Source organism: Conger conger, chromosome 9 (genome assembly GCF_963514075.1).
Source record: "Conger conger chromosome 9, fConCon1.1, whole genome shotgun sequence".
In the NCBI taxonomy this organism is placed as follows: domain Eukaryota; kingdom Metazoa; phylum Chordata; class Actinopteri; order Anguilliformes; family Congridae; genus Conger; species Conger conger.
In genome coordinates, this window is record NC_083768.1 from 57,336,049 (window position 1) to 57,408,137 (window position 72,089).

General features: G+C 41.9%; 1 protein-coding gene across 1 annotated transcript; it reads right to left on the reverse strand.

Annotated features, from left to right (window-relative positions):
- Positions 1-12,493: 12,493 nt before the first annotated feature.
- On the reverse strand, positions 12,494-51,974 carry LOC133137724 (uncharacterized). Its single transcript, XM_061256054.1, has 4 exons — positions 51,912-51,974; positions 43,663-43,862; positions 13,330-13,444; positions 12,494-13,228 (listed from the first exon to the last, which is right to left on the reverse strand). Exons 1-4 carry the CDS (start codon positions 51,972-51,974, stop codon positions 12,494-12,496), a joined length of 1,113 nt encoding a protein of 370 aa, XP_061112038.1.
- Between the last annotated feature and the right edge of the window lie 20,115 nt (positions 51,975-72,089).

Consider the following 72,089-nt stretch of genomic DNA (forward strand, 5'->3'; position numbering starts at 1 on the left):
ACCACAGCAGCAAGCTCTTCAGGAAAATCAGACTTTATTAGCACAAGTGCACAAGGCCAGATCAATTCTGCAGAACTGAACCTCGATTGTTAGTTTCATACACATTTTATACACTTCTTTCAATGTAACTCCTCCCAAAACATTCCTAAAAACACCAGGTGGTCTCTGTGGTGCCTTAATGCGCAGGCCCAAATTTTTGCTTTGTAAACAGTTTTTAAAAATAAATGTTCTTATCACATCTTGTTCAAAAAACTATCCTTGAAAATAACAGTTTTCAAAGCAAGACGCCCTGCCCCCTCTCCCACAAAATGCTTTTTAACAGAGAGGAATCATAAAAGATGAATTCATGCAAAACATGGTGCTACTCTCTACTTTCCAATTTTCCTTTTAAGCAAACACATTATTGTATTCAACTCAGGTTACATATGAGTCACTGTGTACTTCTAGCACAATTGAGCAGTTTATCAGTTTGAAAATATACAGGCATACTTAATCATACTTTAATATTTGATTAATGTTTTCTTCTTAGTGAGTAAGTGTGGTTTTTCAGCCAGACGCATTCTTTTGCTTTTTCTTCTACAGTTGACACTGTGGTTTCTTGCATTTCCATAAGCTCATCCGTAATTAATGATATAGGTTCATTGGATTACATATTGATTACATGAGTAATAGGCAGCATACATATTGAGTACATGAGTAATAGGCAGCATACATATTGATGACATGAGTAATAGGCAGCATACATATTGATTACATGAGTAATAGGCAGCATACATATTGATTACATGAGTAATAGGCAGCATACATATTGAGTACATGAATAATAGGCAGTTTGACCGTTTAATCTGATACAAAAATACAAACTTCTATTCAAGGACTAGATAGTAACTTAATGACAAAACATACCAGTTAGGAAAAAAAGATGCACCAAAAGACTTATGAAACATAAAACAATAAAACAGGTTGACTATTTTACCAGCAATGCATACTGTCATTGCTTCCAGATTACATTACATTACAATATTGGCATTTGGCAGACGCTCAAGGGCCCAATGGCTGTGTGGATCTTATTTTTACTACACCAGGATTAGAACCACTGACCTTGCAGGTCCCAGTCATTTACCTTAACCACTACGCTACAGGCCACCCCAGATGTCATACAGTTGCTCTCTGGTTTCCATTGGGATGTCTTCTCTGAACACCTCAGCTGCTCTGTTGAGCCTGAGAGTGACTCCTCAGTCGTTGATATGGAGACGACAGGTTCCACCACTAGAGGCAGACATAAGAAAAATTATAATCCTGACTGAATACACATTTGGGGATTTATTTTTGTAGGTGTTCTCTGCTGGTCTGTTTCACAGTAGGGGCAACAGGGGGATTCATTGTTAAATAAACTCTATTGTTCAGGTTTGTTCAAACACAAAAACAGTTTGAACAACATGGACATGAAAAGTGGATGAGTGACTAAATGCGCATCTTCCCCACATCTGTTCATCTCTTCACACAGACTTCTCCAGCATCTCCTGCAGCTCTGCCACCTTCTCTGTTTCTTCGTTCTTCTTCAGCATTTCGATCAGCTTGAGAATGTTCCGGTGAGTAGAATCTGAATCTAACTTCAGAGCGAACTCTCTAAGCTTGAGAATGCACTGGAAAGACTGCTCCATGAGTTTGGTCTTCTCAGCCTCTGTGTCCTTCAAGTCTTGCTCAAGTTTGGAAATCCTTCCCTCTACTGCAGATATTTCATGATCAGCCTTTGTTTTCTTGGCCTCGTTGGTTGCAATTCTTTCTTCATTTTGTGGCTGATATATTTTGTTTTCTCTTTTGTGGTCCACATAGCTGCAATTTTTCGGACAGGCCGTACATTTGCCACCCTTCATTACAGAACACCAGCTTAGGTTATTTACCCACCAGCACCCCGGATAGTGGCAGTTCATCTGACATACAGTGCAGCAAGTTGCGTAGCCATTAATCTCGACTCTCTTCATGACAAGTACATTGTATTTATATTTAAAGTTGTCTGGTTTTTTCATGTCCTCTTCTAGCTTTTCCAGAGTTTTCTGTTCCTGGCCAAGTGCCTTGGACGTCTCCTCCACATGCTCTGCGATGCTCTCCAATCTCTGGATAGAATCTTCCAGGCTCTGACGTTGCTTCAGGACTTTTCTCATTGCCCTCAAGCTTTGAGTTTCCATCAGGTCCAAAGCTTTGAAAAACTCCTCAAAGCTCTTTGTTCCTTTATCCCAGCATGTTTTATATGTTTGTTCATATTTCTTAGCAGGCTTCTCAACAGGAAGGTTGTTGAATTCAAAGTAAACATGTTCATCCTTATCGTCTTTGGATATGGGTACACCAGACTTAATAACTGCCTTAAGAGCTGAAGGTGGCATCCAGTGTGAGAAGGTGAAGAGACTCACAATGTTTTTCTCCATGTTCTTCCCAAGGAGGGACAGGACAGAATCAAAGATGTATTTCTGGCCGGACGCTAAGACAGTTTCAGATGCCTTCACCACAATGCAAGCTGCATCTATTTGTTCCATATTGTTTAAACATTTAAAAAAATTGTACAGATTCTGAGAGGTGATTTTATCTTTCTCGTGACCCGTTGAGTCGTGAAATCCTGGTGTATCAATGACTGTGAGAGAAAAAGGAACTTCATCCAGTCCAAAAATCTCATAAGCAGTAATTTCAATGGTTTTTGATTCAGTTTCGTCTGTGTTGTCTTCATCTGGAATGATTTCAAACCTGATGTTGTCTTCCCACTTTACACCCAGCATGTAGTTGAGCATCCTATTGATCAGTGTAGACTTCCCTGTTCCTGTTTCTCCCACCATCAGGATTGTTCTGTTCCTTTTTTTAGGGTCCTTTCTCCCAAAGGTCCATCTCCTGACTCGTCCATCTTTATCCAGAACTTGCTTGACTGTGTTCACTAGGTATGTTTCTATGGGTTCTGTTGCTTTCTGTTCACTGGCATTAATTATATCTAACCAGTTAGATGAATATTCTTTTTTTGTTGTAGAGTACCTAAGGGTTAAAATAAATTTAAATACATTTATTTTGTTATTCATAGCACACACACACACACACACATACATACACACATACTCACACACAGCAGCTTCAATTAATATTCTTTGTGAATCCAAAATTGACAGGTATTCCGTGTACAGAGTGTAATAAATAAATAAATAATTCAGGGCACATAGTTAAAACAGTCGCCATAGATTTGTGACAACACACAACCTCAGACAAAAATGCCTTCTGTGGAACCTATCTGCCATGTGTAATACTCCAAAATACCAATATTACAGTCACCAACTGCTATGCTAATGCTGTGCACAAATGCAAAAGTTTGATCGAAAACCAAAAGGAACCAGGCGGATGAGAAATATTTACTGATTGCCTACGTTGACGTGCTTGCGACATGCGTTTGAGGCTTGCAACTGCGATGTCTACGTGAAACGCTCAAACAGTGCAGGATACATTTGTCGCATCTCGCAGATCTCAGCTTGCACGCGACAACAAGCCCCATGAACGCACATAGCAAGCACGTTCATGAAGGCAATTAATAAATCGGCTATCATTCTCATCCGCCTGCCTCATTTTGGTTTTGTATCATGCACGGCAACACTCCTAAACACTCCTACGTGGACTGCCCATGCGTGTCCGAAGGGTGGAGAAATGTATCTTACAGTCAGATAAATTAGAATTATAGGCCTACGTAAAATAAAAATGTTATTTAAATCATTTTATTTGAACTTTTACGTCTCCCTGGCACATCGGTGCCTTGATGATGGTCATCTGTAAACTTGCAACAACGACTTTTGGGAGACCAAGTAGTACAAGTGAAACTCGAAAAATTAGAATATCGTGCAAAAGTTCATTTATTTCAATAACTCAACTTTAAAGGTGAAACTAATATATTACACAGACAAATTACATGCAAAGCAAGATATTTCAAGCCTTTATTTGTTATAATTTTGATGATTATGGCTTACAGCTTATGAAAACCTCAAATTCAAAATTAGAATATTACATGAAATCAATCAAAAAAGGATTTTAAATACAGAAATTTCGGCCCTCTGAAAAGTATAATCATGCATATGTACTCAGTACTTGATTTGGGCCCCTTTTGCACGAATTACTGCCTCAATGCGGCGTGGCATGGATGCGATCAGCCTGTGGCACTGCTGAGGTGTTATGGAAGACCAGGATGCTTCAATAGCAGCCTTCAGCTCTTCTGCATTGTTCGGTCTCATGTCTCTCATCTTTCTCTTGGCAATGCCCCATAGATTCTCTATGGGGTTCAGGTCAGGTGAGTTTGCTGGCCAATTAAGCGCAGTAATCCCATGGTCATTGAACCAGGTTTTGGTACTTTTGGCAGTGTGGGCAGGTGCTGAGTCCTGCTGGAAAATTAAGTCAGCGTCTCCATAAAGCTTGTCTGCTCTAAAATTTCCTGGTAGACGGTTGCGTTGACCCTGGACTTAATAAAGCACAGTGGACCAACACCAGCAGATGACATGGCTCCCCAAATCAACACTGACTGTGGAAACTTCACACTGGACTTTAAGCATCTTGGATTGTGTGCCTCTCCATTCTTCCTCCTGATTCTGGGACCTTGGTTTCCAAATGAGATGCAAAATTTGCTCTCATCAGAGAAGAGGACTTTGGACCACTGAGCAACAGACCAGTTCTTTTTTTCTTTAGCCCAGGTAAGATGCTTCTGGCGTTGTTTGTTATTCAGGAGCGGCTTCACAAGAGGAATACAACATCTGAAGCCCATGTCCAGGATCCGTCTGTGTGTGGTGGCTCTTGATGCATCAACTCCAGCCCCAGTCCACTCCTTGTGAAGCTCTCCCACACTTTTGAATGGCCTTTTCCTGACAATCCTCTCCAGGATGCGGTCATCCCTGCTGCTTGTGTACCTTTTTCTTCCACACTTTTTCCTTCCACTTAACTTTCTATTAATGTGCTTTGATATAGCACTTTGAGAACATCCAACTTCTCTTGCAATTACCTTTTGAGGCTTTCTCTCCTTGTGGAGGGTGTCGATGATGGTTTTCTGCACAACAGTCAGGTCAGCAGTCTTCCCCATGATTGTGAATTCTACTGAACCATACTGAGAGACAATTTAAAGGCTCAGGAACCCTTTGCAGGTGCTTTGGATTAATTAGCTGATTAGAGTGTGACACTTTGAGCCTACAATATTGAACCTTTCCACAATATTTTAATTTTCTGAGATTTTGAATTTGGGGTTTTCATAAGCTTTAAGCCATAATCATCCAAAATATAAGAAATAAAGGCTTTGAATATCTCATTTTGAATGTAATGACTCTATATGATATATTAGTTTCACCTTTTTAGTTGAATTACTGAAATAAATGAACTTTTGCATGATATTCTAGTTTTTCGAGTTTCACCTGTATGTAGAAGTTTTACTTCAGTCCAGTGTTGGTGCTTGGGAAACCGAATGAGACACTCAATGTCATGGTGGGAGGTAATACCCGTGGTGATCGCCAGAGGGCCTAGGATCATTGGTAACACCTGTTCCTCGTTTGCACCAGGGGAATTGCCTCCCAGCAGAGTATTGAAGTGCTTCTGTGTTACCGTTCGCCCTAGCACAAAGCCGGTAAATGCACAAGGTAGACAAAGGTAAGGAAGGCGCTCGGTTTAGTTGTTGGGTTCACCGACGCCTTCCCTAAGGGTTTTCATTTTTGTTTTGGGCTCGTGTGAGCCAGTGGTAGAGGGACGTTGTCCCCGGTATATGTATTTTAGTTTGTGTTTTGCCTGAGCTGCGCCTCGTGGGTTTTTTGTTTCATGCCTAGCGGTTTTTTGCTAGGTTGTACTTTTATTTCTGAACTCCCCGTTTATCTGTATCTGTGCTCACCTTTAAGCACAAATAGTGATTTGATTATTCGCCCTGTTTTGTGAGGGTTGTTTTATTTTTCTTCAGCTGTTTTGGGCTTGTTTTCTGTTTCCTTATTAAGAATCGCCTTCGGTTAGTTTTTGTTCCTCCTTTTCTTCTGGGAGTAGATATTGTGTTCCGTTCCTGAATATCCCTGTAAACCAACCCCAGCATTCAGGGGCGAACCCTAGCGCGTTCGCTCAGGAGGGTTCTTCTTCTGGTCGCTCCTGGCTCTCCGCTCTACCCCCACCTTACACTCAATGGTCGCTTTATCTGGACGGAAGGTTTGCTAATTCCATTGCTTTGCCTGACAAGAAAGCTGACAGTGCTTTTTCTGAACGAACTTTCTTTTTTTACTTATTAATTATTATTTTTAATTATTTAATTATTTTAAAATAATGAAAGTATACCTGTTTCGTATGCAGACGTTAGAATGAATAGCATCGGCTACATGTATTAGTATATTACATACTTGATGTAGGCATAAGCAGCATATATTCAAACACATTTATGTACCCTACTTTTTGTAAGGCGACACTTGAAACGAGATAATGTCATGTTCCTGTTAGTGAAATGTAAGGTTTGTGAATGTGAAATTCTAAATTAATACAGTGTGCTCTATGCATATATTTTGCTCCTAGTATTGGAATAGGAAGTAACTGGCATATGCTTTTATAGCATCCCTCCAAAATATTTCTCAGAGTAAAAATTCAATAGCGTAGTTTTATTGCAAATGCACCTAATGATGTAGCGAAAATTAATGTAAACAAAGATTGTTAAAACAGGGATCTAACTGTAGTCTATATGCTATTTTAAAGTTGCCTTTCAATGAATGGGCTACAGCAATTAGGAATGTGTTATACGGACTGTAATAACTATATTTTAATGTGTGCGGGCCCGGTCGCGTGTTGATGGTTGTTTTTTGTGCACATGATAACGGGTCGGGTCGGTGTGGATTGGCTCTTATAATGGGTCGGGCGGGTGCAGGTATAAAGAAAATCTGACCCTCACATCACTAGCAGGTAGATATATTTACCTTGCGTGAGATTCTGTAGAGTCGACCATTTTTGAGTTCCCAGGTACCAGTCCTCTTGTAAACACAGAAATAAAACAATCACAGAATGTTTCCCAACCAAGAAACACACATGCATGTGAATGAGAAGACCGTCTGCATCTGAATAAAAGAAAGATCAAGAAATATTCACTCATGTCGCAAAGAAAATTAATGTCTTTGAAATGCCTTTGAAATTGAAATGTCTCTTGAATACATGTGTGCTAAACATAGGCTCAGTCCTGAGCAGGCACGTGCAGAGGGGGTAGCTCTGGGGCACCTGCCCCTTTTGCCCCAAGTGTCCAATGTGCCCCTTTGTTCTCATAAAAATATATATATTTGCAGTGTTTCCTATAAAAGTTAAATTCACTGACACTGCAAAGTTACCAAATAGATCTGGTAAAGTATAATTGCATATGAGGACTCACCAGCATAATAATACAGATTGTTTCCAGAAAAAAGAGATATATTACAAAGCCACATTCTCACCTGTTTGTCAGAGGATCTGCAGTCCAAAATGGTGCTTCAATGGTGCTTCCTCTTTACTTTTATAGTCAGAGACGGACGTCTTTCTGCCCTGGTGCTGTGAATGTTCTAATTGGTCAAAAGCACACATGCTGTCATGAGTTACTGAGAGGAAGAACATATTAAATCAAAAACACTTTCACTTTTATTTTGAGTCAAAAGAAAAACACAAGCAAAAAATCTAAACTATGAAAATATAAGTCAGAGGCGGATGTGGAGAGTGCCCAGCAGTGCAAAGGCAGCATAGAGATAGAGTATGAGGATCAGATAAGGGTGCCACACGTCTCATCATGGTGCAAAACCCACAGTACCAGCTTCAAAAGAACACACAAGTTTTGTTTGTTTTTGTCAACCAGGTCGCTAGGAGCCTGGCCTTGGTTTTGAACCTCTAAAACCACATGATATACTTACTCTGACAAATGTATTACATTGTGGCTGGGAAGCTAGTTGAGAAATATACCGTTAAAATTAATAGCTCTCAAAAGTCCACTCGCTTACCATGGTTAAATAATGAAATTCAGTCACTCATGAAAAAACGGGATATCTCCCTTAAAACAGCTTTATCAAATAAAATACCCAATGACTTCCATATTCATAAATGTTTGAGAAATCATGTAACAATGGAAATGCGTGAAGCAAATACCTCTTATTACAACCAGCTCATAGACGAGCCTACAGTCTTCATCTTCTTCAAATGATTACAATTAATTAGTATTGTTTGATTATACAGTGGGCTCCAGAATTATTGGCACCCCTGACTCGAAATGCACAAAAAATACTTACAAAATTGATTACCGAGATAAACTAGAAATGCTGAACTAGAAATGTACTTTATTTAATAATATTCCTATTCATAATAGACATCTCAGAGCATCATCAGAACGTGGAAGAAACAGAAGGTGGAAGAGCTGTGGGAGATGCTGGAGAAGAACAAAGAAACAGAGAAGTTGGCAAAGCTGGTGTACCTTCCCTCAAAGACAATACCTTCCTGTTCAACAACTGGCCTCTTCAGGAGTTTGATAAGGAATATGAAGAAATGTATAAAACAAGCTGGGACAATGGAGCAGAGAGCTTTGTAGAGTTTTCTCAGGCTTTGGATAACATGGAGCCGCAAAGCCTGAAGATGACTGTAGACATCTTAGTGCATCATCAGAACGTGGATGCCTGTATCCAGAGATTGGAGAGTCAGATCATGGATGTGGAGCAGAAGCACAAGGCACTTGAGATGCAACAGAAAACTGTAAAAGAGCTCAAAGGGCACATGGAGAAAGTTGTTGACCTTGTACAAACCCAGAAAATTTTGCAGCTTCAAAAGCACGGTCTGAAATTAGATTCTACTCACGTTGACAGCCTGATGAAAATACTGGAGAAGAACAAAGAAACAGAGAAGGTGGCAGAGCTGCAGGAGATGTTGCAGAAGTCTGTGTGAAGAGATGAATAAATGTGGGGAAGACGCACATTTAGTCACTCATCTGCTTTTCATGTACATGTTGGTCAAAACATGATGTTTGAATGAGTTTATGGAATCCCCCTGTTGCTCCTACTGTGAAACAGACCAACAGAGAACACCTGCCAAATTAAATCCCCAAATGGGGAATTCAGACAGGATTGTAATCCAGAAAGCAACTGTATGCCAAGAGGAGAACAGTGACAGTATGCTTGACTGGTAAAGTGCTCTCAGTTTTATGGTTTTATATTTGATTCGACCAGAACATAAATCCCCACCTGTTACAACTTACAACCACAACCATTTCTCACTGCAATAATTAATATAATATTTGCATTTATTCAGCAAACTGCAATTAAGTAAATAAAGTAGCCACACTTTACACATTATTAAACATAATTGATTAATTTACTTATAAATGTTTTCATGTGTACGTGTTTCAGTTAAATTTATTGTACATGAAGGAGAAAAAAGAAAATCATTACAAAAGCTGTATCCTTGTAGTATTCTGCTTTTTTGAAAGTATGAGAATGACCAACTGAAGCAAACAGTTAAGCAGTTAAGGGGTCAGCCTCAGCTTACCTCCAAAAGATCATCAGATGTTTTGTTTTTTTGCATACATTGTTTGCTTGGTTGATTATTTGGTTTTCAACTTTTACCTTCTGCCTTCTTCGACTTTGTTTTTGCCTGGCCCTTTTTGTACTTCAGCCTGTGAGCTGCTGACTCAAACATATGCATCATCCAACATTTTGGTTAGGCTCATGAATCACAGTTTATGGTTTTGTGTCCTGATCTGAATCATTGTGTGGTGTACAAACAGCTGATGCTACACAAGTGGTGTGTGCAACATGTGCACCCCGTGCTCCTGCGGGTTCTTGTTTCAAAACAAGAATGTGACCTTGGATTGCTTCATTCTTATATTTTAAGTGCTAACTGGAAGATTATGAAGGTGAAGATCTGCTTATTTTATAATTTATAAAACCTAAAATGTATGTTCTGGACATACATACACATCTGACATTGGTTTGTAGCCAAAGGAATGCAGGATCTCAATTAAAAACATTCCTGTTTTTGTTTGTCTTAAGTATGGATATTGGTGTGTTAGCGGTCCATCAAATTATTAAACTATTCATTTAAGTCACTTCAATTCGGTCATACAAACATAGCGTACATACAAATCAAAGTCTTTGCACATTTTACACATTGTTAATGTTGCTACATTTGTTTAAGGACAATTATTGCCATTATAAATAATATATAATAGGATGTATAAATATGAATTGATATTTATATATAATATATATTTCATGTTCCAGTTTGATTCATCCTGTAGGAAGTTTGTTTTTCCTTTTTATTCTATTGTAGCAGTGCCCTCAGGAAACCAGCAGCGCCATCTGTCCTTTCCTAGCGTTTCGTGTTTCCTTAAATTCTCATTGGACTGGTATAATGGTTTTTGGTTTCTGCTTGTATGTCTCATTTGCATCGTTCTGTTCACCTATTTGTCTAACGTATTTAAGCCTCTTGCACTTGTGTCTAGGAGCTTTGTGTTTTACCTTGCCTTCTTGTGGTGGTTGTCTGTGTACATGCAGATTGCTGTGCCAAGCCTGTAGTTCCCTCAAGTGTTTTGGTTGTTTATCACTGTTAATATCTTATTCCTGGCCTGTGTTTTACTCTGCACTTGGGTCTGGCCTGGTATTACCCAGTGACACTTGCGCTATGTAGAATTAAACATTTCCAGACCAGACCATAGAAGAATAAGGTTCTAACTGACATTTGACTAATTTGTTTGTTTATGTTCATTTATGTTTGTTGGGCAAATCGAAAGGATTTTGGTATTGTACATTCAGTGTTATGTACAGTGCAGAGAACCCAGATGCAGACCACAAGATAATCCAAAAATCGTAGTTTAATGTTCAGTGGTCAAAAGCCAAGAGATCCAGTACAAAGCCAAGAGTACTTCAGTACTTCAGAGTACTTGTCGGGTGTCTGTCGTTTGGATTTCTGAAGAATTGCCCTGCATTTGTTTAACAGTACTGGAACAGTACTGTCCTCTCAGTTCAACTTTTCACTTGTTCTTGTGTTTGATTTGCACTTTGTTGTACGTCGCTCTGGATAAGAGCGTCTGCTAAATGCCACGTAATGTAATGTAATGTAATGTAATGTAATGTAACCAAAACAAATGAACAACCCTGGGCGCCCGCTGGTGGGCCCTTGAGAGCAGCACGACAATAAGATCAATAATGCGCCTGTCACAAAAGGAAAAGACTGTTCCTCCAGGAGAAATCACACTGAAACATGGAATTCATTTCTGATTTATTCATTTCAATTTTATGTGTATTGCGCTTTTTACAAAATACCATGACAAAGACACTTTACACTGCATAAGAGAAGAGTAAAAACCAGGCCTGAGCCCCCCAATAAACAAGCAATATTTATGTTGCCAATATTATTGTCCTTATTGGCAAATGCATAATCAATCATGAGTGTAAAATGTGCAAATAGATTGATTACAATGAAATTACTCTGTTATTCCAAACAAATGTACAGCTTTTGCAAGATTTTTACTTGACATTATTTGTTGTTTTTAACAAAGTGGCGTACAGGGGTTCATATAATTCACAAATCCTAAATTAACACAACACACAAAATACAAAGTTCTATTCATGGACTAGATAGTCGCTTAAATTACAAAACATACCAGTTAGGAAATAAAGATGCACCTAAAGACTTATCAAACATAAAACAATAAAACAGGTTGAGTATTTTACCAGCGTTGCATACTGTCATTGTTTCCAGATTACATTACATTACAATAATGGCATTTGGCAGAAGGCTCTCATCCAGAGCGATGTACAGTTGATTAGACTAAGCAGGAGAGAATCCTCCCCTGGAGCAATGCAGGGTTAAGGGTCCTTGCTCAAGGGCCCAATGGCTGTGTGGATCTTATTTTTGCTACACCGGGATTAGAACCAACAACCTTGCATGTCCCAGTCATTTACCTTAACCACTACACTACAGGCCACCCCAGATGTCATACTGTTGCTTTCTGGTTTCCATTGGGATGTCTTCTCTGAAAACCTCAGCTGCTCTGTTGAGCCTGAGAGTGACTCCTCAGTCGTTCATATGGAGACGACAGGTTCCACCACTAGAGGCAGACATAAGAAAAACTATAATCCTGACTGAATACACATTTGGGGATTTATTTTTGTAGGTGTTCTCTGTTGGTCTGTTTCACAGTAGGGACAACAGGGGGATGCGCGTCTTCTCCATCATCTCCTGCAGCTCTGCCACCTTCTCTGTTTCTTTGTTCTTCTTCAGCATTTCGATCAGCTTGAGAATGTTCCGGTGAGTAGAATCTGAGTCTAACTTCAGAGCGAACTCTCTAAGCTTGAGAATGCACTGGTAAGACTGCTTCATGAATTTGGTCTTCTCAGCCTCTGTGTCCTTCAAGTCTTGCTCAAGTTTGGATATCCTTCCCCCTGCTGCAGATATTTTATCATCAGCCTTTGTTTTCTCTGCCTCATTGGTTCCAGTTCTTTCTTCTTATGTGGCTGATATATTTTGTGTTCTTTTATGTGGACCTTTTGCCATCCTTCATTACAGAACACCAGCTTAGGTCATTTACCCACCAGCACCCCGGATAGTGGCAGTTCACCTCACATACAGTGCAGCAAGTTGCTTTGCCATTAATCTCGACTCTCTCTTTTTTCATGTCCTCTCTTAGCTTTTCCAGAGTTTTCCGTTCCTGGCCAAGTTCCTTGGACGTCTCCTCCACATCCGTGATTCTCTCCAATCTCTGGATAGGATCTTCCAGGCTCTGACGTTGCTTCAGGACTTTTCTTATTACCCTCAAGCTTTCAGTTTCCATCAGGTCCAAAGCTTTGAAAAATTCCTTGAAGCTATTTGTTCCTTTATCCCAGCATGTTTTATATGTTTGTTCATATTTCTTAGCAGGCTTCTCAACAGGAAGGTTGTTGAATTGAAAGTAAACATGTTCATCATTATCGTCTTTGGGTACAGGTACACCAGACTTAATAACTGCCTTAAGAGCTGAAGGTGGCATCCAGTGTGAGAAGGTGAAGAGAGTCACAATGTTTTTCTCCATGTTCTTCCCAAGGAGGGACAGGACAGTATCAAAGATGTATTTCTGGCCGGACGTTAAGACAGTTTCAGATGCCTTCACCACAATGCAAGCTGCATCTATTTGTTCCATATTGTTTAAAGATTTAAAAAACTTGTAGATTCTGAGTGGTGATTTTATCTTTCTTGTGATCCATTGTGTCGTGAAATCCTGGTGTATCAATGACTGTGAGGGAAAAGGGAATAGACACTTCCTCCAGTCCAAAAACACTCATTACAATGGTTTCAGTTTCATCTATTGATCATCCTATTGATCAGTGTTCCTGTTTCTCCCACCATCAGGATTGTTCTGGTCCTTTTTTTAGGGTCCTTTCTCCCAAAGGTGTATCTCCTGACTCGTCTCACTGGGTAAGTTTCTATGGGTTCTGTTGCTTTATGTTCACTGGCATTAATTATATCTGACCAGTTAGATGAATATTCTGTTATTCATAGTATACACACACACACACACACACACACACACACACACACACACACAGCAGCTTCAATTAATATTCTTTGTGAATCCAAAATTGTACAGAGTATAAAAAATAAATAATTCAGGGCACAAAAATGACATCTGTGGAACCTATCGAGAGAGAGAGAGAGAGAGAGAGAGAGAGAGAGAGAGAGAGAGAGAGCACTGCACTGGCCGTTCTACTCTAGTGGGGTACCGATCCTCGATTGAGCCACCACAGAATGAATGGGTGAATGGAGAAGCATCAATTGTACAGCGCCTTGGATAAAGGCACTATATAAATGCCTGCCATTTACCATTCACCATTTATGTGTAATACTCCAAAATACCAAAATTACAGTAACCAACTGCTATGCTATGAGTCCCATAGAGTTTAGACTCTGCTCTCTCACCGGAGCCTTGTAGTGGTCAATTATCCAACAACCAGTTTCAGGGGGTCCATTCCCCACAACTACTCCTTTAGATATTGTACAGTACTTATCCGATTAATACACTTACTGTCTGTCTAACTAACAAACTAATAGTTACTTTTATTGGTCTGTGCTTGGGTCTCTGACTGAACGTAACCAGGAGGACCTCCCTTGCAAATATGCGATTTCCTCTGATAGTGCAGATAGGCTCCAGAAGGAATACAATTTATTCTAAGATCCACATCCTTGTGATAGGCTATACTTTCATTTCTGGTAGGTACCTGGTAAATACAAAGAAATAGCATGTTAAATAGCCTCTACTCTCTGGGATTCTGTTCAGAAAAAGTACTCAAGGTATTTTTTCAAATCCTCTTTTTTTGTAAGGGTTGACAGCTCCGAGCAACCGTTTTCTTGTGGTTTTCAGGCGATGGAGTAAGAACCTTCCATCCAGATCCTTCTGTGAACCGCCAACACAGGCTTATCACAGCATACATTGGCAGGAATACACCCTGGACAGGTCACACACACCATTCACTCAAACACTCCTACCTATGGGCAATTTAGACTCTCCAATCAGCTTAACCTGCACATCTTTGGACTGTGGGAGGAAACCGGAGTACCCATCAGGGGCTCGAACCCAGGACCTCCTTGCTGTGAGGCGGCAGTGCTACCCACTGCACCACCCGTGCCGCCAAACCACCAACATGTAAAAACTTAATTCAGTCCTTAAATTCAGTTTCAAAATATACAGTTGACAGGCCAGCACATTGCATAGCTGTACGATAGTTCAAGCTCATTGGTTGAAAATTGGTTCTAATTGCCACAGCCAATAGCGTTTCAACGTCAGCACGTTCACAGAGAAGGGGGATGGATAATCAGTGTTGTAGTTTGAACGTCTCTGTTGCTGCAATTCCTCTCTTGACCTTTAGAAGTACGAAATTAACTACTGTACCTTCAAATACACAGGGCGCACACACAATGGCCACGTTCAGCCCTGACAAAACGTAGCAAAACGTTCAGATTGAACATGCCAAACAGTTACATTTGAAGCATCTGTGATTTGCGTCACTAATGGATGGCGTCTAGTGTTATGTTTGGATATAAAAAATTACAAAACACCTAACGCTACTATAAAGTGTAGGATATGATGTTAGGTGTACCAGGTAAACATAATGTTTCAAATAAAATAAACCATTAAAATGACATTTTTATTTTACAACGTAGCTAGAGCAACGCTCCTAAACACTCCTACGTGGACTGCCCATGTGTGTCCAAAGAGTTGAAAAATGTATCTTGCAGTCAGATAAATTAGAATTATACTTGCACCAAGGACTTTTGGGAGACCAAGTAGTATGTAGAAGTTCTACTTCACTCCAGTGTTGGTGCTTGGGAAACTGAATGAGACACTCAATGGTCGCTTTATCTGGACGGAAGGTTTACTTATTCAATTGCTTTGCCTGACAACCCCAAGAAAGCTGACAGTGCTTTTTCTCAACGAACTTTCTTTTTTTACTTTCCAGAAGTAAATTATTTTAAAATAATGAAAGTATACCTGTTTAGTATGCAGACGTTAGAATGAATAGCATCGGTTACATGTATTAGTACATTAAATACTTCACTTCATGTACCCAATACTTAAAATTCAGTATTCGTTTTGTGAATTAGCTTTCTTAAATGTGTGAAAATGTTAGCCCTACTTTAAAAATAAACTTGACGTAGGCATGAGCAGCATATACTTACACACATTTATGAACCATATTTTTTGTAAGGCAACACTTGAAACGAGATCATGTTCCTGTTAGTGACTGATGTAAGGTTTCTGTCAAGAAGGCCCATGCATTGTAATTGACTTTTAACTTCTAAAAGTTAGAACTTGTCGCGAAAATTAATGAAAACAAAGATTGTTAAAACAGGGATCTAACTGTAGTCAATATGCTATTTTAAAGTTGCCTTTCAATGAATGGGCTACAGCAATTAGGAATGTGTTATACGGACTGTAATAACTATATGTATGTGTGCGGGCCCGGTCGCGTGTTGATGGTTGTTTTTTGTGCACATGATAACGGGTCGGGTGGGTGTGGATTGGCTCTTATAATGGGTTGGGCGGGTGCAGGTATAAAGAAAACCTGACCCTCACATCACTAGCAGGTAGATATATTTACCTTGCGTGAGATTCTTTAGAGGCGGCACGGATGGTGCAGTGGGTAGCACTGCCGCCTCACAGCAAGGAGGTCCTGGGGTCAAATCCCCGTCGGCCAGGGCCTCTCTGTGCGGAGTTCGCATGTTCTTCCCGTGTCTGCGTGGGTTTCCTCCAAGTACTCCGGTTTCCTCCCAAAGACAGGCAGCTTAGGCTGATTGGAGAGTCTAAATTGTTCATAGGTGTGAGTGTGTGTACCATTTTTGAGTTCCCAGGTACCAGTCCTCTTGGCCTTGCAATCTGAGGCATTTGCTTCACTTATTTCCATTGTTACATTATTTCTAAAACATTTATGAATATGGAAGTCACTGGGTATTTTATTTGATAAAGCTGTTTTAAGGGAGATATCCCGTTTTTTCATGAGTGACTGAATTTCATTATTCAACCATATAAGTATATAAGTATATCATGTGGTTTTAGAGGTTCAAAACCAAGGCCAGGCTCCTAGCGACCTGGTTGACAAAAACAAACAAAACTTGTGTGTTCTTTTGAAGCTGGTACTGTGGGTTTTGCACCATGATGAGACATGTGGCACCCTTATCTGATCCTCATACTCTATCTCTATGCTGCCTTTGCACTGCTGGGCACTCTCCACACCCGCCTCTGACTTATATTTTCATAACTTTGATTTTTTGCTCAAGTTTTTCTTTTGACTCAAAATAAAACTTAAAGTGTTTTTGATTTAATATGTTCTTCCTCTTAGTAACTCATGACAGCATGTGTGCTTTTGACCAATTAGAACACTCACATAACCAGGGCAGAAAGACGTCTGTCTCTGACTATAAAAGTAATGAGGCACAGGAAGAAGCACCATTTTGGACTGCAGATCCTCTAACAAACAGGTGAGAATGTGGCTTTGTAATATCTCTCTTTATTCTGGAAACAATCTGTATTATTATGCTGGTGAGTCCTCATATGTAATTATACTTTACCAGATTTATTTGGTAACTTTGCAGTGTCAGTGAATTCAACTTTTATCGGAAACACTGCAAATATATATATTTTTATGAGAACAAAGGGGCACATTGGACACTTGGGGCAAAAGGGGCAGGTGCCCCAGAGCTACCCCCTCTGCACGTGCCTGCTCAGGACTGAGCCTATGTTTAGCACACATGTATTCAAGAGACATTTCAATTTCAAAGGCATTTCAAAGACATTAATTTTCTTTGCGATATGAGTGAATATTTCTTGATCTTTCTTTTATTCAGATGCAGATGCTCATTCATATGCATGTGTGTTTCCTGGTTGCGAAACATTCTGTGATTGTTTTATTTCTGTGTTTACAAGAGGACTGGTACCTGGGAACTCAAAAATGCTAGACTCCACAGAATCTCAAGCAAGGTAAATATATCTACCTGCTAGTTATGTGAGGGTCAGGTTTTCTTTATACCTGCACCCGCCCAACCCATTATAAGAGCCAATCCACACCCATCCGACCCGTTATCATGTGCACAAAAAACAACCATCAACACGCGACCGGGCCCGCACACATTAAAATATAGTTATTACAGTCCGTATAACACATTCCTAATTGCTGTAGCCCATTCATTGAAAGGCAACTTTAAAATAGCATATTGACTACAGTTAGATCCCTGTTTATTTACAATAAAACTAGGCTATTGAATTTTTACTCTGAGAAATGTTTTGGAGGGATGCTATAAAAGCATATGCCAGTTACTTCCTATTCCAATACTAGTAGCAAAACACATGCATAGAGCACACTGTATTAATTTAGAGCGCATGAACAAGGGACATAATCAATTTCACATTCTCATTTGTTATGAACTGGAGACGCATCAAATTGTGTTGTGCAAAAATACCAATCAATGCCTTTTCAGGAAAAATTGTCGTCACTGACTGCTTCACACAAAAATCATGAATATAGCCTATGCATAGGCTAAAATAAATCCTACATTTTTTCTGTAGGTCTGCTAGTCTACTCAGTTCACTCCTTGACTGCGCTACAGAGGAAAAGAACAGTGCCAGGGCTTGGTCACTCGAAACCTTCGTGACAGAAACCTTACATCAGTCACTAACAGGAACATGATCTCGTTTCAAGTGTCACCTTACAAAAAGTATGGTTCATAAATGTGTTTAAGTATATGCTGCTCATGCCTACGTCAAGTACATTTTTAAAGTAGGGCTAACATTTTAACATGTTTAAGAAAGCTAATTCACAAAACGAATACTGAATTTTAGGTTCTGGGTACATAAAGTGAAGTATTTAATGTACTAATACATGTAGCCGATGCTATTCATTCTAACGTCCGCATACTAAACAGGTATACTTGCATTATTTTTAAATAATTTACTTCTGGAAAGTAAAAAAAGAAAGTTCGTTCAGAAAAGCACTGTCAGCTTTCTTGGGGTCGTCAGGCAAAGCAATGGAATAAGGAAACCTTCCGTCCAGATAAAGCGACGTCTCATTCAGTTTCCCAAGCACCAATACTGGAGTGAAGTAAAACTTCTACATACTTGGTCTCCAAAAGTCCTTGGTGCAAGTTTACAAATGACCATCATCAAGGCACCGAAGTGCCAGGAAGTTAAAAGAAAATTATTAACATTACATTTTTATTTTACGTAGGCCTGTAATTCTAATTTATCTGACTGCAAGATACATTTTTCCACCCTTCGGAAACGGATGGGCTGTCCACGTATGAGTGTTTAGGAGTGTTGCGTGCATGACACAAAACCAAAATGAGGCAGGCGGATGAGAATGATAGCCGATTTATTGATTGCCTTCATGAACGTGCTTCCTATGTGCGTTCATGGGGCTTGTTGTCACGTGCAAGCTGAGATCTGCGAGATGCGACAAATGTATTCTGCACTGTTTGAGCGTTTCACGTAGACATCGCAGTTGCAAACCTCACACGCATGTCGCAAGCACGTCAACGTAGGCAATCAGTAAATATTTCTCATCCGCCTGGTTCCTTTTGCATTTGTGCACAGCATTAATGCTCCTCAGCAAAGTGGGCTGGCCATGGGTGTCAGACGCCGATAAAGGGAAACCAAAGGATGGAAAATTCTAGCTACGTTGTGAAATAAAAATGTCATTTAAATTTTTAACATTACGTTTACCTGGTACACCTAACATCATATCCTACACTTTATAGTAGCGTTAGGTGTTTTTTTATTTTTTATATCCAAACATAACACCTAGACGCCATCCATTAGCGACCCAAATCACATATGCTTCAACTGTAACTGTTGGGCATGTTCAATCTGAACGTTTTGCTCCGGTTTCTGTGTTGAACGACATGTTTTTCCCAACGGTGTGCAACGTTTTAAAAAAGGTTTTGAGATATGTTGCTCCCGTTTGGTGCGTGTGCCGGAGAGCGCCTTCTCAGACGCCATTGGAGGAAACTACTATGCCCGCGGTCAGCGCGCCACCCTTTCTATTCAAATAAACGTTTTGCTACGTTTTATCGGGACTGAACGTGGCCATTGTGTGTGCGCCCTGTTTATTTAAAGGTGCAGTAGTTAATTTCAGGAATTTCAGCAACAAAGACATTCAAACTACAACACTGATTATTCCTCCCCCTTTTCTTTGAACGTGCTGACGTTGAAACGCTGTTGGCTGTGGCAATTAGAACAATTTTCAACCAATGAGCTTGAATTATCCTACAGCTATGCAATGTTTTGGTACATTGCTGGCCTGTCAACTGCATATTTTGAAACCAAACTTAAGGACTTGGATAACTGAATTAAGTTTTTATTCAGTTATGTTGGCGGTTGGGCGGCACGGATGGTGCAGTGGGTAGCACTGCCGCCTCACAGCAAGGAGGGCCTGGGTTTGAATCCTGGTCGGCCAGGGCCTCTCTGTGCGGAGTTTGCATGTTCTCCCTGTGTCTGCGTGGGTTTCCTCCGGGTACTCCGGTTTCCTCCCACAGTCCAAAGACATGCAGGTTAAGCTGATTGGAGAGTCTAAATTGCCCATAGGTATGAGTGTGCGAGTGAATGGTGTGTGTGCCCTGCGATGGACTGGCGACCTGTCCAGGGTGTATTCTGTGTGTATTCTGTGTATGCTGGGATAGGCCCCCCTGCGACCCTGTTCAGGAAAAGCGGCTTAGGATAATAAATTCATGAATGAATGTTGGCGGTTCACAGAAGGATCTGGATGGAAGGTTCTTACTCCATCACCTGAAAACCACAAGAAAACGGTTGCTCGGAGCTGTCAATCCTTACAAAAAAGAGGATTTGAAAAAATGCCTTAAGTACTTTTTCTGAACAGAATCCCAGAGAGTAGAGGCTATTTAAAATGTTATTTCTTACCAGGTACCAACCAGAAATTAAATTATAGCCTAACACTAGGATGTAGGTCTTAGGCTCCAGAAGGAATACAATTTATTCTATCTGCACTATCAGAGGAAATTGCATATTTGCAAGGCCTTGTTACGTTCGGTCAGAGAGCCAAGCGCAGACCAGGGGATAATCAGAATTGTTGATTATTACAGTCCAATAATCAAGCCAGGTATTCCACTAAACACAATGCCAAATCGAGCAGCAAGAGAAGTGATGAGAAAACAATCCAAGATCAAAAATCCAAAAAGGCAGATATGCTGAGGTACAAGGGATAAGGCAAACGGAGGGTCAAAACACAAGAAGCGAAGATCAAAACCAACTAAGGCGACAAAACAAAAGGGCAAAGGCGAACTCGATGTTAGGCAAAGGGTGTCTCTGGAATCTCAATCAATACAGGCTTACTAAGAATCAGCTACTGCAAAGATGATCAATGTTCTGATAAAGGTTACTGCGGAGACTGAGGTTTAAATACATGAGGGAAGGTGACAATCTAGGTGGGGATAGGGAGAAAGGTGGGCTAAACAAATAGACAACAGGTGGGGAACATAATAGGGTAATGATACAATAGCAGGGGGAGACAAATGCGGACTGGATACACGTAACACACATGTAAAGCATACGGCTCCGGATGAGGGAGTAGACATTTGCATAGATTGAAGACGTAGTGATAGTAAGAGACAGGTGTGAACACTTCACTGAAATTAAGCAAGAAATCAGGGATAGCATAGGGGTATAGGCGGAGTTATAGGCGGAGTTATAGAACAGCGTGAAAAGCTAGGAGATTACGTTAGTTAGTTACGTGATTAAACTAAACTGCCCAATTAAAGTGACTGTTAGTTTGTTAGTTAGACAGACAGTAAGTGTATTAATTGGATTAGTACTGTACAATATCTAAATTAGTAGTTTTTGGGGAATGGACCCCTGAAACTGGTTGTTGGATAATAGACCACTACAGGGCTCCGGTCAGAGAGCAGAGTCTAAACTCTTTATTTGCAGAGTGTCAGCAGAGCCAGTAGTACAAATAGTACAACATAATAGTGCATATTGTTACAGTTTCTGAAATAAAACACAAATAAACAAATACATGAATATTTGAATTGTTACTGATAACCAACATCAAATAAAAGCATTTAAGGACTGTAATGCTCTGCATCCTCTCTGAATGAGTACTAACTTAAATTGTTGCAGTAACCACTCTCGTTATAATAACACTGAAATCACGTTAACTGTGTGCTAAGCTAGTACCTTGGGAAGCTGGTTTCCGAACAGGAGAATTACTGAACCGAGACTTAAGCGCTAAGCGGTACAATGAATATGTCAATATATGTCGTAATATCGACAAAACAATGCAAAGTCATGAAACACAGAGAAAGAATCATGTTATTATGTAACATGAACTGTCTAGCAGCCATAATTAAACTTGCGTCTTCAGTGACTTGTTGCACTGGTAGTGACAGCGTAAATACATGGAACAAGCAGAAACAGAAACAAACCGCAAGTTCCAATAGAATAATTAATTTAAGAATAAAAGGTCTCTGAACATGAAGAATTCACAACAGTAGTAGTGAGTAACCATAGTGCTTTACAACATTTAACTATCGGAAGAACCCAGGAGTAAGGAATGCGAGGCTGGAAGAAATGTTGAAAACCCGGAAACCCGAATACTGAAGCACGTAGACAGGGGAGTGAATCGGGCTCAGAAACATTTAGACACAAACATAACAGAGGACCACGAATGCGAAACTTTAATGGGAACAATAACCAGATATAATAATGGAACATAATAAATCACAAGAATAACAATGAAAAACTAACAGACAACCAAGCTGATAACAGGAACATCATACTCCTTTTGAGTCAAGAAAATAGAATCTGGCCCAAATGATAAGTTCGATTTATGGCAATGCATCGTAATTTCACCAATTAGCTGAACCTTGCCTACTACAGTAGTGAATAAACTATTCATACTGTGTAGGGTAATTGATTTCATTCTAATAATAAATAAGCCTAGTTGTTTTTGTTTCAGATACAGTAGGGAAGTACAGGAGGCTACATATTTAAGAAAACTGACCTTGCATTAATCAATGATGCAGTTTGTTAGGGATTTGTATAAGGAGTTTCTGTGCTGGTTAATCAAATACCAAGCGGTTAGTACTGGTATTTGGCTGGCAACACATTTTGTTTTGGCTGGCTGATAGCCGCTTTGGCTGTAATCAAATTTAATATAAAAATTTTTGTGCTAGCCTAATTTGACCCGGACTCCCCCAATCTGAGCACATTTTCTTTTCAGTTGACCCAAACGTGACCGAACCGTGAGTAAATCCGTGGGTTTTGGGTCGACCTGTGCATCACTAATACCTGCAGTTCCTATGAGACTCATAGCATAGCAGTTGGTTACTGTAATATTGGTATTTTTGAGTATTCCACATGGCAGATAGGTTCCACAGATGGCATTTTTGTCTCAGAGTGTGTGTTGGCACAAATCTATGGCGACTGTTTTAACTATTCTTTTAACCCTTAGGTACTCTATGACAAAAAAAGAATATTCATCTCACTGGTCAGATATAATTAATGCCAGTGAACAGAAAGCAACAGAACCCAAAGAAAAATACCTAGTGAGCACAGTCAAGCAAGTTCTGGATGAAGATGGACGAGTCAGGAGATACACCTTTGGGAGAAAGGACCCTAAAAAAAGGAACAGAACAATCCTGATGGTGGCTGAAACAGGAACAGGGAAGTCTACACTGATCAATAGGATGCTCAACTACACGCTGGGTGTAAAGTGGGAAGACAACATCAGGTTTCAAATCATGCCAGATGAAGACAAAATAGACGAAACTGAATCGAAAACCATTGAAATTACTGCTTATGACATTTTTGGAATGGAGGAAGTTCCTTTTTCTCTCACAGTCATTGATACCCCAGGATTTGGAGATCCTGAGAAAGATAAAAGCACTGCTCATAATCTGTACAAGTTATTGAAATCCGACAATGGTGTTCAAGAACTACATGCTGTTTGCCTTGTAGTGAAGGCATCTCAAAATCGTCAAACTCCCAGCCAGAAATACATATTTGATGCCATCCTGTCTCTCCTTGGGAAGCACATGGAGAAAAACATCATGACTCTCATCACTTTCTCAGACTGGTCACCGTCTTCAAAAGCTGTTGAGCTACTTATTAAGTGTGGTGTACCTTCCCCCAAAGACAATCCCTTCCTGTTCAACAACTGTCCTCTTCAGGAGTTTGATAAGGAATATGAAGAAATGTATAAAACAAGCTGGGACAATGGAGCAGAGAGCTTTGTGGAGTTTTCTGAGGCTTTGGATAAGATGGAGCCGCTAAGCCTGAAGATGACTGTAGACATCTTAGAGCATCATCAGAACGTGGAAGCCTGTATCCAGAGATTGGAGAGTCAGTTCATGGATGTGGAGCAGAAGCGCGAGGAACTTGAGATGTTCAAAGAGCTCAAAGAGCACATGGAGAAAGTTGTTGACTTTGTATCAACCCAGAAAACTATCACTACTGAAAATATTGGACTTGTTGTCAAGGTTGTCAACATGCGTCGTCGGGTTTGGAATGCGATAAAACAGCGACTTTCTTCACGTGATACTTCTTCATCTTCTCCATCTTCTGAAATTGTAACTGATATAACTGACAAGAAAGACAAAGCTGAAAGCAGTATGAACACAGCAGAGAAAGGAGTTTGGCAGGTGTTGACGGACGCAGAGGCTGAGAAGGCTAAACTCAAAGACAAGTGTTTCCAGATCTCTTCCCAGCTTCAAAAGCACGCTCTGAAATTAGATTCTACTCACAATGACAGCCCGATGAAAATACCGAAGAAGAACAAAGAAACAGAAGGTGGAAGAGCTGTGGGAGATGCTGGAGAAGAACAAAGAAACAGAGAAGGTGGAAGAGCTGCAGAATATAATAGTGAACAAAGGAACAGAGAAGGTGGCAGAGCTGCAGAATATGATGGAGAAGAACAAAGAAACAGAGAAGGTGGCAGAGCTGCAGGAGGTGATGGAGAACAAAGAAACAGAGAAGGTGGCAGAGCTACAGGAGGTGATGGAGAACAAAGAAACAGAGAAGGTGGCAGAGCTACAGGAGGTGATGGAGAACAAAGAAACGGAGAAGGTGGAAGAGCTGCAGAATATGATGGAGAACAAAGAAACAGAGAAGGTGGCAGAGCTACAGGAGGTGATGGAGAACAAAGAAACAGAGAAGGTGGCAGAGTTAAAGGAGATGATGGTGAAGAACAAAGAAACAGAGAAGGTGGAAGAGCTGCAGAATATGATGGAGAACAAAGAAACGGAGAATGTGGCAGAGCTGCCGGAGATGTTGGAGAACAAAGAAACAGAGAATGTGGCAGAGCTGCCGGAGATGTTGGAGGACAAAGAAACAGAGAAGGTGGCAGAGCTACAGGAGGTGATGGAGAACAAAGAAACAGAGAAGGTGGCAGAGCTACAGGAGGTGATGGAGAACAAAGAAACAGAGAAGGTGGCAGAGCTGCAGAATATGATGGAGAACAAAGAAACAGAGAAGGTGGCAGAGCTGCCGGAGATGTTGGAGAACAAAGAAAAAGAGAAGGTGGCAGAGCTACAGGAGGTGATGGAGAACAAAGAAACAGAGAAGGTGGCAGAGCTGCAGGAGATGATGGTGAACAACAAAGAAACAGAGAAGGTGGAAGACCTGTGGGAGATGCTGGAGAAGTACAAAGAAACAGAGAAGGTGGAAGAGCTGCAGAATATGATGGAGAACAAAGAAACAGAGAAGGTGGCAGAGCTGCAGGAGGTGATGGAGAACAAAGAAACAGAGAAGGTGGCAGAGCTGCAGGAGATGATGGAGAAGAACAAATAAACAGAGAAGGTGGCAGAGCTGCAGGAGATGTTGGAGAACAAAGAAACAGAGAAGGTGGCAGAGCTGCAGGAGATGATGGAGAAGAACAAAGAAACAGAGAAGGTGGAAGACCTGTGGGGGATGCTGGAGAAGTACAAAGAAACAGAAAAGGTGGAAGAGCTGCAGAATATGATGTAGAACAAAGAAACAGAGAAGGTGGCAGAGCTGCAGGAGATGATGGAGAAGAACAAAGAAACAGAGAAGGTGGAAGACCTGTGGGAGATGCTGGAGAAGTACAAAGAAACAGAGAAGGTGGAAGAGCTGCAGGAGGTGATGGAGAACAAAGAAACAGAGAAGGTGGCAGAGCTGCAGAATATGATGGAGAACAAAGAAACAGAGAAGGTGGCAGAGCTGCCGGAGATGTTGGAGAACAAAGAAACAGAGAAGGTGGCAGAGCTACAGGAGGTGATGGAGAACAAAGAAACAGAGAAGGTGGCAGAGCTGCAGGAGATGATGGAGAACAACAAAGAAACAGAGAAGGTGGAAGACCTGTGGGAGATGCTGGAGAAGTACAAAGAAACAGAGAAGGTGGAAGAGCTGCAGAATATGATGGAGAACAAAGAAACAGAGAAGGTGGCAGAGCTGCAGGAGGTGATGGAGAACAAAGAAACAGAGAAGGTGGAAGAGCTGCAGAATATGATGGAAAACTAAGAAACAGAGAAGATGGCAGAGCTGCAAAATATGATGGAGAACAAAGAAACAGAGAAGGTGGCAGAGCTGCAGGAGATGATGGAGAAGAACAAAGAAACAGAGAAGGTGGCAGAGCTGTGGGAGATGCTGGAGAAGAAGAAAGAAACAGAGAAGGTGGAAGACCTGTGGGAGATGCTGGAGAAGTACAAAGAAACAGAGAAGGTGGAAGAGCTGCAGAATATGATGGAGAACAAAGAAACAGAGAAGGTGGCAGAGCTGCAGGAGATGATGGAGAAGAACAAATAAACAGAGAAGGTGGCAGAGCTGCAGGAGATGTTGGAGAACAAAGAAACAGAGAATGTGGCAGAGCTGCAGGAGATGATGGAGAAGAACAAGGAAACAGAGAAGGTGGAAGACCTGTGGGAGATGCTGGAGAAGTACAAAGAAACAGAAAAGGTGGAAGAGCTGCAGAATATGATGTAGAACAAAGAAACAGAGAAGGTGGCAGAGCTGCAGGAGATGATGGAGAAGAACAAAGAAACAGAGAAGGTGGAAGACCTGTGGGAGATGCTGGAGAAGTACAAAGAAACAGAGAAGGTGGAAGAGCTGCAGGAGGTGATGGAGAACAAAGAAACAGAGAAGGTGGCAGAGCTGCAGAATATGATGGAGAACAAAGAAACAGAGAAGGTGGCAGAGCTGCCGGAGATGTTGGAGAACAAAGAAACAGAGAAGGTGGCAGAGCTACAGGAGGTGATGGAGAACAAAGAAATAGAGAAGGTGGCAGAGCTGCAGAATATGATGGAGAACAAAGAAACAGAGAAGGTGGCAGAGCTGCCGGAGATGTTGGAGAACAAAGAAACAGAGAAGGTGGCAGAGCTACAGGAGGTGATGGAGAACAAAGAAACAGAGAAGGTGGCAGAGCTGCAGGAGATGATGGAGAACAACAAAGAAACAGAGAAGGTGGAAGACCTGTGGGAGATGCTGGAGAAGTACAAAGAAACAGAGAAGGTGGAAGAGCTGCAGAATATGATGGAGAACAAAGAAACAGAGAAGGTGGCAGAGCTGCAGGAGGTGATGGAGAACAAAGAAACAGAGAAGGTGGCAGAGCTACAGGAGGTGATGGAGAACAAAGAAACAGAGAAGGTGGCAGAGCTGCAGAATATGATGGAGAACAAAGAAACAGAGAAGGTGGCAGAGCTGCCGGAGATGTTGGAGAACAAAGAAACAGAGAAGGTGGCAGAGCTACAGGAGGTGATGGAGAACAAAGAAACAGAGAAGGTGGCAGAGCTGCAGGAGATGATGGAGAACAACAAAGAAACAGAGAAGGTGGAAGACCTGTGGGAGATGCTGGAGAAGTACAAAGAAACAGAGAAGGTGGAAGAGCTGCAGAATATGATGGAGAACAAAGAAACAGAGAAGGTGGCAGAGCTGCAGGAGGTGATGGAGAACAAAGAAACAGAGAAGGTGGAAGAGCTGCAGAATATGATGGAGAACAAAGAAACAGAGAAGGTGGCAGAGCTGCAGGAGATGATGGAGAAGAACAAATAAACAGAGAAGGTGGCAGAGCTGCAGGAGATGTTGGAGAACAAAGAAACAGAGAAGGTGGCAGAGCTGCAGGAGATGATGGAGAAGAACAAAGAAACAGAGAAGGTGGAAGACCTGTGGGAGATGCTGGAGAAGTACAAAGAAACAGGAAAGGTGGAAGAGCTGCAGAATATGATGTAGAACAAAGAAACAGAGAAGGTGGCAGAGCTGCAGGAGATGATGGAGAAGAACAAAGAAACAGAGAAGGTGGAAGACCTGTGGGAGATGCTGGAGAAGTACAAAGAAACAGAGAAGGTGGAAGAGCTGCAGGAGGTGATGGAGAACAAAGAAACAGAGAAGGTGGCAGAGCTGCAGAATATGACGGAGAACAAAGAAACAGAGAAGGTGGCAGAGCTGCCGGAGATGTTGGAGAACAAAGAAACAGAGAAGGTGGCAGAGCTACAGGAGGTGATGGAGAACAAAGAAACAGAGAAGGTGGCAGAGCTGCAGGAGATGATGGAGAACAACAAAGAAACAGAGAAGGTGGAAGACCTGTGGGAGATGCTGGAGAAGTACAAAGAAACAGAGAAGGTGGAAGAGCTGCAGAATATGATGGAGAACAAAGAAACAGAGAAGGTGGCAGAGCTGCAGGAGATGATGGAGAAGAACAAAGAAACAGAGAAGGTGGCAGAGCTGTGGGAGATGATGGAGAACAAAGAAACAGAGAAGGTGGCAGAGCTGCCGGAGATGTTGGAGAACAAAGAAACAGAGAAGGTGGCAGAGCTACAGGAGGTGATGGAGAACAAAGAAACAGAGGAGGTGGCAGAGCTGCAGGAGATGATGGAGAACAACAAAGAAACAGAGAAGGTGGAAGACCTGTGGGAGATGCTGGAGAAGTACAAAGAAACAGAGAAGGTGGAAGAGCTGCAGAATATGATGGAGAACAAAGAAACAGAGAAGGTGGCAGAGCTGCAGGAGATGATGGAGAAGAACAAAGAAACAGAGAAGGTGGCAGAGCTGTGGGAGATGCTGGAGAAGAAGAAAGAAACAGAGAAGGTGGAAGACCTGTGGGAGATGCTGGAGAAGTACAAAGAAACAGAGAAGGTGGAAGAGCTGCAGAATATGATGGAGAACAAAGAAACAGAGAAGGTGGCAGAGCTGCAGGAGATGATGGAGAAGAACAAATAAACAGAGAAGGTGGCAGAGCTGCAGGAGATGTTGGAGAACAAAGAAACAGAGAATGTGGCAGAGCTGCAGGAGATGATGGAGAAGAACAAAGAAACAGAGAAGGTGGAAGACCTGTGGGAGATGCTGGAGAAGTACAAAGAAACAGAAAAGGTGGAAGAGCTGCAGAATATGATGTAGAACAAAGAAACAGAGAAGGTGGCAGAGCTGCAGGAGATGATGGAGAAGAACAAAGAAACAGAGAAGGTGGAAGACCTGTGGGAGATGCTGGAGAAGTACAAAGAAACAGAGAAGGTGGAAGAGCTGCAGGAGGTGATGGAGAACAAAGAAACAGAGAAGGTGGCAGAGCTGCAGAATATGATGGAGAACAAAGAAACAGAGAAGGTGGCAGAGCTGCCGGAGATGTTGGAGAACAAAGAAACAGAGAAGGTGGCAGAGCTACAGGAGGTGATGGAGAACAAAGAAACAGAGAAGGTGGCAGAGCTGCAGAATATGATGGAGAACAAAGAAACAGAGAAGGTGGCAGAGCTGCCGGAGATGTTGGAGAACAAAGAAACAGAGAAGGTGGCAGAGCTACAGGAGGTGATGGAGAACAAAGAAACAGAGAAGGTGGCAGAGCTGCAGGAGATGATGGAGAACAACAAAGAAACAGAGAAGGTGGAAGACCTGTGGGAGATGCTGGAGAAGTACAAAGAAACAGAGAAGGTGGAAGAGCTGCAGAATATGATGGAGAACAAAGAAACAGAGAAGGTGGCAGAGCTGCAGGAGGTGATGGAGAACAAAGAAACAGAGAAGGTGGAAGAGCTGCAGAATATGATGGAGAACAAAGAAACAGAGAAGGTGGCAGAGCTGCAGGAGATGATGGAGAAGAACAAATAAACAGAGAAGGTGGCAGAGCTGCAGGAGATGTTGGAGAACAAAGAAACAGAGAAGGTGGCAGAGCTGCAGGAGATGATGGAGAAGAACAAAGAAACAGAGAAGGTGGAAGACCTGTGGGAGATGCTGGAGAAGTACAAAGAAACAGAAAAGGTGGAAGAGCTGCAGAATATGATGTAGAACAAAGAAACAGAGAAGGTGGCAGAGCTGCAGGAGATGATGGAGAAGAACAAAGAAACAGAGAAGGTGGAAGACCTGTGGGAGATGCTGGAGAAGTACAAAGAAACAGAGAAGGTGGAAGAGCTGCAGGAGGTGATGGAGAACAAAGAAACAGAGAAGGTGGCAGAGCTGCAGAATATGATGGAGAACAAAGAAACAGAGAAGGTGGCAGAGCTGCCGGAGATGTTGGAGAACAAAGAAACAGAGAAGGTGGCAGAGCTACAGGAGGTGATGGAGAACAAAGAAACAGAGAAGGTGGCAGAGCTGCAGGAGATGATGGAGAACAACAAAGAAACAGAGAAGGTGGAAGACCTGTGGGAGATGCTGGAGAAGTACAAAGAAACAGAGAAGGTGGAAGAGCTGCAGAATATGATGGAGAACAAAGAAACAGAGAAGGTGGCAGAGCTGCAGGAGGTGATGGAGAACAAAGAAACAGAGAAGGTGGAAGAGCTGCAGAATATGATGGAAAACTAAGAAACAGAGAAGATGGCAGAGCTGCAAAATATGATGGAGAACAAAGAAACAGAGAAGGTGGCAGAGCTGCAGGAGATGATGGAGAAGAACAAAGAAACAGAGAAGGTGGCAGAGCTGTGGGAGATGCTGGAGAAGAAGAAAGAAACAGAGAAGGTGGAAGACCTGTGGGAGATGCTGGAGAAGTACAAAGAAACAGAGAAGGTGGAAGAGCTGCAGAATATGATGGAGAACAAAGAAACAGAGAAGGTGGCAGAGCTGCAGGAGATGATGGAGAAGAACAAATAAACAGAGAAGGTGGCAGAGCTGCAGGAGATGTTGGAGAACAAAGAAACAGAGAATGTGGCAGAGCTGCAGGAGATGATGGAGAAGAACAAAGAAACAGAGAAGGTGGAAGACCTGTGGGAGATGCTGGAGAAGTACAAAGAAACAGAAAAGGTGGAAGAGCTGCAGAATATGATGTAGAACAAAGAAACAGAGAAGGTGGCAGAGCTGCAGGAGATGATGGAGAAGAACAAAGAAACAGAGAAGGTGGAAGACCTGTGGGAGATGCTGGAGAAGTACAAAGAAACAGAGAAGGTGGAAGAGCTGCAGGAGGTGATGGAGAACAAAGAAACAGAGAAGGTGGCAGAGCTGCAGAATATGATGGAGAACAAAGAAACAGAGAAGGTGGCAGAGCTGCCGGAGATGTTGGAGAACAAAGAAACAGAGAAGGTGGCAGAGCTACAGGAGGTGATGGAGAACAAAGAAACAGAGAAGGTGGCAGAGCTGCAGGAGATGATGGAGAACAACAAAGAAACAGAGAAGGTGGAAGACCTGTGGGAGATGCTGGAGAAGTACAAAGAAACAGAGAAGGTGGAAGAGCTGCAGAATATGATGGAGAACAAAGAAACAGAGAAGGTGGCAGAGCTGCAGGAGATGATGGAGAAGAACAAATAAACAGAGAAGGTGGCAGAGCTGCAGGAGATGTTGGAGAACAAAGAAACAGAGAAGGTGGCAGAGCTGCAGGAGATGATGGAGAAGAACAAAGAAACAGAGAAGGTGGAAGACCTGTGGGAGATGCTGGAGAAGTACAAAGAAACAGAAAAGGTGGAAGAGCTGCAGAATATGATGTAGAACAAAGAAACAGAGAAGGTGGCAGAGCTGCAGGAGATGATGGAGAAGAACAAAGAAACAGAGAAGGTGGAAGACCTGTGGGAGATGCTGGAGAAGTACAAAGAAACAGAGAAGGTGGAAGAGCTGCAGGAGGTGATGGAGAACAAAGAAACAGAGAAGGTGGCAGAGCTGCAGAATATGATGGAGAACAAAGAAACAGAGAAGGTGGCAGAGCTGCCGGAGATGTTGGAGAACAAAGAAACAGAGAAGGTGGCAGAGCTACAGGAGGTGATGGAGAACAAAGAAACAGAGAAGGTGGCAGAGCTGCAGGAGATGATGGAGAACAACAAAGAAACAGAGAAGGTGGAAGACCTGTGGGAGATGCTGGAGAAGTACAAAGAAACAGAGAAGGTGGAAGAGATGCAGAATATGATGGAGAACAAAGAAACAGAGAAGGTGGCAGAGCTGCAGGAGGTGATGGAGAACAAAGAAACAGAGAAGGTGGAAGAGCTGCAGAATATGATGGAATACTAAGAAACAGAGAAGATGGCAGAGCTGCAAAATATGATGGAGAACAAAGAAACAGAGAAGGTGGCAGAGCTGCAGGAGATGATGGAGAAGAACAAAGAAACAGAGAAGGTGGCAGAGCTGTGGGAGATGCTGGAGAAGAAGAAAGAAACAGAGAAGGTGGAAGACCTGTGGGAGATGCTGGAGAAGTACAAAGAAACAGAGAAGGTGGAAGAGCTGCAGAATATGATGGAGAACAAAGAAACAGAGAAGGTGGCAGAGCTGCAGGAGATGATGGAGAAGAACAAATAAACAGAGAAGGTGGCAGAGCTGCAGGAGATGTTGGAGAACAAAGAAACAGAGAATGTGGCAGAGCTGCAGGAGATGATGGAGAAGAACAAAGAAACAGAGAAGGTGGAAGACCTGTGGGAGATCCTGGAGAAGTACAAAGAAACAGAAAAGGTGGAAGAGCTGCAGAATATGATGTAGAACAAAGAAACAGAGAAGGTGGCAGAGCTGCAGGAGATGATGGAGAAGAACAAAGAAACAGAGAAGGTGGAAGATCTGTGGGAGATGCTGGAGAAGTACAAAGAAACAGAGAAGGTGGAAGAGCTGCAGGAGATGATGGAGAAGAACAAAGAAACAGAGAAGGTGGCAGAGCTGTGGGAGATGCTGGAGAAGTACAAAGAAACAGAGAAGGTGGAAGAGCTGCAGGAGATGATGGAGAAGAACAAAGAAACAGAGAAGGTGGAAGGGCTGCAGGAGATGATGGAGAAGAACAAAGAAACAGAGAATGTGGCAGAGCTGTGGGAGATGCTGGAGAAGAACAAAGAAACAGAGAAGGTGGAAGAGCTGCAGAATATGATGGAGAACAAAGAAACAGAGAATGTGGCAGAGCTGCAGGAGATGATGGAGAAGAACAAAGAAACAGAGAGGGTGGCAGAGCTGCAGGAGATGTTGGAGAAAAAAGAAACAGAGAAGGTGGCAGAGCTGTGGGAGATGATGGAGAACAAAGAAACAGAGAAGGTGGCAGAGCTGTGGGAGACGATGGAGAAGAACAAAGAAACAGAGAAGGTGGAAGAGCTGCAGAATATGATGAAGAACAAAAAAACAGAGAAGGTTTCAGAGCTGCAGGAGATGATGTAGAAGAACAAAGAAACAGAGAAGGTGGAAGAGCTGCAGGAGATGTTGGAGAACAAAGAAACAGAGAAGGTGGCAGAGCTGTGGGGGATTCTGGAGAAGAACAAAGAAACAGAGAATGTGGCAGAGCTGCAGGAGATGATGGAGAAGAACAAAGAAACAGAGAAGGTGGAAGACCTGTGGGAGATGCTGGAGAAGTACAAAGAAACAGAAAAGGTGGAAGAGCTGCAGAATATGATGTAGAACAAAGAAACAGAGAAGGTGGCAGAGCTGCAGGAGATGATGGAGAAGAACAAAGAAACAGAGAAGGTGGAAGACCTGTGGGAGATGCTGGAGAAGTACAAAGAAACAGAGAAGGTGGAAGAGCTGCAGGAGATGATGGAGAAGAACAAAGAAACAGAGAAGGTGGCAGAGCTGTGGGAGATGCTGGAGAAGTACAAAGAAACAGAGAAGGTGGAAGAGCTGCAGGAGATGATGGAGAAGAACAAAGAAACAGAGAAGGTGGAAGGGCTGCAGGAGATGATGGAGAAGAACAAAGAAACAGAGAATGTGGCAGAGCTGTGGGAGATGCTGGAGAAGAACAAAGAAACAGAGAAGGTGGAAGAGCTGCAGAATATGATGGAGAACAAAGAAACAGAGAAGGTGGCAGAGCTGCAGGAGATGATGGAGAAGAACAAAGAAAAAGAGAAGGTGGCAGAGCTGTGGGAGACGATGGAGAAGAACAAAGAAACAGAGAAGGTGGAAGAGCTGCAGAATATGATGGAGAACAAAAAAACAGAGAAGGTTTCAGAGCTGCAGGAGATGATGTAGAAGAACAAAGAAACAGAGAAGGTGGAAGAGCTGCAGGAGATGTTGGAGAAGAACAAAGAAACAGAGAAGGTGGCAGAGCTGTGGGGGATTCTGGAGAAGAACAAAGAAACAGAGAAGGTGGAAGAGCTGTGGGAGATGCTGGAGAAGAACAAAGAAACAGAGAAGGTGGAAGAGCTGTGGGAGATGCTGGAGAAGAACAAAGAAACAGAGAAAGTGGAAGAGCTGCAGAATATGATGGAGAACAAAGAAACAGAGAAGGTGGCAGAGCTGCAGGAGATGATGGAGAAGAACAAAGAAACAGAGAAGGTGGAAGAGCTGCAGAATATGATGGAGAACAAAGAAACAGAGAAGGTGGCAGAGCTGCAGGAGATGATGGAGAAGAACAAAGAAACAGAGAAGGTTTCAGAGCTGCAGGAGATGATGGAGAAGAACAAAGAAACAGAGAAGGTGGAAGAGCTGCAGAATATGATGGAGAACAAAGAAACAGAGAAGGTTTCAGAGCTGCAGGAGATGATGTAGAAGAACAAAGAAACAGAGAAGGTGGAAGAGCTGCAGAATATGATGGAGAACAAAGAAACAGAGAAGGTGGCAGAGCTGCAGGAGATGATGGAGAAGAACAAAGAAACAGAGAGGGTGGCAGAGCTGCAGGAGATGTTGGAGAAAAAAGAAACAGAGAAGGTGGCAGAGCTGTGGGAGATGATGGAGAACAAAGAAACAGAGAAGGTGGCAGAGCTGTGGGAGACGATGGAGAAGAACAAAGAAACAGAGAAGGTGGAAGAGCTGCAGAATATGATGAAGAACAAAAAAACAGAGAAGGTTTCAGAGCTGCAGGAGATGATGTAGAAGAACAAAGAAACAGAGAAGGTGGAAGAGCTGCAGGAGATGTTGGAGAACAAAGAAACAGAGAAGGTGGCAGAGCTGTGGGGGATTCTGGAGAAGAACAAAGAAACAGAGAATGTGGCAGAGCTGCAGGAGATGATGGAGAAGAACAAAGAAACAGAGAAGGTGGAAGACCTGTGGGAGATGCTGGAGAAGTACAAAGAAACAGAAAAGGTGGAAGAGCTGCAGAATATGATGTAGAACAAAGAAACAGAGAAGGTGGCAGAGCTGCAGGAGATGATGGAGAAGAACAAAGAAACAGAGAAGGTGGAAGACCTGTGGGAGATGCTGGAGAAGTACAAAGAAACAGAGAAGGTGGAAGAGCTGCAGGCGATGATGGAGAAGAACAAAGAAACAGAGAAGGTGGCAGAGCTGTGGGAGATGCTGGAGAAGTACAAAGAAACAGAGAAGGTGGAAGAGCTGCAGGAGATGATGGAGAAGAACAAAGAAACAGAGAAGGTGGAAGGGCTGCAGGAGATGATGGAGAAGAACAAAGAAACAGAGAATGTGGCAGAGCTGTGGGAGATGCTGGAGAAGAACAAAGAAACAGAGAAGGTGGAAGAGCTGCAGAATATGATGGAGAACAAAGAAACAGAGAAGGTGGCAGAGCTGCAGGAGATGATGGAGAAGAACAAAGAAAAAGAGAAGGTGGCAGAGCTGTGGGAGACGATGGAGAAGAACAAAGAAACAGAGAAGGTGGAAGAGCTGCAGAATATGATGGAGAACAAAAAAACAGAGAAGGTTTCAGAGCTGCAGGAGATGATGTAGAAGAACAAAGAAACAGAGAAGGTGGAAGAGCTGCAGGAGATGTTGGAGAAGAACAAAGAAACAGAGAAGGTGGCAGAGCTGTGGGGGATTCTGGAGAAGAACAAAGAAACAGAGAAGGTGGAAGAGCTGTGGGAGATGCTGGAGAAGAACAAAGAAACAGAGAAGGTGGAAGACCTGTGGGAGATGCTGGAGAAGAACAAAGAAACAGAGAAAGTGGAAGAGCTGCAGAATATGATGGAGAACAAAGAAACAGAGAAGGTGGCAGAGCTGCAGGAGATGATGGAGAAGAACAAAGAAACAGAGAAGGTGGAAGAGCTGCAGAATATGATGGAGAACAAAGAAACAGAGAAGGTGGCAGAGCTGCAGGAGATGATGGAGAAGAACAAAGAACCAGAGGAGGTGGAAGAGCTGTGGGAGATGCTGGAGAAGAACAAAGAAACAGAGAAGGTGGAAGAGCTGCAGAATATGATGGAGAAAAAAGAAACAGAGAAGGTGGCAGAGCTGCAGGAGATGATGGAGAAGAACAAAGAAACAGAGAAGGTGGCAGAGCTGTGGGAGATGCTGGAGAAGAAGAAAGAAACAGAGAAGGTGGAAGACCTGTGGGAGATGCTGGAGAAGAACAAAGAAACAGAGAAAGTGGAAGAGCTGCAGAATATGATGGAGAACAAAGAAACAGAGAAGGTGGCAGAGCTGCAGGAGATGATGGAGAAGAACAAAGAAACAGAGAAGGTGGAAGAGCTGTGGGAGATACTGGAGAAGAACAAAGAAACAGAGAAGGTGGAAGAGCTGCAGTATATGATGGAGAACAAAGAAACAGAGAAGGTGGCAGAGCTGCAGGAGATGATGGAGGAGAACAAAGAAACAGAGAGGGTGGCAGAGCTGCAGGAGATGTTGGAGAAAAAAGAAACAGAGAAGGTGGCAGAGCTGTGGGAGATGATGGAGAACAAAGAAACAGAGAAGGTGGCAGAGCTGTGGGAGACGATGGAGAAGAACAAAGAAACAGAGAAGGTGGAAGAGCTGCAGAATATGATGGAGAACAAAGAAACAGAGAAGGTTTCAGAGCTGCAGGAGATGATGTAGAAGAACAAAGAAACAGAGAAGTTGGAAGAGCTGCAGGAGATGTTGGAGAACAAAGAAACAGAGAAGGTGGCAGAGCTGTGGGGGATTCTGGAGAAGAACAAAGAAACAGAGAAGGTGGAAGAGCTGTGGGAGATGCTGGAGAAGTACACAGAAACAGAGAAGGTGGCAGAGCTGCAGAATATGATGGAGAAGAACAAAGAAACAGAGAAGGTGGAAGAGCTGTGGGAGATGATGGAGAAGAACAAAGAAACAGAGAAGGTGGCAGAGCTGTGGGGGATTCTGGAGAAGAACAAAGAAACAGAGAAGGTGGAAGAGCTGTGGGAGATGCTGGAGAAGAACAAAGAAACAGAGAAGGTGGCGGGGCTGTGGGAGATGCTGGAGAAGAACAAAGAAACAGAGAAAGTGGAAGAGCTGCAGAATATGTTGGAGAACAAAGAAAAAGAGAAGGTGGCAGAGCTGCAGGAGATGATGGAGAAGAACAAAGAAACAGAGAAAGTGGAAGTGCTGCAGAATATGATGGAGAACAAAGAAACACAGAAGGTGGCAGAGCTGCAGAATATGATGGAGAAGAACAAGGAAACAGAGAAGGTGGAAGAGCTGCAGAATATGATGGAGAAGAACAAAGAAACAGAGAAGGTGGCAGAGCTGTGGGGGATGCTGGAGAAGAACAAAGAAACAGAGAAGGTGGAAGAGCTGTGGGAGATGCTGGAGAAGAACAAAGAAACAGAGAAGGTGGAAGAGCTGCAGAATATGATGGAGAACAAAGAAACAGAGAAGGTGGCAGAGCTGCAGGAGGTGATGGAGAACAAAGAAACAGAGAAGGTGGAAGAGCTGCAGAATATGATGGAAAACTAAGAAACAGAGAAGGTGGCAGAGCTGCAGAATATGATGGAGAACAAAGAAACAGAGAAGGTGGCAGAGCTGCAGGAGATGATGGTGAAGAACAAAGAAACAGAGAAGGTGGCAGACCTGTGGGAGATGCTGGAGAAGTACAAAGAAACAGAGAAGGTGGAAGAGCTGCAGAATATGATGGAGAAGAACAAAGAAACAGAGAAGGTGGAAGTGCTGCAGAATATGATGGAGAACAAAGAAACAGAGAAGGTGGAAGAGCTGTGGGAGATGCTGGAGAAGAACAAAGAAACAGAGAAAGTGGAAGAGCTGCAGAATATGATGGAGAACAAAGAAACACAGAAGGTGGCAGAGCTGCAGAATATGATGGAGAAGAACAAAGAAACAGAGAAGAGGGAAGAGCTGTGGGACATGCTGGAGAAGAAAAAAGAAACAGAGAAGGTGGCAGAGCTGCAGGAGATGGAGAAGAACAAAGAAACAGAGAAGGTGGAAGAGCTGCAGAATATGATGGAGAACAAAGAAACAGAGAAGGTTTCAGAGCTGCAGGAGATGATGGAGAAGAACAAAGAAACAGAGAAGGTTTCAGAGCTGCAGGAGATGATGGAGAAGAACAAAGAAACAGAGAGGGTGGAAGAGCTGCAGGAGATGTTGGAGAAAAAAGAAACAGAGAAGGTTTCAGAGCTGCAGGAGATGATGGAGAAGAACAAAGAAACAGAGAAGGTGGAAGAGCTGCAGAATATGATGGAGAACAAAGAAACAGAGAAGGTTTCAGAGCTGCAGGAGATGATGTAGAAGAACAAAGAAACAGAGAAGGTGGAAGAACTGCAGAATATGATGCAGAACAAAGAAACAGAGAAGGTTTCAGAGCTGCAGGAGATGATGGAGAAGAACAAAGAAACAGAGAGGGTGGAAGGGCTGCAGGAGATGTTGGAGAAAAAAGAAACAGAGAAGGTTTCAGAGCTGCAGGAGATGATGGAGAAGAACAAAGAAACAGAGAGGGTGGAAGAGCTGCAGGAGATGTTGGAGAAAAAAGAAACAGAGAAGGTTTCAGAGCTGCAGGAGATGATGGAGAAGAACAAAGAAACAGAGAAGGTGGAAGAGCTGCAGAATATGATGGAGAACAAAGAAACAGAGAAGGTTTCAGAGCTGCAGGAGATGATGTAGAAGAACAAAGAAACAGAGAAGGTGGAAGAGCTGCAGGAGATGTTGGAGAACAAAGAAACAGAGAAGGTGCCAGTGCTGCAGGAGATGATGGAGAACAAAGAAACAGAGAAGGTGGCAGAGCTGCATTAGATGATGGAGAACAAAGAAGCAGAGAAGGTGGCAGAGCTGTGGGAGGTGATAGAGAAGAACAAAGAAATAGAGAAGGTGGCAGAGCTGGTGTACCTTCCCTCATGGATGTGGAGAAGAAGCGCGAGGCACTTGAGGTGCAAAAGAAAACTGTGAAAGAGCTCATAGAGCTCATGGAGAAAGGTTGTGACCGTGTATCAACCATGAAATTCAGTACTGAAAAGATTGGACGTTTCTGCAACTTATGTCAGAAACTCTGCCCCTTTCCTCAGTTGGATTCTGGGAGTCTGAGACAGTTATCAAACAATACTTGTTCATCTTGTCAATGCAAAGTGATGGATCACAAAGAAAATATTAAAATCATCATCCTAGAAAAGGAAGAAATTGAAACTGCTATAACTCACATCAAATTCAAAGCTGAAAGCATTATAGCCAGAGTTGGGCAGGAGTTGGAGGCTGCAAAGGCTAAGAAGGCTAAGCTCATAGACAAGTGTTTCCAGAGCATTCCCCAGCTTCAAAAGCACGCTCTGAAATTTGATTCTACTCACGTTGACAGCCTGATGAAAATACTGGAGAAGACCAAAGAAGCAGAGAAGGTGGCAGAGCTGCAGGAGATGATGGAGAAGAACAAAGAAACAGAAGGTAGAAGAGCTGCAGGAGATGATGGAGAAGAACAAAGAAACAGAGATGGTGGCAGAGCTGCAGGAGATGCTGGAGAACAAAGAAACAGAGAAGGTGGCAGAGCTGCAGGAGATGATGGAGAACAAAGAAACAGAGAAGGTGGCAGAGCTGTGGGAGATGATGGAGAAGAACAAAGAAAGAGAGAAGGTGGCAGAGCTGCAGGAGATGTTGCAGAACAAAGAAACAGAGAAGGTGGCAGGGCTGCAGGAGATGATGGAGAAGAACAGAGAAACAGAGAAGGTGGCAGAGCTGTGGGAGATGATGGAGAAGAACAAAGAAACAGAGAAGGTGGCAGAGCTGTGGGAGATGATGGAGAAGAACAAAGAAACAGAGAAGGTGGCAGAGCTGCAGGAGATGATGGAGAAGAACTAAGAAACAGAGAGGGTGGCAGAGCTGCAGGAGATGTTGGAGAAATCTGTGTGAACAGATGAATAAATGTGGGGAAGACACACATTTAGTCACTCATCTGCTTTTCATGTACATGTTGGTCAAAACATGATGTTTGAATGAGTTTATTTACCAAGTTGCTACTGTGAAACAGACCAACAGAGAACACCTGCCAAATTAAATCCCCAAATGGGGAATTCAGACAGGATGGTAAATGGTAAATGGAAGGCATTTATATAACGCCTTAATCCAAAGCGCTGCACAATTGATGCTTCTTCATTCACCCTTTCATACACACACTCACACACTGGTGGTGATTGGCTGCCGTGCAAAGGCCCTGACCAGCTCGTCAGGAGCATTTGGGGGGTTAGGTGTCTTGCTCAGGGACACTTCAACACAGCCCAGGCGGGGAATCGAACCGGCAATCCTCCGAGTGCCAGACGACTGCTCTTACTGCCTGAGCCATGTCATCCCCTAGATTGTATTCCAGAAAGCAACTGTATGCCAAGAGGAGAACAGTGACAGTATGCTTGACTGGTAAAGTGCTCTCAGTTTTATGGTTTTATATTTGATTCGACCAGAACATGAATCCCCACCTGTTACAACTTACAACCACAACCATTTCTCACTGCAATAATTAATATAGGCTATATCAGCACTAGGAGGCAACTTTGGTGGATAATTACTGTATGACATTAAGTTTATATTAATTGCATTCATTCAGCAAACTGCAATTAAGTAAATAAAGTAGCCACGCTTTACACATTATTAAACATAATTTATTAATTTACTTATAAATGTTTTCATGTATACGTGTTTCAGTTAAATTGTTTGTACATGAAGGAGAAAAAAGAAAATCATTACAGAGGCTGCATCCTTGTAGTATTCAGCTTTTTTGAAAGTATGATAATGACCAACTGAAGCAAACAGTTTGGTTTCTAGTTCAATGCTAACTTTGCATCACCATGATCCTGACCATTCTACATTGTTCTTGCAATGCCTTGCTGTTCTGAGACCCATAGATTTGTACAGATACTATTCATGTGCGTTTGCTTTATTGGACTGTGTGCTGATGTGTGCTTTATCCTAAAGTCATTGTTTAATTGTTTCCCTCACTGATGATCATGCCATACTGATCTATGTCCAACCTGCTTCCTCAAATATAATAAAAATGAGTTGTTTATCCTCACCAGCATATCACTGATCTTTTTTTCTGTTTCTATTTGGGAGGGCAGAACTGTACATCAGCCAAACCCCACACATCCTGAGAGCACACTCCTCCTGCATGGTCCTTATGAAGAAAATAAAAATGTAGAAATATAACACAAATATAACAAAGTACATTACAATTTATTATGAGTTCCAAGCCAGAACTGTTGATTCTGAGACGGGTGCGTGGGGGTTGGACCCAAAATGCACGACTCAGAAACAATAGTAATATAAAGACCCCTCAGGGCTTTATTCGGGACGAATCCCAGGAGAGTAGTCAACACAAGCAAAGTCCATACACGTAGATCCAGCCAAACAAAAAGTAAACAAACAAAAAGCACGGTGCCGAGGGAAGAGGCAATCTCGTAGTCGGTAGGCGTGCAGGGAGGTCCGGTAGCAGGAGAGCTGTCAGCGGGGCAGATGAACAGGCGGACGGCAGGCAGAGGCGTAGTCGTGGGCGAAGCGGGAGTCGAAACCATGAAACAATCAGCGGGGCAAAAGTACAAAAACGGTAGGCGGGGACGTAGTCGAGAAACAAAACGAAGGTCACAAAACAGAAATCAATAGTCGATGGTCAGTAAACAGGCGTGGATCGTAACGTGTAATCAAACAGTAAATAATGCTCAAGAGTTGCGTGAAAAAACAGAGGCAGACAATTTCGCAGCGAACAGTTGCGCGACTGGGCTATAAATGCAGGTGTAGACAGGTGTAGACAATTAGTTAGAGTGTAGCAAGGAAATGGAAAACAGGTGCGATGGATGACAAGTTAAACAAGGAGATTAGTAATCGTTAGTAATAAACCTATCCTGCCCTAGCATTAGTAAATTAGTAAATGACATGCACGAGAAACGTAAGGAAACATGAACACATGATTAGTCTTGTTAGTTTCTACCCAATCCTGATCTAGCGTTAGTAGTTTTAGTAAATAGACAAATAGAAACATTAGGGGAGTGAAGGACAGAACGAGAGAGAGAGAGAGAGAGAGAAAAGGCGGAACGCAAGGTTTGCGGAAAAACATGTAAAAGTGTATGCATAAACAACGACCAGTTAACGTAACAATAAACATAAATCAAAACATAATACAAAACGAAACTAAGACGATAACCATTCAACATAACAAGGTAATATAATCGTAACGAAACATAACTAGACATGACGAGAAAATAAATCGTAACAAGAAATAAACTAAACAACATGACGAACCTAGACTAACATAATACATGATAAGACACTACGTGACTAAGACAACATGAATAAACATAAAACATGGCGAGACAGACCTGAAACGTGACAGATTCAGCAATATACGAGCACAGTTTTTTATGAATAAGAACGAAGAAAGAAAATTTTGGTATTAAATGTAATATTATTAAATGTAACTTAACACAAAAGAGAAAACTTGGCAATTTATTTTACAATGCCAAAAGGCTTCAAGTCGTCTATGCACTGGATATTATGGAGCTCATGAACTGTTTCACAGATGGAAATGTCTCCTCAGGTTTGAGTGAAAAACTCAAGACATTCATTTGCAAACAGTATAGAAATCTAGCCGTCTAAGTAAAGTCTTACGTGTGTGATGCAAGGCAAAGTGTAAAATACTCTACACACACAGACACACACATTCAGTAGGGGCCGTTTCCTGTTTTTGTTCCACAACAAAAGTGGAGTGTATATCTTGCCATTTCCTTCTGTGGTTTACGTAATTGAATACATGTACAGTATCTATCTTTCAATATCTAGTCTTGCAAATAGGCTTTTGATCACCTTTGGAGTCTGTTATTGACCTTTGTCAACATGAGCTGGCCCTGGAGGTACCCTACGTACCCTCACCCCGAGTTATGGTTCTGACCCGCCTGGACTACTGCAACTCTCTCCCGGCTGGCTTTTAAGCAGGATTACTGCATTAGCTGGACAACGGCACAGAGTAAAATCCTCCCATATTTGGAACATAAACTTACATTTTACATTTACATTTTTGTCATTTGGCAGACGCTTTTAATCCAAAGTGACTTACAAGTGCATAGGTTCTTCCACAAGTCAAAGCATCACATCCATAACTAGGAAAATACACATGGAACTCAAGGCAAAAAGTAATTGCTTTGGATTTTACTTTGTGCAGTTATCCATCAAACTCAGTCATCCTACTTTGTGCAGTTATCCAGCAAACTCAGTCGTCCTGCTTTGTGGAACAGGCCCCAGAACTCAAAAACACTCATATAGTGAAGGAACTCATTAATACCGAATACAAACAGGGCGACTGGAGCCCTCTAGTGATGGAAGAAAGGAACCACAGAACCCTGCAGGTACCTTCCAGGGCCCGGTATCAGGGCTGGTGTGTGTGCAGATTTTTCCACCAGTTTCCCTGGCCAAACCAGCTATTTGGCTGGAGACACCAACATCAGATAGATTACAGTAAAACAGTCTTTGACTGTCATTCATGCATTTATCAAGAAATAGCTAAGTAGTGAAGTAGCTAAGACTTCAGATGCTGTAAATGTTCGGGCCAATTACATATCTAAAGGTAAGAATCTGGCATGAAAACCAGGAGCGGATGTGGCCCTCGTTGCCCACCTCTGCCCTGTATGACGATGCAGGATTGCCGAGCTAGCTGAATAACCGCAAGTAAAACCTGGACAACCCCCCAAATCTAAAATAAGGACTGAAGTAAAATAAAAAAAGAACTGCTCTGGGTTTTTACTTGGTGCAGTTATCCAGCTAGCTCAGCGAAACCCTCCAACTCTCTGGAATCTCCGGGCCGGAGGTTTTTAACGTAGAGCGACCCGTCCGTGAGGAGGCTGTACTTGTCGACGTCAGCGCTGGTGGCCAAATGCCCGCGCTTGGTGGCCACGACCTGCCCATCCCTGCGCCTCCACTCCAGTGGGGCGGGGTCTGTGGGGGCGTGGCCGGGGCAGATCAGGATCATGTAATGACCCTCAGACTGGGGGGTAAATAGTGGGTGCGGAGAGCATGGTCACATTTATTATCAGAAACACTTTCAGCCGTGAGGAAAGGTCCCACAGACTCAAAATCGTTTTTCACTGGGGTGTCTCGGTGGCGCAGCCTATAGAGCACTGACCACATGCTCTTTGCGAGCCGCGACGTCGGTGGTCGAATCTGACCGTCCGACATTTGTCGCATGTCTTCCCCTCTCTCTCACTCCCATTCTTCCTGTCTCTCTGTACCCTATACTGTCCAATAAAGCTGAAAAAGGCCAAAAAAATATCTTAAAAAAAAAAAAATCGTTTTTCACCAAAATTCTGAATGATATTATACTTTCATAAAATTAACTAACCCCAACCTTCTGCAAACCCTAACCCTAATCCTAACCCTGACCTAACCATGTAACCAATAGCTGTGCCAGCTGTTTCATGGCAGTTCATTCTCTCTTATGAAGGGCTGAGAGGAAAAGCTCACCCCCCCACCATGAGCTTTTAGTCGCAGCCACATGCCATCCCACTTCCTGTATGACTGCAACTTCCTCTTTATGCAACATTCCCTGTGGTAAACACCCACACTGGAGGTTAATCCACCCTGTAACCTGCAATGTTGGGGTTCTGCTAAGCAATAATCCTCATCCTGGAGGTCTCCCAGCTCAAACTCTGGTACTGGAGAATCACAGTCCATCCATCCATCCATCCATTATCTGAACCCGCTTATCCTGATCAGGGTCGCAGGGGGGCTGGAGCCTATCCCAGCATACATTGGGCAAAAGGCAGGAATACACCCTGGACAGGTCGCCAGTCCATCGCAGGGCACACACACACCATTCACTCCTACACTCATACACTCATACACTCATACCTATGGGCAATTTAGACTCTCCAATCAGCCTAACCTGCATGTCTTTGGACTGTGGGAGGAAACCGGAGTACCCGGAGGAAACCCACGCAGACAGGGGGAGAACATGCAAACTCCACACAGAGAGGCCCCGGCCAACAGGGATTCGAACCCAGGACCTCCTTGCTGTGAGGCGGCAGTGCTACCCACTGCACCATCCGTGCCGCCGAGAATCACCGTGTCTACTTTAATTTTTTAAAGAAATGTTTAAGCACTGACTTAACTAAACAGTCTCTACACACCTTGTTTCAAGACCTCACTTAGCCGTTGGCTATAAGGACACCACAGTAACCTTGTGGTAAATGGCACAATTATCATGCTCAGTGTGAGATAATGCTGCTGTCATGTTCATTTCTAGTAACTGTATGTGCACTAAAAACAGCCTTTTTCCATATTAGTGCTGCTGCTATGGACACGCTAACATTCTGCTAATGCTGTGCCTGTGTATTCCTTCTGATGGCCTGCATTGTATGTAGCTCTGGAAAAAGTGTATGCCAAAGAAATAAAGAGATAACAACAAAAACTGTTTTAGTAAATAAGGCTCATAACTAATTGTAGCTCATGTAATTTGAGATGCCTAAAATGAAAAAGAAGCATTTACCAGTTGGAGTCTTTGCAACTGAGGAGAGAATAATTTGTAAAAATAATGACGCTTTAGCGTAATTGGGAAACCTCATTTTTAGAGTGCTTGTCTATCTTTGCTCTGCAAAAACAAAGTCACCTCAGTCACCACACGCAGCGCCTACTTCCTGATTGGCTGATGTACCCAAGTGATTCTGAGAGAAACATTCATGCAAAGCAAGTCTGAGTGAGATTCACAAATTCCACACATTATGCCTTATAGTTGCATTTGCAATTCCGTATGATGCACGTACAATGCGGTATAAACACCATTATAATCACTTTTAGCAATTATTGGTCATTATAACCGCCTATGTTCTGTTATGAGTGTAAAAGTGCATCATAAGGCACTATAAATGCTTCTATAAGGCATTAAGTTTTTCTTCATAGAAAGAGTGTTACTACTGTGGTGGTATTTTATTGTTTCTGCTGTTCCAGTGCATGGGCTGTGTGGCTCGGGTTCACCTCCGGGCTGTGCCGTTCTCCAGGGTGTTGCCATAGTTAGCTCAGACGTCGCCCAGGCACAGAGGATTTCAGACAGTCTGTCATCACTCACTAGCGCCTCCCGCTGGTCATGTCCTAGTAGTGCATCCGGCCTCATTCTATGTACTCAAGTGCACTGAAATGTGTTCATAAAGCGCACAGCTAAGCCATTCAGGCCAGCAGTGTGAGTATGAAAGCGGGATGTAATGCGTCAGTGCCACAGTGAGCTGAGGGAAAAACCACAATCTCACATGAGGCTGAGGAAGATGACTGACTCGATCTCACATGAGGCTGAGGAAGATGACTGACTCAATCTCACATGAGGCTGAGGAAGATGACTGACTCAATCTCACATGAGGCTGAGGAAGATGACTGACTCGGTGAGAAATAGTTCAGTCTCGTGGGGTGGAAGGCTGACCAGGGCCGACACTGATTAGCAAACACCCAAATCGCACTGGTAACTGAAAGCCATGGAGTTCTTGAACACTTCTTGAGGCTGACTTTGCAATTTTCTAAGAAAGAAATTGTTGTCTTCAGTTGTCTTCAAGTCTTTTCCTGTGCAAATTTCCCCAAACCCAAATAGATGGGAAATGGACACAGGATATAATTCAATCCAAGATGCTGCTGTCATTGTCAGAGGTGGATGCACCGAGTACTAAGCCTGGGGTGCAATTCAATAATTATGAAAACTTGATTTTGGTGAAATCTATTTTTTATTTTTCATTTTTGTTGGTTCCATTGAAACATTTATAAAGTACAGAGTTAATTTCAATAATTACAGTACTGTGCAAAAGGTTTAGGCAGGTGTGAAAAAGTGCTGTAAAATAAGAATGCTTTCAAAAATAGAAATGTTAATAGTTTATTTTTATCAATTAACAAAATGCATGAACAGAAGAAGAATATGAAAAGAAGATCTAATCTAAATCAAACTAATATTTGGTGTGACCACCCTTTGCCTTCAAAACAGCATCAATTCTTCTAAGTATACATGCACTCAGTTTTTGAAGGAACTCGGCAGGTAGGTTGTTCCAAACATGTTGGAGAACTAGCCACAGTTCTTCTGTGGATTTAGGCAGCCTTAAATGCTTCTGTCTCTTTGTGTAAATCCCAGACAGATGTTGAGATCAGGGCTCTGTCGGGGCCATACCATCACTTCCAGGACTCCTTGTTCTTCTTTATGCTGAAGATAATTTTTTATGACATTGGCTGTATGTTTGGGGTCATTGTCCAGCTGCAGAATAAGTTTGAGGCCAATCAGATGCCTCCCTGATGGTATTGCATGATGGATAAGTATCTGCCTGTTCTTCTCAGCATTGAGGAGACCATTAATTCTGACCAAATCCCCAACTCCATTTGGAGAAATGCAGCCCCAAATTTGCAAGGAACCTCCACCAGGATTCACTGTTGCCTGCAGACACTCATTCTTGTACCGCTCTCCAGCCCTTCGGCAAACAACCTGCCTTTTGCTACAGCCAAATCTTTCACATTTTGACTCATCAGTCCAGAGAACCTGCTGCCATTTTTCTGCACCCCAGTTCCTGTGTTTTCGTGCATAGTTGAGTCGCTTGGCCTTGCTTCCACATCGGAGGTATGGCTTTTTGGCCACAATTCTTCCATGAAGACCACTTCTCACCAGACTTCTCCACACAGTAGATGGGTGTACCTGGGTCCCACTGATTTCTGCCAATTCTGAGCTGATGGCACTGCTGGACATCTTCTGATTGTGAAGGGAAGTAAGCATGATGTGTCTTTCATCTGCTGCACTAAGTTTCCTTGGCCGACCACTGCGTCTACGGTCCTCAGCATTGCCCGTATCGTTGTGCTTCTTCAACAGAGCTTGGACAGCACATCTGGAAAGCCCTGTCTGCCCTGACATTTCTGCCTGGGAGAGACCTTGCTGATGCAGTATAACTACCTTGTATCTTGTTGCTGTGCTCAGTCTTGCCATAGTGTATGGCTTATGACATTAAACTGTATTCAGCAACCTCACCTTGGAAGAAGAGTTTGGCTGGTTCTCACCCAGTTTTAACCCTCCTACACAGCTGTTTCAGTTAATGTTTGTGTTTCAACCTACATGTTAAATAGATGATCATTAGCTCCTGTTTGGTATAATTGGTTAATCACACACCTGACTATATGCCTACAAAATCCCTGACTTTGTGCAAGTTTACATAGAAGAATTGATGCTGGTTTGAAGGCAAAGGGTGGTCACACCAAATATTGATTTGATTTAGAATTTTCTTCTTTTCACTCACTTTGCATTTTGTTAAATGATAAAAAGAAACTATTACCATTTCTATTTTTGAAAGCATTCTTACTTTACAGCATTTTTTTACACCTGCCTAAAACTTTTGAACAGTACTGTATATTGTGAATTTTTTGTGCACTGCCATTCAGAGGTGCCAATACTCCTGGTGTCTGTACCCATATATATGCTATTCAGAGACTCTCCAAAAGGGGGCAGCACAGAAAAGCACATCTGGCAGAAAGCTAAACTGTAAACATCGACTGACGTACATTAATGCGAGTGTGATACACACTTGTTTGCTCAAGTGCAGCGACTTTGTCAGGCTATAATTTCTGGGGTTAAATAGAAATGCCCTCTAGATCAGGTGCCTGGATCACAAAGCAGGATTACTGAGTTCATTTTTACATTTTACATTTTAATCATTTGGCTGACGCTTTTAATCCAAAGCGATTTACAAGTGCATAGGTTCTTCCACAAGTTAAAGCAACACATCCATAACTAGTAAAATACACATGAAGTGCTGTTCTAAACATAGTCATCATAAATGCAATTACATTTATTTATTTTTTTTTGGTTGTACAAGAGGGATAGGGATATCAGAAAGGGGGGCGGGGGAAATCAGGAGGGAGGACTAAGGTACAGATTGAAAAGGTGTGTTTTTAGTCTGCGTCGAAATAGGGGGAGGGATTCTGCTGTTCTGACAGTGGTAGGCAAGTAATTCCACCAGAGCAGGAAACAGGCGTGAATGTGCAGCTCGACCACCAGGTGGAACTACGACCAGAGCTGGCAGACCGTCCGGAGTGGTCTAGCTGGGGAGTAGGGAGTGATTAAGGATTGTATGTAAGATGGGGCGGTCCCCTTAGCAGCCTGAAATGCCAACACTAGGGCCTTGAATCGGATGCGTGCAGCAATAGGAAGCCAGTGGAAGCCAATGAGGAGCGGGGTGACATGAGCCGACCTGGGCTGACTGGTGATCAGGCGGGCTGCAGCATTCTGGACCAGCTGGAGGGGCTTGATGGCACAAGCTGGGAGACCGGCTAGGAGGGAGTTGCAGTAATCCAGGCAGGAAATGATAAGCGCCTGGACTAGGAGCTGGGTGGCTTTCTCCGTTAAGAGATGACAGATACGGCGTATATTGTAGAGGAAGAACCTGCAGGTTCTGGCAGTGGAGGATACTTGTGGAGCCAGGGTGAGGCTGTTATCAAGAGTCAACCCAAGATTCTTTGCCGAATCGTGAGTTAGCTGGGCCCTGTATCACAAAGCAGGATTACTAAATTAACTGGGCCCTGTATCACAATGCAGGATTACTGAGTTAGCTGGGCCCTGTATCAAAATGCAGGATTACTGAGTTAGCTGGGCCCTGTATCACAATGCAGGATTACTGAGTTAGCTGGGCCCTGTATCACAAAGCAGGATTACTGAGTTAGCTGGGCCTTGTATCACAAAGCAGGATTACTGAGTTAGCTGGGCCCTGTATCACAATGCAGGATTACTTAGTTAGCTGGGCCCTGTATCACAATGCAGGATTACTGAGTTAGCTGGGCCTTGTATCACAAAGCCGGATTACTGAGTTAGCTGGGCCCTGTATCACAAAGCAGGATTACTGAGTTAGCTGGGCCCTGTATCACAATGCAGGATTACTGAGTTAGCTGGGCCCTGTATCATAAAGCAGGACTGCTATAGGAGCATCTGCCTCACCCAGGCATGTGTCATTTCTTGCAACTGCATGTTATTTTATTTTTACTAGTAGACTATCCATCTTGCGACATTGCTGGCTAGCTTCGACTATGTGCCTTGAAATTAATTTAGGGCCAATCAAACTGCACTATGAGGTTACGCAAGACAAGAGGTAGAGAGTGGATGTAATCGGCAGCCGATACCGGCAGAGATTATTATTGAATATTCATCAAAATCGATCGCTTAATGTTTGATTGGAGAAACACATAGGCTATTTTCTTCAAAATTGCGGGATATCATCTCAATACATGGGATGCGGGACAAAGGGTCAACATACTTGTGCAATGCAACATAACGCAGGACACCTGGTCATCATACCCCTGGGTAGTGTTGTGATATAACATAGCCCAATTGGTAGACATTTTAGTTCCTTTCATATATTACTTACACATCTTTCATTCAATCTGCTATTTTCATTTTTCTGGTATGCCTAGCTCAGCACGCTACCTTAGCCTATTCCCCTTTATTCCCCAAAGGGAGGCAATAGGCATCTAGGAGGGCTACAGTAGCGATTTGCATTAGCTATCTGAAACCTCACCTCCTTTGTTAACACAACACACAAAATGTTGTGTCTAGAAAACAACAGAATTCTAAGTCCAATCTCTAATACCACAGCAGCAAGCTCTTCAGGAAAATCAGACTTTATTAGCACAAGTGCACAAGGCCAGATCAATTCTGCAGAACTGAACCTCGATTGTTAGTTTCATACACATTTTATACACTTCTTTCAATGTAACTCCTCCCAAAACATTCCTAAAAACACCAGGTGGTCTCTGTGGTGCTTCAACATGCAATTTTTGCTTTGTAAGCTGTTTTAAAAATAAATGTTCTTATCACATCTTGTTCAAAAAACTATCCTTGAAAATAACAGTTTTCAAAGCAAGACGCCCTGCCCCCCTCCCACAAAATGCTTTTTAACAGAGAGGAATCATAAAAGATGAATTCATGCAAAACATGGTGCTACTCTCTACTTTCCAATTTTCCTTTTAAGCAAACACATTATTGTATTCAACTCAGGTTACATATGAGTCACTGCGTACTTCTAGCACAATTGAGCAGTTTATCAGTTTGAAAATATACAGGCATACTTAATCATACTTTAATATTTGATTAATGTTTTCTTCTTAGTAAGTGTGGTTTTTCAGCCAGACGCATTCTTTTGCTTTTTCTTCTACAGTTGACACTGTGGTTTCTTGCATTTCCATAAGCTCATCCGTAATTAATGTTATAGGTTCATTGGATTACATATTGATTACATGAGTAATAGGCAGCATACATATTGATGACATGAGTAATAGGCAGCATACATATTGATTACATGAGTAATAGGCAGCATACATATTGATTACATGAGTAATAGGCAGCATACATATTGAGTACATGAATAATAGGCAGTTTGACCGTTTAATCTGATACAAAAATACAAACTTCTATTCAAGGACTAGATAGTCACTTAATGACAAAACATACCAGTTAGGAAAAAAAGATGCACCAAAAGACTTATGAAACATAAAACAATAAAACAGGTTGACTATTTTACCAGCAATGCATACTGTCATTGCTTCCAGATTACATTACATTACAATATTGGCATTTGGCAGACGCTCAAGGGCCCAATGGCTGTGTGATCTTATTTTTACTACACCGGGATTAGAACCACCGACCTTGCATGTCCCAGTCATTTACCTTAACCACTACGCTACAGGCCACCCCAGATGTCATACAGTTGCTCTCTGGTTTCCATTGGGATGTCTTCTCTGAACACCTCAGCTGCTCTGTTGAGCCTGAGAGTGACTCCTCAGTCGTTGATATGGAGACGACAGGTTCCACCACTAGAGGCAGACATAAGAAAAATTATAATCCTGACTGAATACACATTTGGGGATTTATTTTTGTAGGTGTTCTCTGCTGGTCTGTTTTACAGTAGGGGCAACAGAGGGATTCATTGTTAAATAAACTCTATTGTTCAGGTTCAAACACAAGAACAGTTTGAACAACATGGACATGAAAAGTGGATGAGTGACTAAATGCGCATCTTCCCCACATCTGTTCTCTTCACACAGACTTCTCCAGCATCTCCTGCAGCTCTGCCACCTTCTCTGTTTCTTCGTTCTTCTTCAGCATTTCGATCAGCTTGAGAATGTTCCGGTGAGTAGAATCTGAATCTAACTTCAGAGCGAACTCTCTAAGCTTGAGAATGCACTGGTAAGACTGCTCCATGAGTTTGGTCTTCTCAGCCTCTGTGTCCTTCAAGTCTTGCTCAAGTTTGGAAATCCTTCCCTCTACTGCAGATATTTCATGATCAGCCTTTGTTTTCTTGGCCTCGTTGGTTGCAATTCTTTCTTCATTTTGTGGCTGATATATTTTGTTTTCTCTTTTGTGGTCCACATAGCTGCAATTTTTCGGACAGGCCGTACATTTGCCACCCTTCATTACAGAACACCAGCTTAGGTTATTTACCCACCAGCACCCCGGATAGTGGCAGTTCATCTGACATACAGTGCAGCAAGTTGCGTAGCCATTAATCTCGACTCTCTTCATGACAAGTACATTGTATTTATATTTAAAGTTGTCTGGTTTTTTCATGTCCTCTTCTAGCTTTTCCAGAGTTTTCTGTTCCTGGCCAAGTGCCTTGGACGTCTCCTCCACATGCTCTGCGATGCTCTCCAATCTCTGGATAGAATCTTCCAGGCTCTGACGTTGCTTCAGGACTTTTCTCATTGCCCTCAAGCTTTGAGTTTCCATCAGGTCCAAAGCTTTGAAAAACTCCTCAAAGCTCTTTGTTCCTTTATCCCAGCATGTTTTATATGTTTGTTCATATTTCTTAGCAGGCTTCTCAACAGGAAGGTTGTTGAATTCAAAGTAAACATGTTCATCCTTATCGTCTTTGGATATGGGTACACCAGACTTAATAACTGCCTTAAGAGCTGAAGGTGGCATCCAGTGTGAGAAGGTGAAGAGACTCACAATGTTTTTCTCCATGTTCTTCCCAAGGAGGGACAGGACAGAATCAAAGATGTATTTCTGGCCGGACGCTAAGACAGTTTCCGATGCCTTCACCACAATGCAAGCTGCATCTATTTGTTCCATATTGTTTAAACATTTAAAAAAATTGTACAGATTCTGAGAGGTGATTTTATCTTTCTCGTGACCCGTTGAGTCGTGAAATCCTGGTGTATCAATGACTGTGAGAGAAAAAGGAACTTCATCCAGTCCAAAAATCTCATAAGCAGTAATTTCAATGGTTTTTGATTCAGTTTCGTCTGTGTTGTCTTCATCTGGAATGATTTCAAACCTGATGTTGTCTTCCCACTTTACACCCAGCATGTAGTTGAGCATCCTATTGATCAGTGTAGACTTCCCTGTTCCTGTTTCTCCCACCATCAGGATTGTTCTGTTCCTTTTTTTAGGGTCCTTTCTCCCAAAGGTCCATCTCCTGACTCGTCCATCTTTATCCAGAACTTGCTTGACTGTGTTCACTAGGTATGTTTCTATGGGTTCTGTTGCTTTCTGTTCACTGGCATTAATTATATCTAACCAGTTAGATGAATATTCTTTTTTTGTTGTAGAGTACCTAAGGGTTAAAATAAATTTAAATACATTTATTTTGTTATTCATAGCACACACACACACACACACACACATACATACACACATACTCACACACAGCAGCTTCAATTAATATTCTTTGTGAATCCAAAATTGACAGGTATTCCGTGTACAGAGTGTAATAAATAAATAAATAATTCAGGGCACATAGTTAAAACAGTCGCCATAGATTTGTGACAACACACAACCTCAGACAAAAATGCCTTCTGTGGAACCTATCTGCCATGTGTAATACTCCAAAATACCAATATTACAGTCACCAACTGCTATGCTAATGCTGTGCACAAATGCAAAAGTTTGATCGAAAACCAAAAGGAACCAGGCGGATGAGAAATATTTACTGATTGCCTACGTTGACGTGCTTGCGACATGCGTTTGAGGCTTGCAACTGCGATGTCTACGTGAAACGCTCAAACAGTGCAGGATACATTTGTCGCATCTCGCAGATCTCAGCTTGCACGCGACAACAAGCCCCATGAACGCACATAGCAAGCGCGTTCATGTAGGCAATCAATAAATCGGCTAATATTCTCATCCACCTGCCTCATTTTGGTTTTGTGTCATGCACGGCAACACTCCTAAACACTCCTACGTGGACTGCCCATGCGTGTCCGAAGGGTGGAGAAATGTATCTTACAGTCAGATAAATTAGAATTATAGGCCTACGTAAAATAAAAATGTTATTTAAATCATTTTATTTGAACTTTTACGTCTCCCTGGCACATCGGTGCCTTGATGATGGTCATCTGTAAACTTGCAACAACGACTTTTGGGAGACCAAGTAGTACAAGTGAAACTCGAAAAATTAGAATATCGTGCAAAAGTTCATTTATTTCAATAACTCAACTTTAAAGGTGAAGCGAATATATTACACAGACAAATTACATGCAAAGCAAGATATTTCAAGCCTTTATTTGTTATAATTTTGATGATTATGGCTTACAGCTTATGAAAACCTCAAATTCAAAATTAGAATATTACATGAAATCAATCAAAAAAGGATTTTAAATACAGAAATGTCGGCCCTCTGAAAAGTATAATCATGCATATGTACTCAGTACTTGATTTGGGCCCCTTTTGCACGAATTACTGCCTCAATGCGGCGTGGCATGGATGCGATCAGCCTGTGGCACTGCTGAGGTGTTATGGAAGACCAGGATGCTTCAATAGCAGCCTTCAGCTCTTCTGCATTGTTCGGTCTCATGTCTCTCATCTTTCTCTTGGCAATGCCCCATAGATTCTCTATGGGGTTCAGGTCAGGTGAGTTTGCTGGCCAATTAAGCGCAGTAATCCCATGGTCATTGAACCAGGTTTTGGTACTTTTGGCAGTGTGGGCAGGTGCTAAGTCCTGCTGGAAAATTAAGTCAGCGTCTGCATAAAGCTTGTCTGCTCTAAAATTTCCTGGTAGACGGTTGCGTTGACCCTGGACTTAATAAAGCACAGTGGACCAACACCAGCAGATGACATGGCTCCCCAAATCAACACTGACTGTGGAAACTTCACACTGGATTTTAAGCATCTTGGATTGTGTGCCTCTCCATTCTTCCTCCTGATTCTGGGACCTTGGTTTCCAAATGAGATGCAAAATTTGCTCTCATCAGAGAAGAGGACTTTGGACCACTGAGCAACAGATCAGTTCTTTTTTTCTTTAGCCCAGGTAAGATGCTTCTGGCGTTGTTTGTTATTCAGGAGCGGCTTCACAAGAATAATACAACATCTGAAGCCCATGTCCAGGATCCGTCTGTGTGTGGTGGCTCTTGATGCATCAACTCCAGCCCCAGTCCACTCCTTATGAAGCTCTCCCACACTTTTGAATGGCCTTTTCCTGACAATCCTCTCCAGGATGCGGTCATCCCTGCTGCTTGTGTACCTTTTTCTTCCACACTTTTTCCTTCCACTTAACTTTCTATTAATGTGCTTTGATATAGCACTTTGAGAACATCCACTTCTCTTGCAATTACCTTTTGAGGCTTTCTCTCCTTGTGGAGGGTGTCGATGATGGTTTTCTGCACAACAGTCAGGTCAGCAGTCTTCCCCATGATTGTGAATTCTACTGAACCATACTGAGAGACAATTTAAAGGCTCAAGAACCCTTTGCAGGTGTTTTGGATTAATTAGCTGATTAGAGTGTGACACTTTGAGCCTACAATATTGAACCTTTCCACAATATTTTAATTTTCTGAGATTTTGAATTTGGGGTTTTCATAAGCTTTAAGCCATAATCATCAAAAATATAAGAAATAAAGGCTTTGAATATCTCATTTTGCATGTAATGACTCTATATGATATATTAGTTTCACCTTTTTAGTTGAATTACTGAAATAAATGAACTTTTGCATGATATTCTAATTTTTCGAGTTTCACCTGTATGTAGAAGTTTTACTTCAGTCCAGTGTTGGTGCTTGGGAAACCGAATGAGACACTCAATGTCATGGTGGGAGGTAATACCCGTGGTGATCGCCAGAGGGCCTAGGATCATTGGTAACACCTGTTCCTCGTTTGCACCAGGGGAATTGCCTCCCAGCAGAGTATTGAAGTGCTTCTGTGTTACCGTTCGCCCTAGCACAAAGCCGGTAAATGCACAAGGTAGACTCTGTGTTTATACGAGTCAGGTACTGTGCAGGTGTGTGTGTGTGTCAAAGCCATACAATTAAAAGGAAAAAAAGAACAAGGGTAAGGAAGGCGCTCGGTTTAGTTGTTGGGTTCACCGACGCCTTCCCTAAGGGTTTTCATTTTTGTTTTGGGCTCGTGTGAGCCAGTGGTAGAGGGACGTTGTCCCCGGTATATGTATTTTAGGTTGTGTTTTGCCTGAGCTGCGCCTCGTGGGTTTTTTGTTTCATGCCTAGCGGTTTTTTGCTAGGTTGTACTTTTATTTCTGAACTCCCCGTTTATCTGTATCTGTGCTCACCTTTAAGCACAAATAGTGATTTGATTATTCGCCCTGTTTTGTGAGGGTTGTTTTATTTTTCTTCAGCTGTTTTGGGCTTGTTTTCTGTTTCCTTATTAAGAATCGCCTTCGGGTTAGTTTTTGTTCCTCCTTTTCTTCTGGGAGTAGATATTGTGTTCCGTTCCTGAATATCCCTGTAAACCAACCCCAGCATTCAGGGGCGAACCCTAGCGCGTTCGCTCAGGAGGGTTCTTCTTCTGGTCGCTCCTGGCTCTCCGCTCTACCCCCACCTTACACTCAATGGTCGCTTTATCTGGACGGAAGGTTTGCTTATTCCATTGCTTTGCCTGACAACCCCAAGAAAGCTGACAGTGCTTTTTCTGAACGAACTTTCTTTTTTTACTTTCCAGAAGTAAATTATTTTATAATAATGAAAGTATACCTGTTTAGTATGCAGACGTTAGAATGAATAGCATCGGCTACATGTATTAGTACATTAAATACTTTACTTTATGTACCCAATACTTAAAATTCAGTATTCGTTTTGTGAATTAGCCTTCTTAAACATGTTAAAATGTTAGCCCTACTTATAAAATAATCTTGACGTAGGCATAAGCAGCATATATTCAAACACATTTATGTACCCTACTTTTTGTAAGGCGACACTTGAAACGAGATAATGTCATGTTCCTGTTAGTGAAATGTAAGGTTTGTGAATGTGAAATTCTAAATTAATACAGTGTGCTCTATGCATATGTTTTGCTCCTAGTATTGGAATAGGAAGTAACTGGCATATGCTTTTATAGCATCCCTCCAAAATATTTCTCAGAGTAAAAATTCAATAGCCTAGTTTTATTGCAAATGCACCTAATGATGTAGCGAAAATGAATGTCAACAAAGATTGGTAAAACAGGGATCTAACTGTAGTCTATATGCTATTTTAAAGTTGCCTTTCAATGAATGGGCTACAGCAATTAGGAATGTGTTATACGGACTGTAATAACTATATGTATGTGTGCGGGCCCGGTCGCGTGTTGATGGTTGTTTTTTGTGCACATGATAACGGGTCGGGTGGGTGTGGATTGGCTCTTATAATGGGTTGGGCGGGTGCACGTAGAAATAAAACGTGACCCTCACATCACTAGCAGGTAGATATATTTACCTTGCGTGAGATTCTGTAGAGTCTGCCATTTTTGAGTTCCTGGGTACCAGTCCTCTTGTAAACACAGAAATAAAACAATCACAGAATGTTTCCCAACCAGGAAACACACATGCATGTGAATGAGAAGATCCGTCTGCATCTGAATAAAAGAAAGATCAAGAAATATTCACTCATGTTGCAAAGAAAATTAATGTCTTTGAAATGCCTTTGAAATTGAAATGTCTCTTGAATACATGTGTGCTGAACATAGACTCAGTCCTAAGCAGGCGCGTGCAGAGGGGGTAGCTCTGGGGCACCTGCCCCTTTTGCCCCAAGTGTCCAATGTGCCCCTTTGTTCTCATAAAAATATATATATTTGCAGTGTTTCCTATAAAAGTTAAATTCACTGACACTGCAAAGTTACCAAATAGATCTGGTAAAGTATTATTGCATATGAGGACTCACCAGCATAATAATACAGATTGTTTCCAGAAAAAAGAGATATATTACAAAGCCACATTCTCACCTGTTTGTCAGAGGATCTGCAGTCCAAAATGGTGCTTCAATGGTGCTTCCTCTTTACTTTTATAGTCAGAGACGGACGTCTTTCTGCCCTGGTGCTGTGAGTGTTCTAATTGGTCAAAAGCACACATGCTGTCATGAGTTACTAAGAGGAAGAACATATTAAATCAAAAACACTTTAACTTTTATTTTGAATCAAAAGAAAAACACAAGCAAAAAATCTAAACTATGAAAATATAAGTCAGAGGCGGGTGTGGAGAGTGCCCAGCAGTGCAAAGGCAGCATAGAGATAGAGTATGAGGATCAGATAAGGGTGCCACACGTCTCATCATGGTGCAAAACCCACAGTACCAGCTTCAAAAGAACACACAAGTTTTGTTTGTTTTTGTCAACCAGGTCGCTAGGAGCCTGGCCTTGGTTTTGAACCTCTAAAACCACATGATATACTTACACTGACAAATTTATTACATTGTGGCTGGGAAGCTAGTTGAGAAATATACCGTTAAAATTAATAGCTCTCAAAAGTCCACTCGCTTACCATGGTTAAATAATGAAATTCAGTCACTCATGAAAAAACGGGATATCTCCCTTAAATCAAATAAAATACCCAATGACTTCCATATTCATAAATGTTTGAGAAATCATATAACAATGGAAATGCGTGAAGCAAATACCTCTTATTACAACCGGCTCATAGACGAGCCTACAGTCTTCATCTTCTTCAAATGATTACAATTAATTAGTATTGTTTGATTATACAGTGGGCTCCAGAATTATTGGCACCCCTGACTCGAAATGCACAAAAAATACTTACAAAATTGATTACCGAGATAAACTAGAAATGCTGAATTAGAAATGTACTTTATTTCATAATATTCCTATTCATAATAGACATCTTAGAGCATCATCAGAACGTGGAAGAAACAGAAGGTGGAAGAGCTGTGGGAGATGCTGGAGAAGAACAAAGAAACAGAGAAGGTGGCAAAGCTGGTGTACCTTCCCTCAAAGACAATACCTTCCTGTTCAACAACTGGCCTCTTCAGGAGTTTGATAAGGAATATGAAGAAATGTATAAAACAAGCTGGGACAATGGAGCAGAGAGCTTTGTGGAGTTTTCTGAGGCTTTGGATAAGATGGAGCCGCAAAGCCTGAAGATGACTGTAGACATCTTAGTGCATCATCAGAACGTGGAAGCCTGTATCCTGAGATTGGAGAATCAGATCATGGATGTGGAGCAGAAGCACAAGGCACTTGAGATGCAACAGAAAACTGTAAAAGAGCTCAAAGGGCACATGAAGAAAGTTGTTGACCTTGTACAAACCCAGAAAATTTTGCAGCTTCAAAAGCACGGTCTGAAATTAGATTCTACTCACATTGACAGCCTGATGAAAATACTGGAGAAGAACAGAGAAACAGATAAGGTGGCAGAGCTGCAGGAGATGTTGGAGAAGTCTGTGTGAAGAGATGAATAAATGTGGGGAAGACGCAAATTTAGTCACTCATCTGCTTTTCATGTACATGTTGGTCAAAACATGATGTTTGAATGAGTTTATGGAATCGCCCTGTTGCCCCTACTGTGAAACAGACCAACAGAGAACACCTGCCAAATTAAATCCCCAAATGGGGAATTCAGACAGGATTGTAATCCAGAAAGCAACTGTATGCCAAGAGGAGAACAGTGACAGTATGCTTGACTGGTAAAGTGCTCTCAGTTTTATGGTTTTATATTTGATTCGACCAGAACATAAATCCCCACCTGTTACAACTTATAACCACAACCATTTCTCACTGCAATAATTAATATAATATTTGCATTTATTCAGCAAACCGCAATTAAGTAAATAAAGTAGCCACACTTTACACATTATTAAACATAATTGATTAATTTACTTATAAATGTTTTCATGTGTACGTGTTTCAGTTAAATTTATTGTACATGAAGGAGAAAAAAGAAAATCATTACAGAAGCTGCATCCTTGTAGTATTCTGCTTTTTTGAAAGTATGAGAATGACCAATTGAAGCAAACAGTTTGGTTTCTAGTTTGGTGGTACCTTTTCATGCAGTTAAGGGGTCAGCCTCAGCTTACCTCCAAAAGATCATCAGATGTTTTGTTTGTTTGCATACATTGTTTGCTTGGTTGATTATTTGGTTTTCAACTTTTACCTTCTGCCTTCTTCGACTTTGTTTTTGCCTGGCCCTTTTTGTACTTCAGCCTGTGAGCTGCTGACTCAAACATATGCATCATCCAACATTTTGGTTAGGCTCATGAATCACAGTTTATGGTTTTGTGTCCTGATCTGAAACATTGTGTGGTGTACAAACAGCTGGTGCTACACAAGTGGTGTGTGCAACATGTGCACCCCGTGCTCCTGCGGGTTCTTGTTTCAAAACAAGAATGTGACCTTGGATTGCTTCATTCTTATATTTCAAGTGCTAACTGGAAGATTATGAAGGTGAAGATCTGCTTATTTTATAATTTATAAAACCTAAAATGTATGTTCTGGACATACATACACATCTGACATTGGTTTGTAGCCAAAGGAATACAGGATCTCAATTAAAAACATTCCTGTTTTTGTTTGTCTTAAGTATGGATATTGGTGTGTTAGCGGTCCATCAAATTATTAAACTATTCATTTAAGTCACTTCAATTCGGTCATACAAACATAGCGTACATACAAATCAAAGTCTTTGCACATTTTACACATTGTTAATGTTGCTACATTTGTTTAAGGACAATTATTGCCATTATAAATAATATATAATAGGATGTATAAATATGAATTGATATTTATATATAATATATATTTCATGTTCCAGTTTGATTCATCCTGTAGGAAGTTTGTTTTTCCTTTTTATTCTATTGTAGCAGTGCCCTCAGGAAACCAGCAGCGCCATCTGTCCTTTCCTAGCGTTTCGTGTTTCCTTAAATTCTCATTGGACTGGTATAATGGTTTTTGGTTTCTGCTTGTATGTCTCATTTGCATCGTTCTGTTCACCTATTTGTCTAACGTATTTAAGCCTCTTGCACTTGTGTCTAGGAGCTTTGTGTTTTACCTTGCCTTCTTGTGGTGGTTGTCTGTGTACATGCAGATTGCTGTGCCAAGCCTGTAGTTCCGTCAAGTGTTTTGGTTGTGTATCACTGTTAATATCTTACTCCTGGCCTGTGTTTTACTCTGCACTTGGGTCTGGCCTGGTATTACCCAGTGAAACTTGCGCTATGTAGAATTAAACATTTCCAGACCAGACCATAGAAGAATAAGGTTCTAACTGACATTTGACTAATTTGTTTGTTTATGTTCATTTATGTTTGTTGGGCAAATCGAAAGGATTTTGGTATTGTACATTCAGTGTTATGTACAGTGCAGAGAACCCAGATGCAGACCACAAGATAATCCAAAAATCGTAGTTTAATGTTCAGTGGTCAAAAGCCAAGAGATCCAGTACAAAGCCAAGAGTACTTCAGTACTTCAGAGTACTTGTCGGGTGTCTGTCGTTTGGATTTCTGAAGAATTGCCCTGCATTTGTTTAACAGTACTGGAACAGTACTGTCCTCTCAGTTCAACTTTTCACTTGTTCTTGTGTTTGATTTGCACTTTGTTGTACGTCGCTCTGGATAAGAGCGTCTGCTAAATGCCACGTAATGTAATGTAATGTAATGTAATGTAATGTAACCAAAACAAATGAACAACCCTGGGCGCCCGCTGGTGGGCCCTTGAGAGCAGCACGACAATAAGATCAATAATGCGCCTGTCACAAAAGGAAAAGACTGTTCCTCCAGGAGAAATCACACTGAAACATGGAATTCATTTCTGATTTATTCATTTCAATTTTATGTGTATTGCGCTTTTTACAAAATACCATGACAAAGACACTTTACACTGCATAAGAGAAGAGTAAAAACCAGGCCTGAGCCCCCCAATAAACAAGCAATATTTATGTTGCCAATATTATTGTCCTTATTGGCAAATGCATAATCAATCATGAGTGTAAAATGTGCAAATAGATTGATTACAATGAAATTACTCTGTTATTCCAAACAAATGTACAGCTTTTGCAAGATTTTTACTTGACATTATTTGTTGTTTTTAACAAAGTGGCGTACAGGGGTTCATATAATTCACAAATCCTAAATTAACACAACACACAAAATACAAAGTTCTATTCATGGACTAGATAGTCGCTTAAATTACAAAACATACCAGTTAGGAAATAAAGATGCACCTAAAGACTTATCAAACATAAAACAATAAAACAGGTTGAGTATTTTACCAGCGTTGCATACTGTCATTGTTTCCAGATTACATTACATTACAATAATGGCATTTGCAGAAGGCTCTCATCCAGAGCGATGTACAGTTGATTAGACTAAGCAGGAGAGAATCCTCCCCTGGAGCAATGCAGGGTTAAGGGTCCTTGCTCAAGGGCCCAATGGCTGTGTGGATCTTATTTTTGCTACACCGGATTAGAACCAACAACCTTGCATGTCCCAGTCATTTACCTTAACCACTACACTACAGGCCACCCAGATGTCATACTGTTGCTTTCTGGTTTCCATTGGGATGTCTTCTCTGAAAACCTCAGCTGCTCTGTTGAGCCTGAGAGTGACTCCTCAGTCGTTCATATGGAGACGACAGGTTCCACCACTAGAGGCAGACATAAGAAAAACTATAATCCTGACTGAATACACATTTGGGGATTTATTTTTGTAGGTGTTCTCTGTTGGTCTGTTTCACAGTAGGGACAACAGGGGGATGCGCGTCTTCTCCATCATCTCCTGCAGCTCTGCCACTTCTCTGTTTCTTTGTTCTTCTTCAGCATTTCGATCAGCTTGAGAATGTTCCGGTGAGTAGAATCTGAGTCTAACTTCAGAGCGAACTCTCTAAGCTTGAGATGCACTGGTAAGACTGCTTCATGAATTTGGTCTTCTCAGCCTCTGTGTCCTTCAAGTCTTGCTCAAGTTTGGATATCCTTCCCCTGCTGCAGATATTTTATCATCAGCCTTTGTTTTCTCTGCCTCATTGGTTCCAGTTCTTTCTTCTTATGTGGCTGATATATTTTGTGTTCTTTTATGTGGACCTTTTGCCATCCTTCATTACAGAACACCAGCTTAGGTCATTTACCCACCAGCACCCCGGATAGTGGCAGTTCACCTCACATACAGTGCAGCAAGTTGCTTTGCCATTAATCTCGACTCTCTCTTTTTTCATGTCCTCTCTTAGCTTTTCCAGAGTTTTCCGTTCCTGGCCAAGTTCCTTGGACGTCTCCTCCACATCCGTGATTCTCTCCAATCTCTGGATAGGATCTTCCAGGCTCTGACGTTGCTTCAGGACTTTTCTTATTACCCTCAAGCTTTCAGTTTCCATCAGGTCCAAAGCTTTGAAAAATTCCTTGAAGCTATTTGTTCCTTTATCCCAGCATGTTTTATATGTTTGTTCATATTTCTTAGCAGGCTTCTCAACAGGAAGGTTGTTGAATTGAAAGTAAACATGTTCATCATTATCGTCTTTGGGTACAGGTACACCAGACTTAATAACTGCCTTAAGAGCTGAAGGTGGCATCCAGTGTGAGAAGGTGAAGAGAGTCACAATGTTTTTCTCCATGTTCTTCCCAAGGAGGGACAGGACAGTATCAAAGATGTATTTCTGGCCGGACGTTAAGACAGTTTCAGATGCCTTCACCACAATGCAAGCTGCATCTATTTGTTCCATATTGTTTAAAGATTTAAAAAACTTGTAGATTCTGAGTGGTGATTTTATCTTTCTTGTGATCCATTGTGTCGTGAAATCCTGGTGTATCAATGACTGTGAGGGAAAAGGGAATAGACACTTCCTCCAGTCCAAAAACACTCATTACAATGGTTTCAGTTTCATCTATTGATCATCCTATTGATCAGTGTTCCTGTTTCTCCCACCATCAGGATTGTTCTGGTCCTTTTTTTAGGGTCCTTTCTCCCAAAGGTGTATCTCCTGACTCGTCTCACTGGGTAAGTTTCTATGGGTTCTGTTGCTTTATGTTCACTGGCATTAATTATATCTGACCAGTTAGATGAATATTCTGTTATTCATAGTATACACACACACACACACACACACACACACACACACACAGCAGCTTCAATTAATATTCTTTGTGAATCCAAAATTGTACAGAGTATAAAAAATAAATAATTCAGGGCACAAAAATGACATCTGTGGAACCTATCGAGAGAGAGAGAGAGAGAGAGAGAGAGAGAGAGAGAGAGAGAGAGAGAGAGAGAGAGAGAGAGAGAGAGAGAGAGAGAGAGAGAGAGAGAGAGAGAGAGAGAGAGAGAGAGAGAGAGAGAGAGAGAGAGAGAGAGAGAGAGAGAGAGAGAGAGAGAGAGAGAGAGAGAGAGAGAGAGAACTGGCACTGGCCGTTCTACTCTAGTGGGGTACCGATCCTCGATTGGGCCACCACAGAATGAATGGGTGAATGGAGAAGCATCAATTGTACAGCGCCTTGGATAAAGGCACTATATAAATGCCTGCCATTTACCATTCACCATTTATGTGTAATACTCCAAAATACCAAAATTACAGTAACCAACTGCTATGCTATGAGTCCCATAGAGTTTAGACTCTGCTCTCTCACCGGAGCCTTGTAGTGGTCAATTATCCAACAACCAGTTTCAGGGGGTCCATTCCCCACAACTACTCCTTTAGATATTGTACAGTACTTATCCGATTAATACACTTACTGTCTGTCTAACTAACAAACTAATAGTTACTTTTATTGGTCTGTGCTTGGGTCTCTGACTGAACGTAACCAGGAGGACCTCCCTTGCAAATATGCGATTTCCTCTGATAGTGCAGATAGGCTCCAGAAGGAATACAATTTATTCTAAGATCCACATCCTTGTGATAGGCTATACTTTCATTTCTGGTAGGTACCTGGTAAATACAAAGAAATAGCACGTTAAATAGCCTCTACGCTCTGGGATTCTGTTCAGAAAAAGTACTCAAGGTATTTTTTCAAATCCTCTTTTTTTGTAAGGGTTGACAGCTCCGAGCAACCGTTTTCTTGTGGTTTTCAGGCGATGGAGTAAGAACCTTCCATCCAGATCCTTCTGTGAACCGCCAACACAGGCTTATCACAGCATACATTGGCAGGAATACACCCTGGACAGGTCACACACACCATTCACTCAAACACCATTCACTCAAACACTCCTACCTATGGGCAATTTAGACTCTCCAATCAGCTTAACCTGCACATCTTTGGACTGTGGGAGGAAACCGGAGTACCCATCAGGGGCTCGAACCCAGGACCTCCTTGCTGTGAGGCGGCAGTGCTACCCACTGCATCACCCGTGCCGCCCAACCACCAACATGTAAAAACTTAATTCAGTCCTTAAATTCAGTTTCAAAATATACAGTTGACAGGCCAGCACATTGCATAGCTGTACGATAGTTCAAGCTCATTGGTTGAAAATTGGTTCTAATTGCCACAGCCAATAGCGTTTCAACGTCAGCACGTTCACAGAGAAGGGGGATGGATAATCAGTGTTGTAGTTTGAACGTCTCTGTTGCTGCAATTCCTCTCTTGACCTTTAGAAGTACGAAATTAACTACTGTACCTTCAAATACACAGGGCGCACACACAATGGCCACGTTCAGCCCTGACAAAACGTAGCAAAACGTTCAGATTGAACATGCCAAACAGTTACATTTGAAGCATCTGTGATTTGCGTCACTAATGGATGGCGTCTAGTGTTATGTTTGGATATAAAAAATTACAAAACACCTAACGCTACTATAAAGTGTAGGATATGATGTTAGGTGTACCAGGTAAACATAATGTTTCAAATAAAATAAACCATTAAAATGACATTTTTATTTTACAACGTAGCTAGAGCAACGCTCCTAAACACTCCTACGTGGACTGCCCATGTGTGTCCAAAGAGTTGAAAAATGTATCTTGCAGTCAGATAAATTAGAATTATACTTGCACTAAGGACTTTTGGGAGACCAAGTAGTATGTAGAAGTTCTACTTCACTCCAGTGTTGGTGCTTGGGAAACTGAATGAGACACTCAATGGTCGCTTTATCTGGACGGAAGGTTTACTTATTCAATTGCTTTGCCTGACAACCCCAAGAAAGCTGACAGTGCTTTTTCTCAACGAACTTTCTTTTTTTACTTTCCAGAAGTAAATTATTTTAAAATAATGAAAGTATACCTGTTTAGTATGCAGACGTTAGAATGAATAGCATCGGTTACATGTATTAGTACATTAAATACTTCACTTCATGTACCCAATACTTAAAATTCAGTATTCGTTTTGTGAATTAGCTTTCTTAAATGTGTGAAAATGTTAGCCCTACTTTAAAAATAAACTTGACGTAGGCATGAGCAGCATATACTTACACACATTTATGAACCATATTTTTTGTAAGGCAACACTTGAAACGAGATCATGTTCCTGTTAGTGACTGATGTAAGGTTTCTGTCAAGAAGGCCCATGCATTGTAATTGACTTTTAACTTCTAAAAGTTAGAACTTGTCGCAAAAATTAATGAAAACAAAGATTGTTAAAACAGGGATCTAACTGTAGTCAATATGCTATTTTAAAGTTGCCTTTCAATGAATGGGCTACAGCAATTAGGAATGTGTTATACGGACTGTAATAACTATATTTTAATGTGTGCGGGCCCGGTCGCGTGTTGATGGTTGTTTTTTGTGCACATGATAACGGGTCGGATGGGTGTGGATTGGCTCTTATAATGGGTTGGGCGGGTGCAGGTATAAAGAAAACCTGACCCTCACATCACTAGCAGGTAGATATATTTACCTTGCGTGAGATTCTTTAGAGGCGGCACGGATGGTGCAGTGGGTAGCACTGCTGCTTCACAGCAAGGAGGTCCTGGGTTCAAATCCCCGTCGGCCGGGGCCTCTCTGTGCGGAGTTCGCATGTTCTCCCCGTGTCTGCGTGGGTTTCCTCCAAGTACTCCGGTTTCCTCCCAAAGACAGGCAGCTTAGGCTGATTAGAGAGTCTAAATTGTTCATAGGTGTGAGTGTGTGTACCATTTTTGAGTTCCCAGGTACCAGTCCTCTTGGACTTGCAATCTGAGGCATTTGCTTCACTTATTTCCATTGTTACATTATTTCTAAAACATTTATGAATATGGAAGTCACTGGGTATTTTATTTGATAAAGCTGTTTTAAGGGAGATATCCCGTTTTTTCATGAGTGACTGAATTTCATTATTCAACCATTCAACCATTTCATTATTCAACCATTTTGAGAGCTATTAATTTTAACGATATATTTCTCATCTAGCTGACCAGCCACATAAAAAAAATCCACAATGTAATAAATTTGTCAGTGTAAGTATATCATGTGGTTTTAGAGGTTCAAAACCAAGGCCAGGCTCCTAGCGACCTGGTTGACAAAAACAAACAAAACTTGTGTGTTCTTTTGAAGCTGGTACTGTGGGTTTTGCACCATGATGAGACATGTGGCACCCTTATCTGATCCTCATACTCTATCTCTATGCTGCCTTTGCACTGCTGGGCACTCTCCACACCCGCCTCTGACTTATATTTTCATAGCTTTGATTTTTTGCTCAAGTTTTTCTTTTGACTCAAAATAAAACTTAAAGTGTTTTTGATTTAATATGTTCTTCCTCTTAGTAACTCATGACAGCATGTGTGCTTTTGACCAATTAGAACACTCACATAACCAGGGCAGAAAGACGTCTGTCTCTGACTATAAAAGTAATGAGGCACAGGAAGAAGCACCATTTTGGACTGCAGATCCTCTAACAAACAGGTGAGAATGTGGCTTTGTAATATCTCTCTTTATTCTGGAAACAATCTGTATTATTATGCTGGTGAGTCCTCATATGTAATTATACTTTACCAGATTTATTTGGTAACTTTGCAGTGTCAGTGAATTCAACTTTTATCGGAAACACTGCAAATATATATATTTTTATGAGAACAAAGGGGCACATTGGACACTTGGGGCAAAAGTGGCAGGTGCCCCAGAGCTACCCCCTCTGCACGTGCCTGCTCAGGACTGAGCCTATGTTTAGCACACATGTATTCAAGAGACATTTCAATTTCAAAGGCATTTCAAAGACATTAATTTTCTTTGCGATATGAGTGAATATTTCTTGATCTTTCTTTTATTCAGATGCAGATGCTCATTCATATGCATGTGTGTTTCCTGGTTGCGAAACATTCTGTGATTGTTTTATTTCTGTGTTTACAAGAGGACTGGTACCTGGGAACTCAAAAATGCTAGACTCCACAGAATCTCAAGCAAGGTAAATATATCTACCTGCTAGTTATGTGAGGGTCAGGTTTTCTTTATACCTGCACCCGCCCAACCCATTATAAGAGCCAATCCACACCCATCCGACCCGTTATCATGTGCACAAAAAACAACCATCAACACGCGACCGGGCCCGCACACATTAAAATATAGTTATTACAGTCCGTATAACACATTCCTAATTGCTGTAGCCCATTCATTGAAAGGCAACTTTAAAATAGCATATTGACTACAGTTAGATCCCTGTTTATTTACAATAAAACTAGGCTATTGAATTTTTACTCTGAGAAATGTTTTGGAGGGATGCTATAAAAGCATATGCCAGTTACTTCCTATTCCAATACTAGTAGCAAAACACATGCATAGAGCACACTGTTTTAATTTAGAGCGCATGAACAAGGGACATAATCAATTTCACATTCTCATTTGTTATGAACTGGAGACGCATCAAATTGTGTTGTGCAAAAATACCAATCAATGCCTTTTCAGGAAAAATTGTCGTCACTGAATGCTTCACACAAAAATCATGAATATAGCCTATGCATAGGCTAAAATAAATCATAAATTTTTTCTGTAGGTCTGCTAGTCTACTCAGTTCACTCCTTGACTGCGCTACAGAGGAAAAGAACAGTGCCAGGGCTTGGTCACTCGAAACCTTCGTGACAGAAACCTTACATCAGTCACTAACAGGAACATGATCTCGTTTCAAGTGTCACCTTACAAAAAGTATGGTTCATAAATGTGTTTAAGTATATGCTGCTCATGCCTACGTCAAGTACATTTTTAAAGTAGGGCTAACATTTTAACATGTTTAAGAAAGCTAATTCACAAAACGAATACTGAATTTTAGGTTCTGGGTACATAAAGTGAAGTATTTAATGTACTAATACATGTAGCCGATGCTATTCATTCTAACGTCCGCATACTAAACAGGTATACTTGCATTATTTTTAAATAATTTACTTCTGGAAAGTAAAAAAAGAAAGTACGTTCAGAAAAGCACTGTCAGCTTTCTTGGGGTCGTCAGGCAAAGCAATGGAATAAGGAAACCTTCCGTCCAGATAAAGCGACGTCTCATTCAGTTTCCCAAGCACCAATACTAAAAACTTCTACATACTTGGTCTCCAAAAGTCCTTGGTGCAAGTTTACAAATGACCATCATCAAGGCACCGATGTGCCAGGAAGTTAAAAGAAAATTACATTTTTATTTTACGTAGGCCTGTAATTCTAATTTATCTGACTGCAAGATACATTTTTCCATCCTTGGTTCCTTATCGGCGTCTGACACCCATGGCCAGCCCACTTTGCGTGATAGAGCATTATTGCTGTGCACAAATGCAAAAGGAGACCAGGCGGATGAGAAAGATAGGTTTACTGATTGCCTTCATGACGTGTCTTGGCGATCATGGGCTGTGGTGAGTGGTTTGCGAGACTGCGAATGTCTACGTGAAAATCCTGCACTGTTTGAGCGTTTCACGTAGACATCGCAGTTGCAAACCTCACACGCATGTCGCAAGCACGTCAACGTAGGCAATCAGTAAATATTTCTCATCCGCCTGGTTCCTTTTGCATTTGTGCACAGCATTAATGCTCCTCAGCAAAGTGGGCTGGCCATGGGTGTCAGACGCCGATAAAGGGAAACCAAAGGATGGAAAATTCTAGCTACGTTGTGAAATAAAAATGTCATTTAAATTTTTAACATTACATTTACCTGGTACACCTAACATCATATCCTACACTTTATAGCAGCGTTAGGTGTTTTTTTATTTTTTATATCCAAACATAACACCTAGACGCCATCCATTAGCGACCCAAATCACATATGCTTCAACTGTAACTGTTGGGCATGTTCAATCTGAACGTTTTGCTCCGGTTTCTGTGTTGAACGACATGTTTTTCCCAACGGTGTGCAACGTTTTAAAAAAGGTTTCGAGATATGTTGCTCCCGTTTGGTGCGTGTGCCGGAGAGCGCCTTCTCAGACGCCATTGGAGGAAACTACTATGCCCGCGGTCAGCGCGCCACCCTTTCTATTCAAATAAACGTTTTGCTACGTTTTATCGGGACTGAACGTGGCCATTGTGTGTGCGCCCTGTTTATTTAAAGGTGCAGTAGTTAATTTCAGGAATTTCAGCAACAAAGACATTCAAACTACAACACTGATTATTCCTCCCCCTTTTCTTTGAACGTGCTGACGTTGAAACGCTGTTGGCTGTGGCAATTAGAACAATTTTCAACCAATGAGCTTGAATTATCCTACAGCTATGCAATGTTTTGGTACATTGCTGGCCTGTCAACTGCATATTTTGAAACCAAACTTAAGGACTTGGATAACTGAATTAAGTTTTTATTCAGTTAAGTTTTTATTCAGTTATGTTGGCGGTTGGGCGGCACGGATGGTGCAGTGGGTAGCACTGCCGCCTCACAGCAAGGAGGGCCTGGGTTTGAATCCTGGTCGGCCAGGGCCTCTCTGTGCGGAGTTTGCATGTTCTCCCTGTGTCTGCGTGGGTTTCCTCCGGGTACTCCGGTTTCCTCCCACAGTCCAAAGACATGCAGGTTAAGCTGATTGGAGAGTCTAAATTGCCCATAGGTATGAGTGTGCGAGTGAATGGTGTGTGTGCCCTGCACACCTGTCCAGGGTGTATTCCTGCCAATGTATGCTGGGATAGGCCCCCCTGCGACCCTGTTCAGGAAAAGCGGCTTAGGATAATAAATTCATGAATGAATGTTGGCGGTTCACAGAAGGATCTGGATGGAAGGTTCTTACTCCATCACCTGAAAACCACAAGAAAACGGTTGCTCGGAGCTGTCAATCCTTACAAAAAAGAGGATTTGAAAAAATGCCTTAAGTACTTTTTCTGAACAGAATCCCAGAGAGTAGAGGCTATTTAAAATGTTATTTCTTACCAGGTACCAACCAGAAATTAAATTATAGCCTAACACTAGGATGTAGGTCTTAGGCTCCAGAAGGAATACAATTTATTCTATCTGCACTATCAGAGGAAATTGCATATTTGCAAGGCCTTGTTACGTTCGGTCAGAGACCCAAGCGCAGACCAGGGGATAATCAGAATTGTTGATTATTACAGTCCAATAATCAAGCCAGGTATTCCACTAAACACAATGCCAAATCGAGCAGCAAGAGAAGTGATGAGAAAACAATCCAAGATCAAAAATCCAAAAAGGCAGATATGCTGAAGTACAAGGGATAAGGCAAACGGAGGGTCAAAACACAAGAAGCGATGATCAAAACCAACTAAGGCGACAAAACAAAAGGGCAAAGGCGAACTCGATGTTAGGCAAAGGGTGTCTCTGGAATCTCAATCAATACAGGCTTACTAAGAATCAGCTACTGCAAAGATGATCAATGTTCTGATAAAGGTTACTGCGGAGACTGAGGTTTAAATACATGAGGGAAGGTGACAATCTAGGTGGGGCTAGGGAGAAAGGTGGGCTAAACAAACAGACAACAGGTGGGGAACATAATAGGGTAATGATACAATAGCAGGAGGAGACAAATGCGGACTGGATACACATAACACACATGTAAAGCATACGGCTCCGGATGAGGGAGTAGACATTTGCATTGATTGAAGACGTAGTGATAGTAAGAGACAGGTGCGAACACTTCCCTGAAACTAAGCAAGAAATCAGGGATAGCATAGGGGTATAGGCGGAGTTATAGGCGGAGTTATAGAACAGCGTGAAAAGCTAGGAGATTACGTTAGTTAGTTACGTGATTAAACTAAACTGCCCAATTCAAGTGACTGTTAGTTTGTTAGTTA

What these genes read in the sequence shown, in the direction of transcription:
- LOC133137724 (XM_061256054.1), bottom strand. Translation starts at nt 51,974, where the DNA reads ATGCTGAAGAAGAACGAAGAAACAGAGAAGGTGGCAGAGCTGCAGGAG. An exon ending in CGGCCCGGAGATTCCAGAGA is followed by an intron (nt 13,445 to 43,662) that starts GTTGGAGGGTTT and finishes AATTAATGCCAG; the next exon opens with TGAACATAAAGCAACAGAAC. An exon ending in CAATCCTGATGGTGGGAGAA is followed by an intron (nt 13,229 to 13,329) that starts ACAGGAACACTG and finishes TTTCCCTCACAG; the next exon opens with TCATTGATACACCAGGATTT.